Consider the following 60948-nt stretch of genomic DNA (forward strand, 5'->3'; position numbering starts at 1 on the left):
AAAGTGTTAAAAATGAGGCAGTTGTAGCACAGTGAGTTGAGCCCCTCATATTGCACACTGGAGTGCCTGAAATCTATTACAACCTCTACTTCCAATCCAACTTCCTGATGGCTTAAACACTAGGAAGTGTTGTGGGTGCAGGTTTGAGTACTTGAGTCTCTGACACCCATGTGGGAACCCAGGTGGAGTTCCTGGCTCCTGGATTTAGCCAGGCTCAACCCTGGATGTTCCAGGTGTTTGAGAGGAGTGAGCCAGCAGATGAAGGCCTGCTTCTTCGTTCCCTCTTTCTCACTTCCTCTCTCTCCCTCCCTTTATATCTCCCTCTTTGCTTCCCTCTCCATTACCCGCTCTCCCCTTCAAATAAGCCAAATCTTGAGACGTAATAACCCATAGGGCAGGACTTGTAGTTCTGTTTGCTGAGCCTCCACTTGGGATACCTGCAAACCATATCAGGGTGTCTGCTGGATTCCCACTCCTCTCCTTCCAACCCAGGTTTTTCCAGGGATCCTAGGAAAGCAATAGATTATGACTGGAGTAGTAGGTTCCTTCTACCAAGTGGGAGGACCACATGGAGTTTCAGGCACCCGGCTTCTTCCTGTTGCATTTCAGAAATGAACCAGAAGACAGAAAATTTCTTACTTCTTTCCTTCTACCATTCTTCCCTTGCTTCTTTCTTGCCTGTCTTCCTTCCTTCCTTCTTCTCTATTTTCTGCATTTCAAATAAATAAACCTTTCAAACACTATTAATATAAAATATTACAAATGATATTTTAACTTTTTTTAAAATTAGGAATTCAGATTTACAGAGAGAGAGGGAGAGACAGGAGAAAGATCTCCTGACTGCAATGGCCAGAACTACACGAATCCAGTGCCAGGAGCTTCTTCAAGGTCTCATGCAGGTGTACAGTCCCAAGGTTTTGGACTGTCCTCTACTGCTTTCCCTACGCCACAAGCAGGGAGCTGAATGGGAAGTGGAGCAACTGGGACATGAACTGGTGTCCATATGGGAGCCAGGTGCATGCAAGGCAAAGATTTAGCCACTAGACTATTGCACTGGGCCCGGTCACAAATGGTTTTAAGCTGTGTGAGCTTTATTTCTCAGCCTTATCTACCTGCTTCTGTTTGTACTAAGATTCCTTTCTGGTATATTCAGAAATGGGATTTGCCTCCTATATTTTGTCTCTTTTCTCCCCACTGTCATTCTTGTGCTATAAAACCAATAGTTGCTCCTCCCCATTCCTCTGAATTCTGGCATCCAGCACGATTCAGTAAGTAGTTGGGAATCATCTAGAATGTTAAGCAGTTATCTTGGGTGGAGGATGAGACAAAAGTCCAAAAAAGGAAGAGGAGGAGACAGGAGAATTAGAGAAGAATGCATGGCCAAGAAAGTTCTAGAGGGTCCTAACAAGAAAGGGTTGAATATGCTCTGCTACCAGGTTTGAATATGAGACCAGCTGCTATGTGCCAAGGTGTTAGGCAACCTCTAGACAATAGATAAGTTAAGGCAATTGATTCTCCTCTAGAGCCTCTGAAGGGAGCACAGCTCTGTCAATTACCTGATTTCCACCCAGCTGAAATCTGCTAATGTCTGACCTCCACAGCTTGTAGGATCATACGCTGGTATTTAAACCATTGTCTGGTACTTCTATTGCAGCAGCAATAAGAAGCTGAGATAACCCCTGACATTTGAAAGTTAGTGTTCTTACTATTTGCTTTAAAATCTATTGTTCTAGCCTTTCTTAGAAAATTGGGAAATCTCACTTTTTTTTCTTTTTAGCAGAAATGGGCAGCACAGCAGCTGCTTCTTCTAGAAGGAGAATAGGGTTTAGAGTTTTCCACCATCCCTAACTCCCATGTGTTTCCAAATGTTGTGGGATAGGAGCCAGGTGTGGATTGTTATACATTTGGCTAATGTATAAGTGGAAGATTCACTCAGTCCTCCGTCATCACAGGTGACCATACCATTCTTGCTGTTTCCGTGTAGTGACTTGAACAACTGGCTAAGTAGGCAGCCGTTCGAAGTTTAAACACTTGCCAGTGGAAGACTACTATTTTTATCTCTCGCTTCAAATGGCACTGAACAAACTAGAATGAAACCAGAGAAGCGCCGAGTAAGTTCACAGGTAAGTGGAAAGAATGCATAAGGATCATCAAGGTAAGTGTCAAAAAGGAGCCACATACTCTTGGGTTCAAGCTATTTGCTTTGACAAAATTAGTTTATAATTGTCTGTAGTAATCACCCACACAAATAAGAATTTTGCCTGTTATAATCACCTGAAAATCTGATTGCTGTTTGGTTGGGTTTTTTTTTTTCCACTTTTGTATTTCTTTTATTGTATTTTGGCAATCTTTACATTGTTGATTAGGGTAAAAAGTTGCAAGGGCTAAAGGGAATATTGAGGAGAAGCCCCACCCAGTCTCCCACCCACGCCAGGTTCCGGATGTAGGGCATGCTCTGAGATCCTTGCTCAAGTGATCCCGGTAGTTCACCAGTTATGCATTGCTGCCAATCTCGCCACTCCAGGCACGATGAGGCTGGTGAAGAATCCACTGATTGACATAGTCCATCATAGAGTCTCCCTTTGTCCAGTGTTTTGCTGCCAACATATAGCTGTGGTGATTGATTGACCTGTTCTATCTTTCATCTTTTCTTGGTTAAGGTTCTGAGTCTGCCATTTCAATTGAGGAGATCCCCAAAGAAACTTTGAGGCGTTCCCAGACCAGATTCTTATATGTACTAGCAAGTATAGGACCTGGCACAGTCCATCGCCCTGGTCAGCTGGTGGTTGCAATTGCTGGATGGGTTCCGTCTTCAGCCCCGACTTCCACTGGAACCAATGGGTGTTGTAGTCCATCCTGGTTCTGCCCAGCACACATTCGGCCATCACACAAACCATGCTGTTTGGTTTTAAGGATAGAGGATCTTACAAGATTTTACTAAGATTTGGTCAATGATAAACATGTGTTATGTTTCATGAAATCATTTTAAATCCTATGGATGTTAGCATTTAGATGAATTTTTTCTGAGGAGGAACTCTTTGGCCATAGATCAACCCTCTGAATGTTCTGCAAATATAAATGCATAATGCTGACTGTCCTTGAAGGGTGGCCAAAGTGGGGTATTTGCCACAGAAGCCACCCACTCAGTGACCTGACTACTAACACACATTTCTACTGTATAGAGCGACTGTTTTGCCAGGCCAAGGTCATCAATGATGGGCTATAAACACCCAACAGTTATACAAAAAGCAACTTAAAAAATGTTGGTGTTTCTCTCCAGTAACACTAAGTATAAAAAAAAAAAAAAAACAGTGCTAACAGCATATTCCCAGAAATCCTCATCATGTCCTCAGTGAAAAACAAGTAGTAAAAGTTTTTACTTGTTAATGGACAACCTCATCTGGGTTGACTTCTGTAACACCTCTGATGGTTGAACTGTGTAGCAGCCAATCATTGTGCGCAGGCCAATTCTATTATTAGATTAGGAAGCGTGAGCAGTCCGGAATAGTACTGGTTGTCTCCAAAACTGGCTCTTCCTTCTTTAGTCAAAGAATGACTTTGGGAAATGAAGTGGATTCGAAAGATGAGAGGATTGTAAATGGTTTATCTAAGCACACTTATTTCAAGAGTGAACCAAGTCACTGTTCTCCATGTGGCTAATGAGATTTTGGCGCTCACTATTTGCCTACTTGCTTTTGGACCTGTGCTGGTTTAGTAGCGTAATAACAAAAGTACTAGAGCCAGGACTTCCTTCTCTCTGATCAGGAGATGTCATTAATGCTGGTGCCTGCTAAAGCTGTCAAAGTGATGTCCTCTGTGCTCCTCTCCTCACCACTGAGGGTTTGCCGACGCCCTGAGGCACTCAGCTTTGCTGAATCACCCTGTCTCTGCCTTCATCTTCACACAGTCTTCTCTGTGTGTAATATGTCCACATCCCCCATTTTTATAAGGACATTAGGAGGCTGCCTTACTCCAGCCTGGCCACATTTTAATCGTATTTGCATTAACTCCATTTTGCAATAAAGCTGCATTCTGAACTATGGGATAGAGAAAGGTGATAGAACCTCAATAACTGAACTTGAGTCAAGGATTGCAATTCAGCTCATGCCATGACCAAGTTCATGTTCAAAATGTATGTGTTAAGGTTAGATTTTACTAGATACTAATTACCAAGAACTGGGAATGGGTAGTAAAGTAATAAAGACAGGGGTGATGAAGAGCTAAAATAAAAGAATGATAGCATTTCAGAGAAGATATTTTTAAAGTGGGAATAACTCGGTGTGTGGCACAGCTGATGTGTGCACTGTCATTACAGCCCTTCTTCCCATCAGTGTGAAGCCTTAGTCACTCTTAGCCCTCTGCTGAAAGGATGCTGATGCTCAGCTCTCCACCTATGATTGTCTTGCCTCACCTTGAAGCTATGCCATCTTTTAGTGTGTTCCATTTCTCTTTCAAGCCACCGACATTGATATTCCTCCAAATCCTACCCTGCTGTTATCTGCTTTCCCCACTCTATCCTATGTTAGTGCGTTTGTTCTTTGCTCCAATAATCAATTTTCAGCAGTTGATTCTAAGGTGTAATTTCTAGCATTCACTTCTCTACCTAACCACAAGCTCACAATTCCAGTTATTTGTACCTGAAACCCAGTAGAACTAAAACTGAGAGTGCCATACCATCTTTGCTGAGCCATCTTCTGTGTATTACATTTTTGCTGTTAATTTATTGATTTTTGTACCCAATCAGGCTTTTAACTTTGTGATCATAATAAATATCCTTTCCCTTATTCTTTCTAGAAAACTTTGTCACTCTTTGATTTGTCCTAGTTCACAGTCATGCTCACTGGTAATAGGTAATAAAGTACCTATTATCTCAGTTGCTCTGTACTCCATTTCAGATTATAACCAGTTTCATCCACTTTAACCTCCAAATGTTCAGCTAAAAACCACAGTGGTTTTATCTGTTTTCTATAAATTATCAGCTGAGTATCTGACATGTTGGCACATTAACTGAGACACCGTCTGTTGCCAGCCTCCCATAAAGGCATTGGTTCACATCCCAGCTGCTCTACTTCCAATCTAGCTCCCAGCTAATGGCCTGGGAAACTGTGCCCTAAGTGTTTGGGTCCCTACTATCCAATGGCAAATCCTAATGAAGCTCCTGAATTCTGGATTCAGCCTGGCCCAGCACTGGTCATTGTGCCTAGTAGGGGATGATGCAGCAGATGGAGTCAGGCTCTGACTCTCTTTTCTAAGCCCTAATATTGATGGGCTCCTGACATGTATTCAATAAATATTTCAGCTGATTTCCTTTCCCTTTGAGTCCTGAGTTATTTGCCTATTGTCTTATCCTATCTGCCAGATAGTATTCTAAAAAGTTAGTATTTTCCAGATGGAATTCTGGCCCGTGGCTTCGACTTGGTCTATCCCTGGCTTTTGAGAGATATGGGAAGTGAACCACTGAATGGGAAAAATGTTCTTTCCCTGACTTTGAAATCAACAAAAATAAATGAACAGTTTTTAAAAATATTTATTCATCATTATGTACTTGGTGATGATTTGTCCAGGAATTTGGAAAAAATCCATTAATTTAAACTAAAAAAAAGTTCTTGGAAAATTGACTTGATTCAACAAATTATGTTCTGTGCTTACAATGGGTGAAATTATTATTTGATCTTAAAGATCAATCTCTGTTGAGTTTATATTAATCACGAGCTTATATGACCTTACCTTTGAAATATCACAGCTCTCTTGTGAATGCCACAGGCCACTCGATAGTCAGGGATGATAAATAGCAGGAGGGAATGTCATGCACCAATGAACTCTGTTGAAAGGGAAGGGATGAGACCCAAGTCTTAAAATGTCGTCAAACACAAAACTAGCTGCTTTTTTTACTGTCTTGTGCCAGGTGTCTTTCAAGCTTTAGGGTTTTTTTTTTCTCCTAATTGTTTTATGTTTTAAGATTTTACTTATTTTTATTGGAAGGTCAGACATACAGAAAGAAGGAGAGACAGAGAGGAAGATCTTCCGTCCATTGATTCACTCTCCAGGTGACCTGAATGGCTGGAGCTGATCTGATCTAAAGCCAGGAGCCCAGAGCTTTTTCCAGATCTCCCATGCAGGTGCAGTGTCCCAAGGCTTTAGGCTGTCCTCGACGGCTTTCCCAGGTGACAAGCAGGGAGCTGGATGGGAGGAGGAGCTGCTGGGATTAGAGCCAGTGACCACATGGGATCCTGACACCTGTAAGATGAAACTTTAGCCACTAGGCTACCAAGCTGGGCCCCCTAATTGTTTAAATTGGTCAGTACTAATGTTGTTTCTCTTGGTCATACTCAAAAGCTGAAATCATCTGGTTGATTTTTATTTCTCTGGAAGGCTGAGCTCATCAATAGAAGAAGCAGAGGCTGTTCGCTCCTTCAACACATTATCTTTCATTTCCTCCCTTCTAGCAGAGATACACACTCGAGGCCATGATCCTGGAATTCTAAAAATAAAGAAAAACTTCACATTGTAACAACTTCAGAGTGTCTTGCTGGAAGTCCGGGTTTACATATATGGGAAATAGTTGCCATGTCGATTTTATGTAGGAGACACAGGGATCCTTTCCCATAGCAAGCTGCTTTATTTATTTTAAAATGTAATTCAGATTACAAAATCTGAGACGTTATTAGATTCATAATATATCCATCAAATGAGTTTTGAGCATGTTCTGTATGTAAAGATTTTGTTGATCCTGTTGCATAAAATCAAACCAGCACTGGATAAAACAACTTATCTAGTTCTTCAGAGGTTAGATTATCATTGCAGATAAGTGTAGTTTCCAACAAATGAAACCAACATTGTAGCGGTTGTACACGGAGGCAGATGCCTTAAGCTGAATCCCACTCTGTCCCCTACTGCCAGCATGGATGCAGCGAAAGTGCCTATCCTCTTTTAAGTGCAAATGTTTTCTGTAAGAAGCTACTGCAGCTATGATTATTCATGACAATTACTTATCAGTTGGTTTATTTGACAGAGTATCTTTAACACTAAATTACTCGTATTTTCTATTACATTCTTTTTAAAAAGATATTGAGAGAATTTCTGTATCACTTTTCAAACATTTAAGTATAAAATTTAACAGCTTTTACAAAAATTTGTTGATTTGGAAGGCAGAGCTAGAGACAAGGAGAGACACAGAGAGAGATCTTCCATCCACTGGTTCATGTTCCACATGGCTGCCTGTGTGTGGCAGATCTGGATGAAGCTCCTGGCTCCTGGCTTCGGATAGCCTCGCTCTAGCCATTCAGGCCACTTGGGGAGTGAACCAGCAGATGGAAGATCTTCCTCTCTGTGTCTCCTTCTCTCTGTAAATCTGAGTTTCCAATAAAAATAAATTAATTTTTTAAAAAAAAACAATGTGGGATCTGGGGTTGTGGTATAAACAGGTAAAGCTGCCAGCCCTGACCACAGCATCTCATAAGGGCTCTTCCACATCCAATCCAGATGGCCCAGATCCCCCTAAATGGATGTCCCAAATTAAGCTCCTGGTTCCCGGCTTGTATCTGATCATTGTGGCTGCTTGAGGAGTGAACTAGTGAGCTAGCAAATCTTTGTCTCTTTCCTCTGTAACTGCCTTTCAAAACCATAAACATACTTTCTTTTAAAAGTACAGTGGCGAAGATCACGAGTCTGTTTAAATTTCTGAGATCTGAAGGAAAATTCTGTATAAAAAAGTGGAGAGGAAAACTGTGGTATATATTTTTGTTTAAGTACAAATTGACTAAGACCAGCTATTCATGACTCAGCGTTTGAGGAGGAGGGCTGTGTTAAGCGTTGGCTTGCACAGGGAACAGAATGTGAGCACCTGGGCAAGAGATGGAGGCCTGGCGCTGCTAATCTAGGGGCTCGTTTTGCAGTCGAGGTGGGGTGAGCTAAAAATGAAATGACAAGTAAAGGATAATTGAAACTACTTCACAAATTTGCCTAGGTCCAGCTCTGCTCAAAACACCTAATACTACACATCCAACATTCAAATTCTTTGCTTAATTCACACACATTAGGAATATTGGACTTTAGGTTTTTCTTAATTAAGCCAATTGACTTATAACAACCTAACTGTGTGTATTGTTAGTACTTACGAGAAGGTTCTTTGGGCTGGCTCAGACAGCAGCTGAAGACATTCTTCTTACGCTGGCTGCCCTCCCCTTCTACCTATTTATAGGAAACATCACATGTATTTTCCAGTTTAGTTCACTGCTTCTATCTCATGTGAATTGAAGGAATGTTCCAAGCATAACAAGACTTCTGGTAGGCAAAGAACCACAACTAAGCCACATTTCCCCTCTGTTCAGCTTGTTCTCATTCAGCTTCCGACTTAGTTCACAATGTTTAATATAAAAGAAATGAGAACCTATATGATCACTTTATTTGAAACTAGCTAACTAGGCGTAAAAATACAGAATACTAGGTGAAATGAAAAATTGGGGTGTAATTTTAAAATCATTGACTCTGGAATGGTATCTACATTATATAGTTATATGAAAAATAATTAGGACAGTGAATAGTACAAGCATTGTGGCTATATAAAATAACATACAAATATATACATGCATGCTGAGATAGGCATTCATAAAAATTTTCCATAGTGATTATCTCTGAAGAAAGTTTTGAGCAAGTTCTACTCACATTTTCACGTGTTATATGAGCTTTTTAATTAGGAAAATAAATTTTGTTTCTTTTTCATTTTTATTTATCATGATACAGTTCCATAAAATTAGGTATTTGCCCTTCCCCCTCCCGAAATTCCCTCCTCCCACTGATTTCCCCTATATTATTATAATAGTATAGTTCTTTAGTAACAGTCACAAGTCCATCATTCTGCTATTTAAGTGTATCATTCCATTGTAGGTATAGACAAAAATACAGTCTGGCATCCTATTGTCTAGATATATTTAACAGTTGCACTGGGAGTCCATCTTTTATTTGGAGTAGATATGCATACTACAATCTATCTCCATTTCTCAGCATGCTAGTCTGTTGTACAGCTTCTCTAGAAGATTATACCTATACATACATGTTTACCATTGTATCTCTTGATCTTGTATTTTCATTGAAGGTGGCCTTATATCAGAACATATGAATTTTGTTCTTTGGGGACTAGCTTATTTCACTGAGCATAATGATCTCTAATTGGCACCATTTGGTTGCAAATGGTAGAATTTCATTCTTTTTAATGGCTGAGTATTATTCTGTGGAGTAGTTGTACCACCATTTCTTTTTTTTAATATAATTTCATTTATTTATTTATTTATTAATGATCTTGCTTAGTTGATTAGGGTACAAAGGGTCAAGGGTTACTGGAAAGTGGGTAAAACCATTGCTTCCATGTTAATAGCATTCCTTTTCCCTGTATCTGGGGTCAGAGGAGAAACAAAGGGAAAAGCCCACCAAGCCTCCCACCCATCCCAAATCCCCAAAATGAGGCACGCTCTGAGGGTTCTGCTCAAGCAGTTTTGGTAGTCCAACAGTTCTGAATGGCTGCCAATCTCGCCATTCCAATCGCGACAAAACCTATTCAGAATCTACTGGCTGACAGTCTCTTCATGGTTGGGGTTCTGAGATCAGCAGTTTAGTTGGAGCGATCTCCAAAGAAACTTCATCTGCGATAATCCCAAACCTGATTCTTGTGTGTGCTTACCAGTACATGGCCTGACGCAGTCCATCACCCCAATCAGCTTATGTCCGTGCCGGTCGTTGCAATTGCTGGGTCAGTTCTGCTTCCAGTCCTGTCATCCACTTGAACCAATGGGTGTTGTAGTCCAGCTTGATCCTACCCACTTCATACTTGGTCCTCACGCAAACTAGTGGGAGCTGCAGCCCAGTTGGGGCAACTACCCATAACCCCCACCAGGCCTGCTCCCTTCCCTGGTTCCCATGCAAGCCAGTATGTACCATAGGCTTGTTCAGTCTGTCCCACATCCCCTTTAGCTCTGGTACTTGTCATTGGGTATTGAAGCCTAGTTCAATCCAACCAACCTACTATCCAGCCCACACACAAACTGGCAGGTGCCTTTCTGGTACAACCATTTTTTTACTCACTCCTCTTTTGATGGGCATCTGGGTTGTTTCCATGTCTTTGGTATTGTAGGTTGTGCTGCTATAAATGTAGGATTACAGATCCCCATCTCATGTGCAGATTTCAGTACTCTGGATATATTCCCAGAAGTGGGATAGCTGGATCAGATGGCAGGTCAGTTTTCAGTTCTGTTAGCACTCACCACACTGACTTCCATAGTAACTGTACTAGCTTACACTCTCACCAACAGTGAAGTAGGGTACCTTTCTCCCCACTTCCACACAAGGATGTGTTAGAATGTAGGCCAATCTCACTGGAGTTGGGTGGAACCCCAGTGTGGTTTTTATTTGTATTTCCCTGATGGCTAGGAGCCTGAACATTTTTGGTATGTCTATTACTCATTTGAATTTGTTCTTTCAAAAAAGTCTGTTCATTTCTTTTGCCCATTTCTTTATAGGGTTGTTTGCTCTGCTGTCTTTAAGTTTCTGAAACTCTTTGTAAACGCTGGCTATTAGTCCTATACCTGTTGTGTAGTGGCTCCCAGCTTACCACTGTCCACCCCTTGTAATCCAGTGCTGTGGCCTTACTATTGCCTGCTCAGTCTTTCTCCCACTCCTGGTTCCAGCAGTACCTGGAATTAGGGAGACACCCGCTGTGACTTTAACCTGGAGCACAGGGTTCTCAGTGGTGTTGCATGGATTTTTTTTTTCTTTCCTCTCTTGCCAGAACCAGCTTGCAATTGGAGCTGGTGGCCATCAAGCCTATTTTGGATGGAACCCATGCCATTGTTTTCCTGGTGGGATCAGTGCAATGCATTTAGCTCAAAGTGAGTTCTCTCCTGGCTTAGAGCATGCACAGTTCACTGTTGTCCCCTCAATACACACAATGGTGCCCAATGTGGCACTGGTAGGGTTCTGGCCCAGGAGATTCACCCTGTTCCCACATTTTCTTCTCATGGCCGAAGCAAAGCATCAGTAGGATCTGCAGTTATATGGCTGGATTCACTTCCTGAGTTCCTAGTGAGCTCTCCTTCCCACTTGGCTGCTGGTAAAGGTCTTGCCAGAGCCTATTGACAATTAGGTCTGAGTTTGTTGTTGTTGTTATCATTGTTGTTCTTAATGAGCAAGTAGATACCACTAAGGAAACAAAACAGATACAATTGAACATTATCTTTTCAGGAAAAATCTTCAATGTCAGATTGGTCTGAGTTGTCCTTTGGATATCTATAGCAACTTGTGTACATGGCACGCACAGCAAATCCGCATTGTAAGAAAACTTATTGGTATGTGTCATTCTTTCCCACTGAGTACCAGTGAATATTACTGATATCCTATCTACATTACTTTTCTAATGACGATCTCAGTGACTGGCATGTGGCATGTACCAAAACTATTATTTTGGTAGTAGTTTGGAAATTCAAACTACTACCAAAATAATAATTATTATTTTGAGATATTACATGGGAGTTTTTTTATTATTATTATTGGAAAGGCGGATATACAGAGAGGAGAGACAGAGAGGAAGATCTTCCGTCCAATGATTCACTCCCCAAGTGAGCGCAACGGTCGATGCTATGCCGATCCAAAGCCAGGAGCCTCTTCCGGGTCTCCCACACAGGTGCAGTGTCCCATGTCTTTGGGCCGTCTTCAACTGCTTTCCCAGGCCACAGGCAGGGAGCTGGAAGGGAAGCAGGGCTGCCGAAATAGAACCGGCGCCCATATGGGATCCCGGGCGTGCAGGGCGAGGACGTTAACCACTTGCGCCACCGCGCCGGGCCCTACATGGGAGTTTTATAAAATTGAGATGTGTGGGTTTTTTTTTTTACAGTAATTTAGTGAATTAAATTATGAAGAAATGTAAAATAATAACCTTCCTTCGTAGAAATGTCTACTTCAAGCAAGATCCAGACTTTCAGCATTCATCAGAATTTGTTTATGTTTGGTCATGACAATGGCATTGATTTTTTTTTTTTTCTGGAAGCATGTCTATATTTCTGGATTTCTTGCTTTTTGGAAACTAAAAACAAGAATGATTCACTAAGCAATGAGTATACGCCTATGGTGGCTAGTGAGGAATAGCTGAAAGACTATGTGTTCAAGAGCTGTGCCTTAGATATGTTTCAGTTCAGCTAACATTTTGCAGTGAACTCTGCTTTTTAACATTGATCAACAGTGTCTTGGCACTGAGTTATACTCAGAATATTTCATAATAAGCTCTTCCCATAAGTTTACTAATGTATCCACGTGATGTTTTCCTTTTGCCAGAGCACTGATTGCATTCTTGGGATTAGTGCTTTCTTTTTCTTTCTTTCTTTTTTTTTTTTATTATATTTTGACATTCTTTACATAGTTAATTAGGGTAAAAAGGTTCAAGGGCTACAGGAAAGTGGGTAAGACTATTATTTTTTTCCATATTATTGCCTTCATGTTTAAAGGGGGGTATTAAGGGAGAAGGCCCACTCAATTTCCCACCCTCCCCAGGTCCTGGAAGTAGGGTATGCTCTGAGGTTCTTGCTCAAGTGGTTTTGATATTTCAGCAGTTATAAATCGAGCCAATCTTGCTACTCCAAGCACTATGAAGTCTTTGAAGAATCTACTGTTTGCCCCATATTTCACTGCCAAGATATAGCTGAGACGGTTGGTTGAATTGTTCTGTCTTCTCTCTTTTCTTGGTTACGGTTCTGAGTTCAGCATTTTGATTGGGGAGATCTCCAAAAAACTTTGTCTGAGGTGTTCTCAAGCCAGATTCTTGTATGTGCTAGCAAGTACAGGGACTGGCACAGTCCATCGCCCCGATCAACTGGTGGTTGCAATTGCTGGGTTGGTCCTGTTTTCATTTCCAACTTCCACTGGAACCAATGGTATTGCAGTCCAGCCTGGTTCTGCCCAGCACATACTCGGCCCTCACATAAACCAGTGGGAACTGCAGCCTAGTTGGAGCAACCCACAGTAACCCCCACCAGGCCTGCCCCTACTCTGGTTCCCTACTCTGCTTGTCTGAATGTTCCACAGATTTGTTCAGTCTGTCCCACATCCCATTCAGCTCTTATATATGTCAATGGGCATTGAAGCCTAGTTCATCCCAACCAGGCCCACTATCTAGCCCACACACATGCTGGTGGGTGCCATTCTGTCCAGCCATTCTGTCCCTGTCCTGGTTTTCAGTGGGAGTGATAACCCAAGAGGAATGTACCCACTATTTTCCTCCTGGGCCAACTCCCAGATCATACACTTTCCAGGTGGTTCTTCAGTTTAACTTGACAGAATTAGCCCCCAGTGCCAGCATCAGCCAACTGATGCTGCAGCAAAGCCCAATCAACCCTCATCCACTCTAATTTTTGCTTGTACCAGTAGGGACAGTCAACTTAGCCTGGCTCTTTCCTGATCTGGCTCACATGAGGCCCACAGGTGTTGTAGCCTTGCCTGGTCTGGTCTGCCCCAACCCAACTCACACTCTCCAGGGGGAGTGGTGTTCCAGCAGGGGGCCCCCTCCACATTGCCCCTGCCAGCTTTACCCCTCCCTCCTTGGTTCCTACATGTGCTGGTGGGTGCTGCAGCCAAGTCTGCATGGCCCCCCTCGCTTTGGTTTGTGCCCATGACTGCTTTAGTCTGGCGTTGCCCGGCCCATCCCCTCCCCCCCTAATTCCAGCTGATGCTGGTGAGGGTTTACAGTCTAGTCCAGCCCAGCAAACACCCAATCCCAGCTGTAATGTGTACTGGTATGTGTTGTCACCGAACCTGGCCTGACCCACACTGTTCTGGTGCTTGGATTTGCTAGCAGGTGATGTGAATTGGTTCAGTCTGGTCCACCCCAGACCTATGCCAAATGTATGCTGGTGGGTACCTTTCCCTGGCCTGGTCTAGGTTGCTCCCTATCATGGTCCTTGCAGGACTCACCTACAGGACCTGTGTCCTGCCAGAGGAGTTGCCCAGGCTCCTCCATCAGAACCTCTCCCAATGCCAGTTCTCGTGCATACTGGTGGGGCCATGGGCCAGCCCTACTTAGTCCACCTCCTGTCATAGCAGGAACAGTGGCCTTTCCTAACTGGCCTACAACCCATTCTGATTCTTACTGTTTGATGTTTCACCCCAGCCAAGGCATGTCCATACCCAGACACTGCTCACACATGGCTCAGTAGTGGCAGAGACTTTTAGGTAAAGTGGTGTAGTAGTGTGTTTGCCCATAGCTCATACCCAGCTACCTTTATAACTTAAATCACCTCCAAATTTTTTATAACACTTAATGAAATTAAAATGCTACATAAATAGCTCATATATTTTTATGAAATAAAGATAAGGAAAAAATACATATTTAATGCAATTAGATTGAGTCCACAGTTGCTGAATTCATGGATCTAGAACCTGACGTTATAAAGTGCCAATGGTGTATTATGACTGAAATCTAGTGAAAAAATATAGAATCCTGTCCAAGGAAAACTTTACCACTCGAAAGAACTGATTTAAGAATCAAAATTAACTTTTCTTTTACTCCAACAACACTTAGCATCATGTCACAGTTGAGTTTTTTTCCTATGTAGATGATTTGCTCTATTTGTCTTTTAAAATCTTTATATACAGAGAATAAAATACATATACTTCATGCATACAACTTCATCTTTTACTGTTTTTAGGATATGGTTCCAAAGGCACACGGATGCCCTCCTCAACCCCCATCTCAACTCCAACTGTTTTTCCCTGTATTATTACAATAGTATAGTCCTTCAACAACAGTCACAGGTCCGACGTTCTGCTATTTAAGTGTTTTATGGCGTTGTAGCTATAGACAATGGTAGAAACTCTAGTACCCTATTATTAAGGTATAACAGTTTCTCTGGGAGTCCCCCTTTTGTTCGGGAATAGAGCCGTATAGTGCAACATCTGTTCACTTCCTGGTATGCTAGTCTCTATTATACAGTTCATCTATTAAAATATATTTTGCATATATAATTTTAGGAACATAATGATGCTTGCTACTCTATCCATCTTCCCTTCCTGCCTCACTTCACCCTCCCTCCTCTTATCTTTCTTTAACTTTTGTGAACCCATTTTTAGCAATTTACTTTATAATCACAAGTTTAACTCTCCACTAAATGTAGAATTCAACAAGTACTAACCAGAAAAGCTACTGTCCCTCAAGAGTATAGACAAAGACTATAAGCAATAATCACATTTCAAAATTTCAATTTCACTCATGTAGATTATATTTTTTGATACTCTATAAATTAATTCTCACCATAAGGGAAAACATGGTATTTGCCTTTTAGGGACTGGCTTTTTCAGTAAGCATAATAATCCCTGATTACATCAACTTGCTTACATTCAGAATTTCATGCTTTCTTTTATAGCTCAATAGTATTTCATCATACATATATATTTTTTTTAATCCAGTTTTCAGTTGATAAATATCTGGGTTGATTCCATATCTTAGCTATTTTAAGTTTAGCTGCTAAAAAATAGGAGAGAGATAACCCTTTCATGCACTCATTTTATTTCCTTTGGGTAAATTCCCAAGAATGGATTATCTGGGTCGTATGGTAGATATATTTTCATATTTCTGGAATAATCTCCCATAATATTTATACTAGTATGTATTCCACCATCACTGTACTTGAGTACCTCTCTACCCACATCTTCACCAGACTTTGCTATTTTAAACTTCTTCCTGGTAGTCACTCTAATTGGGGTAAAGGTATTTGATTTTTGTTTTTTAAAATTCATTTTTTTAAATTTGAAAGACAGTGTTACAGAGGGGGTGGAAGTGTAATGTAGAGCTTTCATCTACTTGTTTACTTCCCCAAAAGCTGCAAGAACCAGGGCTGGGCCAGGCCTTAGGCAGAAATTCCATCTAGTTCCCCCACAAATGCACCAGGGCTCAAGTACTTGGGCCATCATTTCCTGGTTTCCCAGGTACAGTAGGAGGGAGCTGGGTTAGAAGGAAAGAAACCATATCTAAAACCAGTGTCCATATGGGAATCATCACTGGCAGTGACTTAACCCACCATGCCACAACACCATGCCCTGGGATATGGTTTTTATCTGCATTTCCCTGATAGCTAGTTATCCAGAGCATCTTTTTCATATGTCTGCTGGCCATTTGTCTTTTAGCCTTTGAAAAATGCCTGTTACTATCCTTAGCCCATTTCTTAACATCATGCTTGTTAATTCTTTATCAGATACGTGGCTTGCAAATGTTTTCTCCTATCCCATCTGTTGCCTCTGCACTTTGTTGTTGATTCCTTTGCTGTGCCAAAGTTTCTTAGCTTGAAGTAATCTCATTTGTCTGTCTGTGCCTTTATTACCTATGCTTCTGAGGTCTTATTCAAGAAGAGCTTACCTATCCCAATGTCTTGCAGAGTTTCTCCTTTCTGCTAGTAATGTGATGGTTTCAGGTATTAGGTTTAAATCCCTGATCCACTGGGAGTTGATTTTTGCATAGGTTGTAAGGCTGGGATCTTGTTTCACACTTCTACATTGGTAGGGCAATTTTCTTCATTTGCTGAAAAGACTGTCATTTTTCTGGGTAATGAATGTAGCTCTTTAGTCAAAGATTAGTTGGTTCTGATATTTAGAATAACTCCTGGAGTCTACAAGCTGTTCAATTGGTTCGCATGTCTGATTGTAACTGCCCTGGAATATGTCTTGAAATCTGCTACTATCACACCCCCAGCTTTATTTTTATTGTTTAGGATGGTTTTAGCTATTTGGATTTCTTGTGATGCCACATGACTTTTTGTACATTATGCTGCTTTCCTAAATTTTGGGGTTGCATCCTTTTTTTTTTTTTTAACACATTAGACAAGAAATATATGAATCACATCACATCACATCATTTAGGTAATCCATTCCTCCTCCTCTTTCTCTATCTCATACTTGAAATCTATGTGCTGGGATTTTTTGCTACCTCTTACTTTGTTTTAAAGTCTTAGTGAAAGAGAAGGAGACTGAAAAGAGAAAGAGAGAAAGTGACCAAGTGAAAGAGACCTTCCATCACCTGGTTCACTCTGCTAATGCTCAGAATAATAACCAGGAATGGGCCACACTGAAGGCAGGAATCAGAAATTTCATCCAGGTCTGCCATGCAGCAGAGACTCTAGTGCTTGTACCAGCACTTGATGCCTTCCAGGAACATTAACAAGAAAGCTGGATTGGGACCAGAGTAGCCAAGACTCAAACTAGGCACTATAATATGGAAAGCACAATAATGGACATCCTAAGCAGTGACTGGATCCCCAACAACACATCACCTGCTGCCTCACAAAATTTCTCAGTGGAAATAGATTAAACTTTCTTTAGGGTCACTTATTTTTTTCTCCTGTGTTTCTTTTTTCCTTTTGCTGTATTTTAAGACCAGTCTTTTGAGGGAAGAACAGTCATCTATTTGATTTTTGATAACTTTGTCTTTTTGCATAAAACTGTGCCTAAACCTAGATATCTGACCGTTGCCAGTGATCTGCTTTTTACTTATGAAACAAGGACTAAACTGATGAATTCTCGTGGCTGGTGTGGATTTGCTCAATTTCAGAGTAGTTTGCTCTTTTGTTACATACATCACTAGGACTTGAAGGGTTTCTGCACACCTAGGCAAGTCCAACCAATGGGTGAACTCCTACAAGATAGCATACACAGAGCTAAAGTAACTACAGCTCTTCACCCAATAACACAACCAGGGGGTTTTATTGTGTGGGCCACGCCCTCGTTAGGGAGTATTTCCCCTTCTATATTGCTTGTGGTGGTTAGTGGCCTTGCACTAACAATACACACTGTACAGATGGGCAGGAGCAGTTGTTTTGGTTACAGTGTTTCTGCCACCTTTACTCACTGGCTTTCTGTACCTGTTCATCAAGGGTGCCACCTGTGCCACAGACTACTTCTTTGCTAAGGTTATCCATCAGTATGCTTTTATCTGTGTTCTTTATGCCAGAAATTTGTCTTGTATCTGTTGGTGAATCCACATTAATATGACTTCAGAGGGATGAACTGAAACATCATAGGAGTTTTTCCTGTCATTTCACTGGGACTTGAGGCATGAAAGTGGATAAACATGTAACCCTTTGACTGCCTTGACTAAAACTTGTACTGTGAGGTGTTTCCCATTCCTCCAATAACCTTCCTTCCTGCACCTCCCTCTTTCTTCTCTTCCCTTCCATCTCTCCCTCTCCCTTCTTTACTTTTACAGTCAAGTATCCTAAAGTCTTAAAGTTAAAATGATATTAAAGTTGAAAATGGTCTTTTTCTTTCCGTAGAGAGGACTCATAAGACCCACAATAGAAATCCCAGCTATTTGCATTCTTAAGGACTGAAACTACACAAGCTCAATGTCTCCCATACACATGTTTACAAACTTCCATTATTGAAGTGAATATGTCCCACTTGAAAAATAAATGGAATAGATAAAATGATTTGGCATGTGTTACTTCGCTTTCACTGTTGGATTCTTCAAAGTTTTCTGACAGAGAGCTTTGCATACTTTCTACCTGGCAGTTACCTGTAGTTTCGGTTTCAGACTGGTTTTCTAATGTTGCAATCATTGACAGTGCTTCAAAGTGAAGACTTTGCTGATACAGAATCTTGTGCCTCAAAGGCACTGGGAGAGGATCGGCAGAGATCATCATCTCCCTCCTCTGAAGGATAAACAAGTTTAAAGGAACAGGACAAAGGGAACCAGTTTGCATTCCCAGTGAAAGTTTACAGCATTTACATGCACGTTTAAGCCTTAAAAATGCAAGGAATGCAGAAGTTACTCTTCAGAGAAAAAAGACTCCTCATTCTTAGAAAATTTTGAATAGTATGATTATCATCCTTGAGAACATAAGTCATCGGTTCTCATACCTAGCCTACCGTATCCCTGAAAAAAGCAGGACCAAGTAATTTTATTTTTGCAGTTGATTCTGTTTAAAAGTGTCCTTGCCCTATTCTGCCATCTTGATTCTCTGAAATTGATTCTGTTCATTAGTTCTGCAAACTCTCTATGTCCAGCTAGCAGATACTCAGTGCCCTGACCACTACACTGCCTTTTGCACTTACTGTTTTCCTTATATGTTTCCTTCTGTGACATGAACATTGAATACTTTGTGCATAAGGCTATCAGTGGTACTAAAGAAAAACTACAATTCATAAAAACAGAATTAAGTTTATTTTGGTGTAAAAAAAAATTGAAATTTCAGAAAGGTCATGAAAAATATGTGTTATGAAATCACTGTCATAGATCTCAATTTTTGCACCAAAACAAACTTGTCCAAGCTTCTTTTCTGGTAGTTTCATACAATTTTAAATCAGCTTTAACCAAAAGACTGAATAAACCATATTAAATTTCAAGAACTGAAAGTTAACTAATTTCATTGATTTTTAAGTATGCTTACTCCCCATGTAATAAGCCCAGTCTAAATTTTGAAGCTAAGCAAGCACAAAATTGGAGGTAATCAAATATTTTCCTACCTTCTTGTAACATGTAACCCAGGAAGAAAAGTAAATGCCCTAAATACTATTCAGTGTGCATTACAACTTGTTCTAATAATAAGAGTTTGGTGCAAATGACTGTTTTTCCCAATAACAGATGTGACTAAAGCCAGTAAAGTACTGAGCCACAGAAACACCATCCTGTTCCCTCTGCTAAAAGACAGGCCCAGAGATAAGGCATGCTGAGGTCACCCCTGTTCCCAAAGGTCTAGCATTCCGTTTTGACTTACCATTGATCTTATTCTTTATTCCTAAAACAGGACTAAGATGTGTAGCTCTTGTATTTGGAATAGTACCGGTTGCCAGAAAACATTCTTGGTTATCTTGACACAGGACAATACTGTGTGCTAGAATATGATTCAGTATCATAATATAGCTGTTCAATGTTGCTGCCAAAATATTTTCATATCATTTCACCTAAATATGCTAAAAATGTTTCTACACTCCTTGAAGTTTACTCTAGTATTATGCACTATTCTGTAACCATATAATATTTTGAAGCTATGAAAAGGCATGGAAGACTGAATCCTAAAACAGTTAAAACCTGATAATAAAAACAGTTTCAGTGAAAATAAGAATAAATGCTATAAATAATTCATAGATATTTTCGATCAGCACTCATTTTTAATGTCCATAAAAATTTTAATTGGCCGGGATGATATTCTGCCAGTTCTACCTTTAGACCAGAGATGGTCTCCCCAAGAAACTGTTAAATTTATCTGGACAATAAGATGCTGGACTCTCTGCTTGATATAGGTATGCAAAAAAAGAATTTTGACTGGATTTGAATTGTAATACTGCAACAAGGTGGAGGAATCCACCATGGGGGAGGGGTAGGGAGGGGTTGGGAGAATCCCAGAGCCTACAAAACTGTGTCACATAATGCAATATAATTAATTTAAAAAAACTGATGTAATCATACTGAAAGACAATTTGACAGACTGTATTAAGCACCTAAATTTCTACGGTTTAACCCAAAACAATGTGAAGCAGATTTAAGTTCATGCTGTTCATCATATTTATGAAACTGAAAAGTTCAGAATAACCCAAATGTATGACAAGGATTAGTTATACAGCCATAACTAAAAGTATGTGACTGTTAAATTATTTCTGAAAAATTGCAAGTTTTTTCCAGTAAATTATTTGAAGAAAATATATAAACATAAAAAATAGTGCTATGTATGCTGTACAATGTAAATTAGCATTTTTAGTATAGGCAGGCCTCTTGAGAATATTAAGCATTTCCTGGCACTTCCCATTCTAGGCGTGTAGGTAATATGGATAAAATAAGTCTTTGGAGTAAGAAGTGGTTTAGATTGTGCTCTGCCACTTACTTGTTATTTAGGTGCATGACAGTCTAAGATTTAGTTTCCTCATGTATAAAGCACAGGTAATAATATACACACTAAATTATGATGAGGATTAAATGAGGTACTGGCAAATAATTTGTACTGACATGTTAGCTCAACTATGCTGTAATATCTTCCCTTGATTACCTTAGAATTAATAAATATGAATCTAATTGGATAATGCATATTGCTAAATAGAATCTTTATCTTTGGAAAGCCAGTCTTTCTAGAATGTGTGCTCATTGACCTCCAATATTCCTTTAACTATGACTTGAACTTGGATTATATCCCCTGGCTTATTAGGGGACACCTGCCTGACAATTAGGGTATGACTTACTCCTGTTTTGGTTACAACAAAACATCTGCCTTTTTACATCTTCAATTTAGTTATTCAATTAACTTCTGTATTATCCCTGCAGCTCCATTCATGAATTAAGTATCAACACCAACTAAACTAATGTAATTTGAATGTAATTGCTTTGGGAATTTGATAGTGTACGTTCCTACCAGTGTAATATAACAAGGAAAATGTTTCAAACAGAAAAGCACATTCTAGCTCATATAGGGGCCAAAGTGAGGAATGTGGGCCAAGGAACTCGCTTGCACTTTGAACTCACTTAAATCCGTTCTTTAGATAAAACCATTGCTCCCTTTTGGACTTGGAAAATGTAAACAAATCTCCAAATAAGGAAAAGAAACATTTAACTTTTAAAACATAAGCAATTATGGCCAGTTCAGACTTGCAATAAATATGTGTGTGTGTTGTTCCCGATTTTTCTAATTCTTAAGTTGCTATCTCAAAATAAAAAAATGTTTAGCTAGCAAATGTTGTTCTGATAGGTGGATCGAGAGGTAAAAATACATTATAAAAGAGGAAACAGTGTTTAGTGGGAGTTATGAAGTCTAAAGCATCGTGCTCGCTTCGGCAGCACATATACTAAAATTGGAAGTCTAAAGCATCATTTGAAGGAGAAAAGATAAAACTCATTGGTTTTTTGGCTGAAAAGAATCTTTAATATTTTTCATGTACTTTATTTAAAAGCAAAGTGATGAAGAAGTAGGGAGGGAGAGAAAGAGAGATCACTCCCCAAATGAAAGAAACAACCTTGGTGGGGCCAGGCCAAACCCAGGAACCAGGAATACCATCCAGGTCTCCTATATGGATGCATTGGTCCAAGGACTTTGGGCAGCCTGTACTGTTCTCCCACATTATAAGCAGGGAGCAAGATCAGAAGTGCCCACATGGATGACATGGATGCCAAAACTGTAGGTGGAAGCCTAGTCTGAATGTCATTGTGCTGACCTTCTCAAACATGAGTTTTATTTTAAGCTTCCTAACAATTTTGAGAAAATATGTATAGATATCAGTTGATAGAGCAACAGACATTCTTGGTGAGTAAATAAAATGATCATATAAAACTTTTACTTTTATTAAAAGACATTCTAGAAGAATAAGCCTAAGCTGGTATCAATGGACACTTGAAAGGAACTGGGGATAAAGTGGGAGGAAAATCGACTCTCAAATTCTGGGCAGCATTGTTTTTGATTTTGTTTTTAAGATTTTTTTATTTATTGGAAAGGCGGATATACAGAGAGGAGAGACAGAGAGGAAGATCTTCCGTCCGATGATTCACTCCCCAAGTGAGCGCAATGGCCGATGCTGTGCCGATCCGAAGCCAGGAGCCTCTTCCGGGTCTCCCACGTGGGTGCAGGGTCCCAAAGCCTTGGGCCGTCCTCAACTGCTTTCCCAGGCCACAAGCAGGGAGCTGGATGGGAAGTGGAGCTGCCAGGGTTAGAACCGGTGCCCATATGGGATCCCGGGGCGTTCAAGGCAAGGACTTTAGCCGCTTGGCCACGCCGCCAGGCCCAGCATTCTTTTTTAAACAAAACAGGAATAGGAGCGGGCACAGTGGAGGCTTAACTCCAATTGTTGTACCAGCCTCCCAGACAGGCATCCATTCCAATTCCTAGCTTTTCCACTTCTGGTGCAGATCAGAATGGCCTGAGTAAGGAGCAGAGGCTGGCTCAAGTCCTTGGGCCCTTAAACCCACATGGGAGACTGGGAAAAAGCTTCTGGCTTCAGATTGGCTCAGCTCTTTGGCCATCATAACCATTCAGGGAGTGAACCAGCAGAAGTAAGATTTCCTTCTCTGTAGCTCTGTCTTTACAACAAAAGAAATCTTTAAAAAAAAAAAAAGGAATACACTTTATAATTCATGCAATTAAAAATAAATTATGTATAAGCCATATGTGAAATAAAGGAAATTTGTGTAATTCTCACTGACATCAATGTAGCAGATAAGAAAAATGCATAAAGTATTTAGCACATATTTGCCCAATTCTGTCTTATCCTCCTTACTTTGCAGTTCTTATGCATCTAGCTTCCCTCTTGCTACACTTACTAACTTCATTCACATGCTGTCCTCTTGCTCAAGACAGTGGCAGCCCTCAGGTGGCTCGTAAGTAGTTCATGGAGAAAAAAGGTCCTAATCCACTGCTGATGAGAATGAAAACTAATACAATCTTTATGGAAGAAAATGTGGAGATTCCTCAGAAATCTGAAAATATATTTACCATATGATCCAGGCATCCCACTCTGGGAATTTAGCCCAAGGAGATGAAATCAGTGTGCAAGAGAGTTATTTGTACCCCCACACTTATTGTAGCTCATTTCACAACAGCTAAGATTTAGAATCAATCCAGATGTGCATCAACTGATGATTTGATAAAATGTGGTATATACACACAATGGAATGCTATTCAGTTAAAAAAAATGAAATTTATCTTTTACAATAAAATGGATGCAATGGGAAACCATTTTGCTTAGTGAAATTAGCCATCCCTACAAGGAAAAATAAGTTTTCTTTTATTTGTGGCATCTAATATAGAATACATGCCAGCCAGAAAGAAGTGGAAAGTGCAGCAGTAAAACAAAATGGTTGTTTTGTGATTTGATTGTCATTTTTAGCCCATGTTTATACTCCAGTGGAAATGTGGTCTTGTGGTCTTCTTTTATTTTGATGGATATTATGATAGGTGGCAAATTAAACCTTTGACTATGGAGTGGATTAAAATTATGTCAATGCCAATATAGTTGAAGAGAGGGACGGGAGGGAGGGGTACCAGAAGGAAGTAAAGGAACACAGCAAGTAGGAACTATATCTATGGAGTACATAAACTCTGTTCTCTTTACATGAATACAAATTTTTAAAAATATTTTCAGCCATCAGTATTCAGGAGTTTGGAGATTTCATACAAAGTCCAGACTCTCAGCCTGTCTTGAAAGATAAAATCTGACATCTTAAGGTTGATACTGATGCACGCTACCTAGGGGTTGTACACAGCTTTCCCTTAGTCTGGGAGATGCTATCCAGCTCACCTGAGCTCTGAACGCACCTGGTATCCTCCAATGGACTTCCAGTGCTCCATGTCACTTAGCATGCTTTTGTCTTAAACCAGGAAAGCAATTTCTTAAAAACTATTGTTTTTGAACAATGAGGGACAATGAGAGGAATATCAAGCAATCCAGGTATTTTGAAGATAAGTAGGAGTAGGCACAGTTCTTTGTGGAAAATAAGTGCCTCCTGTGTTTAATATGCAACAAGGGGTTGGTATACTAAAAGCATCACTTGATAACCAAAATAATAACCAATATAAGAGGCATGCATGCTTCCCTGATGGCTGGTTAACCTGAGCATTTTTCCATGAGACTATTGGCCATTAGTATTTTATCCTTTGAAAAATGCCTTAAATGGACCTGGTGCAGTACTGATGTGGTTGGCATCCTTGCCTTGAATGTGCCAGGATCTCATGTGGGTGCCAGTTTGTGTCCCAGCTGCCCCACTTCCCTTCCAGTTTTTTTTTGTTTTGTTTTGTTTTTTTTATTATGACCTGGGAAAGCAGTGGAGGATGGCCCAAAGACCTGGGACCTTGCACCCATGTGGGAGACCCAGAAGAAGCTCCTGGCTCTTGGCTTCAGATCACCTTAGCTTGACTGTTGTGGCCACTTGGGGAGTGAACCAGAGGATGGAAGATCTTTCTGTCCCGCCTTCTCTCTGTAAATCTGACTTTCCAATTAAAAAAATGATAATAAATCTTAAAAAAAAAAAAAAAGAAAAATACCTTAACTCATTTGTGAACTGGATTGGTTTGTTGAATTTCTCATTTTTACATATTCTGGGTATTAACTATCAATTGCCTAATTTGAAACTATTTTCACCCATTCTGTTGGTTGCCTGTTCACTTTGTTGAGCATTTGTTATATAGAAGCTTCTTAGCTTGATATAAATCCATTTGTCTCTTTTCATCCTTATTGTTTGTGCTTCTAAGGCCAAGAAGTCCTTGCTTCTAACAGTTTTTTGCTGTATTTCCCCTTTGTTTTCTCTTGTAATTTGATAGTTTCAGTTCTTAGGTTTAGATGACTAATCCATTGCAAGTTGATTTTGTATAAGGTGTAAGATAGAGGTCTTGCCTCATCTTTACATGAACAGATTTTCTCAGTACTGTTAGCTGAAGAGACTATCCTTTATCCAGGGAGTAATATTTTAGCTTGTTTGTCAAAGATTAGAAGGTTGTGGGTACATTGATTTTTTTTCTAGAGTTTCTATTTCTATTCCAACTGTATACAGGTCTATTCTTATGTCATTTAGCAAGCTGTTTCTATTATAATTGCTGTGTAATATATCTCAAAATCTGGAATTATGATGCCTCTAGCTTTATTTTTATTGTTTAGAAATGCTTTAGCTCTTTGGAGGTGTCTTTTAATTCCATAGGAATCTTAGGACTTTTATTTTATAGATCTGAGAAAAATCGTCGGTGTTTAATTGGGTGAGTCGGATCTAAAACCCCCAATGAGGTTTCACCTCACTCCGACTAGAATAGTATCATCCAAAAGTCAAAATGTAACAAATGCTGGTGAGGATATGAGGGCAAATGTACACTGATTCATGGTGGTGGAAATGTAAACTAGTATAACCATTATAGAAAACAGGATGGCAATTCCTCCAAAATATAAAGACAGTTCTACCACTTGACCCAATCACTGCACTCCTGAAAATTTACCCAAAGGAAATGAAATCAACATATGAAAATTATATGTCCTCCATGTTTATAGCTGCTCAAATCACAATGATAGCTAAGATAGGCAGACCACCCAGAATCCATCAACTGATGACCACAGGAATAAATTGTGGTATATATACAAAATGGAATATTACTCAGCTGTAAAAAGAGCAACATTCTTTTCTCATGAGAATAAAAATGTTAATGGAGAACATTAGACTTAGTGAAAAAAAGCCAGGCCCAATGAGACAAATATGTATTTTGTCTGTTTTATGGTAACTAATAATATAGGATATCAAAAAAATATAATCTGAATGATGAAATTGACAGTTTGAAGTTTTATATATAGCCCTTGCCTACACTCCAAGGGAACCATGGTTTTTCTCCTTGCTATTGGTTGAAATCTTTCTTTAATGGAGTGCTAAGTTTGTTATTACAAAATAAACTGCAAGTGTGTCATTGGAAAGGAGGGAGCAAGTTGGAAGTAGGGAAAAGGAAGGGGAGTATGGTGGTATCATGTTCTTTAAATGTTATACATGAAATACATGAAAGTTGTTCTCTTTTTATAAATAAAAATTTTTTAAGCCTCTGTAAAATTAAGAAATGCAGGAAGTATAATGAGGAAGTGGTGCTTAGCTTTGCCATTGTCCCATGTCTGAGAACATGGATTCAATTCCTATTTCTGGCTCCTCATCCAGCTTCTTACCATGGAGACATGAGAGACTGGGAGTTCCCTTCATATTCCCATCTTTACCGTCTTCCAGACCAACCCAGCCCTGATTATTGGGTTATTTGAAACATCAACCAGTGGATTGGACTTTCTTGCCATTTCTCAAAAAAAGTTTTTAAATTCTTTTATTTTATTTTATAATCATATTAGTTGATTAGGGTACAAAGGGACAAGGGCTACAGGACAAGTCTTCCAAGTGGGTAAGACTATTGTTTCCACACTAATATCATCATTTTTCCCTCTGTATCTGGGATCAGGGGAGAAACAAAGGGAGAAGCCCCACCCAGCCTCACACCTATCCCGGGTCCCCAGTGTGAGACATCCTCTGAGGGTCCTGCTCATGAAGTTTTGATAATTCAACAGTTCTGAATTGCTGCCAATCTTGCTGTTCCAAGCAAGATGAAATCTATTCAGAATCCACTGGCTGACAGTTTCTTCATGGTTGGGATTCTCAGTCAGGCAGTTCAGTTGGAGGGATCTCCAAAGAAAATTAATCTGAGGACTTGACCTGATTCTTGTATGTGCTTGCCAGGACAGCGTCCGGCACAGTCTGTCACCCCAATCAGTTATACACATGTAGTGGTTGCAATTGCTGGGTCAGTTCTGTTTCCAACCTTGTCTTCCACACTAACCAATGGGTATTGCAGTCCAGCCTGGTTCTGCTAAACACACACTTGGCCCTAACACATAAACCAGTGGGAACTGCAGCCTAGTCGGAGCAACCCACAGTAACCCCCACCAGGCCTGCCCCTACTCTGGTTCTCCATATGTACCACAGACTTGTTCAGTCTGTCCCACATCCCATTCAGCTCTTATATATGTCAATGGGCATTGAAGCCTAGTTCATCCCAACCAGGCCCACTATCTAGCCCACACACATGCTGGTGGGTGCCATTCTGTCCAGCCATTCTGTCCCTGTCCTGGTTTTCAGTGGGAGTGATAACCCAAGAGGAATGTACCCACTATTTTCCTCCTGGGCCAACTCCCAGATCATACACTTTCCAGGTGGTTCTTCAGTTTAACTTGACAGAATTAGCCCCAATGCCAGCATCTGCCAACTGATGCTGCAGCAAAGCCCAATCAACCCTCATCCACTCTAATTTTTGCTTGTACCAATAGGGACAGTCAACTTAGCCTGGCTCTTTCCTGATCTGGCTCACATGAGGCCCACAGGTGTTGTAGCCTTGCCTGGTCTGGTCTGCCCCAACCCAACTCACACTCTCCAGGGGGAGTGGTGTTCCAGCAGGGGGCCCCCTCCACATTGCCCCTGCCAGCTTTACCCCTCCCTCCTTGGTTCCTACATGTGCTGGTGGGTGCTGCAGCCAAGTCTGCATGGCCCCCTTGCTTTGGTTTGTGCCTATGACTGCTTTAGCCTGGCGTGGCCCGGCCCATCCCCCTCCCCCAATTCCAGCTGATGCTGGTGAGGGTTTACAGTCTAGTCCAGCCCAGCAAACACCCAGTCCCAGCTGTAATGTGTACTGGTATGTGTTGTCACCGAACCTGGCCTGACCCACACTGTTCTGGTGCTTGGATTTGCTAGCAGGTGATGTGAATTGGTTCAGTCTGGTCCACCCCAGACCTATGCCAAATGTATGCTGGTGGGTACCTTTCCCTGGCCTGGTCTAGGTTGCTCCCTATCATGGTCCTTGCAGGACTCACCTACAGGACCTGTGTCCTGCCAGAGGAGTTGCCCAGGCTCCTCCATCAGAACCTCTCCCAATGCCAGTTCTCGTGCATACTGGTGGGGCCATGGGCCAGCCTTCCTTGCTGGCCTATGATCCATTCTGATTCTTACTGTTTGATGTTTTACCCCAGCCAAGGCTTATCCATACCCAGACACTGCTCACACATGGCTCAGTAGTGGCAGACCTAGCCTAGTTGTTTACATCTACCCAGGTTCTCCAGAGCGCCAGATGGTGTTGGCGTCTAGTCCGGTTAGGTGTGCCCAGTGCATGGATTCAGTTTCTGTTTCTGGCTCCTCATCTAGCTTCTTATGCATGTCGACCCATGGAGACATGTAAGAAACTGGGAGTTCCCTTCATATTTCCATCTTTCCCGTCTCCACCCCAACCCAGCCTTGATTTTTGTGGTTATTTGAAACATCAACCAGTGGATGGGGCTCTCTTGCCATCTCTCAAAATACAAAAACAATAATAATAAGGAATTATTTTGTAAGTGAGAAACAAATGATATCTTTATAAAGTGTATTTACAAATTAAGGAATGTTTTCATTTTTCTAATCCACTCACTCCTTTGCACTGTCTGACATTTTAGGCATTTGAGTTTGTCTCCCTATTTAGAAGCAAACCCAGCCAGCTCCACATGTCCCCTACCCCTGCCCTGCTTTAGCCCAGGGACAGTAAACAGCAAAGGCTGTCCAGAGACCAGGATTGAGTCTCTTCTGCCTCCCTCCTTCCTGCTCTGAGCAAAGATAAGGATGGATGCCTTAAAAATTCCTATTAATGCTCCCACATCATCCTCCTTCCTCCTCCAGTGGGGTTTGCCCCTTAGGCCCCGATTCTGGCAACATGCCCACTTTTAGTGCTGAGACTTTCTCCTCTTGATAGGATTCCATTCATTTCACAAGGCCACAGGCCTTCAGTTGCAGCTGTAAACACTCAGGGCAGCTCTCCAACCCCAGCTCAACCCCCATGGGAGGGAGCAGAGGTTCTGTTCAAAACAACAGCCAAACCCAACAGAGGCATCTACTTTCTGCACAAATTTCGTGACCACGTGAGTAGCCACAAGATGAGGTCAAAAGTTCTTAAGCTCCCCATTTTAGGGATAAGAAAAGGAGATCCTGATCAACTCTGTCCAAAATCAGTTCTGCATATGTCAAGTCTTCAAGAAACATTCACAGAAGGCAGAGAAGCAGACTCTATTCTCTCTGGACTATCAGTAGCTGGCCAGTCTTGATTTCCCCTCATTATCTGGATCCAACTTCTATCTTTGCTATTCAGCTAGTAATGCCATTCATTGTGTAGTTACCAAGTGCTTCCAAATAGTTTCTCTTGTTGGGTTACATCAGGAAAACAATGAGATAGGTCTGATTGGTTCCACAGTATCATCCTAATTGACAGAAAATGGTTCTTAGAATTTAACAGATCTTCGTGTGACTTAGTTAAGGTGAGAAAAACAGTACTGGGTCTCGTGGTAACTACACTATCATTTAGGCTGGTATAAACTGGAAATATGAACAAGGGCATACCACTAACAATCATGAATGACACAACTGTAGCCCTAACAACAGATGTTCTGTATCAAAAGCAATATTAAATAATTGGAGAACAAAACCCAGGCAAAAATTAAGATTTTAAAAATACTTTTATATAGAAATATTACAAAGATTTTACAACATAGGAAATCATTGTCATACTGTAGGAGGATGAGAACAAGATTAAACCTCAAGGATTAAGAAAGTGCTCATGGCAACGTATTGCAGTCTCCATGAAAGTGCATAAACAGTTAAGGCAAAGTACCATGTTGGTACTGGCTTGTTGCAAATGACTTGTAAAACAGTTTTCTAAAAATCCATACAAACATTCTTTATTCCCTCCTCTGCTGCTACTCAGATTTCTGAAAAAAAAAATAGTTTTGTGAACATTCTTGCTCTAGAATGACAGAGAATTCTTGGGTATAGAACAATAAAACATAAAAATGCTCTACCCAAGTGTGTTGAAACAAATCAAATGATTTCTAAAGCAAAACCTAAGTGTGAACTACCTTTCCACATGTAACTTGCCAGGCTTAAGACACTCTCTCACACTGAAGAGACAGATTCCTGGTAGCGGTCCAAGTTAAATCAAGACCTTGCCCTCTTGTACAGCTTTTAGCTTTGGCTTCTGTGACTATCTACTGAAGTATTTGAAGATCTTATGCAATCACTATGATATAAATCTATAGCTTTGCTTCTACGTGCAGCTTACATATAGCCATTATATGAAGTGCTAAATATGCTTAGTACAATATTTTTCACTGCCTGATAATAAAATTGCAAAGGTGTTCTCATAGATTAAACCAGGAACCTTATTAGAAAATTCTAGTTAAGTATTTCATTTCTTTTCACATACAGGAAGTCCCTTAAGATCGATAGGATCAATAAGGATAATACTGGCTATCCAAATTTAAATTTTCATACTTGGAGAACTTACTTGCTGTATAATACAACTGAGAAGAACATGCATAAAAGTAAATTTTGCAGACTTGAGCAAGAGTGAATTTTAGGGAAAACTAATGCTTGTAATTTCTAGTCCAGATAATAAGTATCTGCCAAATGGTAATGGAACCACTGTTTAATGTGAATTTTTGTCTATTCAGGATAGGAGAATACAGTGTCATCGTTGTCGGCTCCAAATACAAGCAGGAACTTAAAAAAGTTTTTTTTCATACTATCTGTAAAGGTACTTATTTCTGCTGACCTTGGTTCTTAGCTCATGGTCTGCCTCAAGGCACAGCTATAGTAAGACTACAACAAAATGACCGGCTACTTACTGGAATTCTGAAGTACAAAATAAACACATGTGCTCTACATAGTCTAGTAACAGCGATAGCTACAGTTAAACTGTCTTATACTACAGATGCATTCACTTCATTTTCATTTGCAACTTCTTTTTCATCAGGACCACAAACAAAGAGCTGATTGCCCAGAGTCTTTTGGGCAAATCGGAAATACATGATGTGGCCCATTGCCACAAAGGAGACTGAAATCAATACGAGCAAGCCAAAAGCTTCAGGGTTGGGGGCCAGAATAACCATGATGAAATGCAGAAGGTCAAGGAGATAATTCATGGAGTTCTGTACACCATTGATAATGCCCCTTTCAGATTCAATTACATTTTCTTGCAGCAGTTGTGTCACAGTTAAATCAAAGGACCAAAGACCTATGAAAAAAAAATTTAACAGTTGGATTTATTAAAATCGTATATTTCAGATTTATATATAGAAGCACACATTTGAACCCTGCTAACTTTAAGTCACCTTATATACAAATGGGGTATTTAACATAGGCTTGCCCTAAAGAATTCTTTCTCATCAACAAATATCAAGTTAATAAAGGCTTTTACAAATTATCTCTATGGCTGCCAGACAAAAATAAGTCTAACCTATAAAAGCTTCTTAGTTGTGCTTTTCAGTGATTATTCAAAATATAGAAGTAAAACTCTGAAATAAAAGGCATAACAAATCCTTCTATAAAGACTAGTACTTGTGAAGTTTAAAATGACTCAATTCACTGTTATGGCTAAGGAGCAAGGAAACTTAAAACCACAGTCACATTTACTGCCTGCATTTAAAGCCCTTACAATAAAGCTGTCTTGTTCCAATATTAATGTCTTTGATAAATTAATGTACTGCTTTGAGCACAAGATAAATAAGGTTTCATTTCAAGAACACATTGTCAGCAATAATTCATTATTTTATTAATGATTACTTAAATCTTGCTCTGTAACATTTTGTTTCCTTCCAGAACTATAAAATCCAATTGTGAGGCAGACTATATAATAAATATACATCATGTAGAAATCTTTTGGAAGAGTTTTGTAACTACTATGTCTTTTTCACATGTACACATATACACAAAACTACTTTATGTTGCATAAAAATATAAGAATTCTAAATCATTAGGTGACATTATAATTAATTATAATTATCATAGTTAATATATTTTATAAATTCAATTCCATTAAAGATTACTTAAGATATTGACTTAGAAAAAATTCCAATCCTTAATGATTTTAGTACATACAAAAATAGAATTTTATAAACTATAAAATAGAAATTTATGATTATTAAATATTAAAATATATACATGAAGATCAATAGTGAATTTTGTCCAAATAAATATTCAGATAATATTTCAGGTTACTTTCCAAAAAACACATTAGTTCATTAATACGTAAAAAAAAATATTTCTTACCAATTCTAGCAGCAATCACGCCTGCAAACAGCAGACTGACAGAAATCAGGGAAATGGGATGGCTACTCGTCTCTGGGATGACAGGAGCAGGATTAGACCCGTTTGACATGAGAGTTTCAGTTGTAAAGGCAGTTTCAGGTATTTTGGTTGCAGTGGGCAGTGGCTCCGCTTGAATGAACCTAGAACGGATATCTTCAAAGGGAGACACAGACAAGTCCATGGGACTCCCAGGCGCGAATACCGAGACCACACACAAGATCAAACAGGAGAGCTGTGCCAGTCCTGAGATCATACCGGTTTGAATCAGGCCACATTTCCGACGCAGCCAAGTAAAAGCCACAGTTCCCATGATTCCAGTTATTGCTGATGCTCCCATCAAAATACTGAGGATGGAGCCAGTCAGCCCCTGAGTGTAGGCATACCCTGTGGTGATGCAGTCAAAGCCCAGGACAGTCATGTAAAGGAAAGCAAGACCCATGCCAGCCAGGAACACCGGCTGCCTGTAGTAGGAGACCCAGCCATCTCGGAAGGTGCGGAAGGGCTCAGTGATCTGGGAGGCACAGGTAGGTTCTTGCTCATGTTCAAGCTCATGGATGTTTGGATCTTTCTCACCCATTAGGTGAGTTCCCTCCAAGGGTTTTGGCTCAGTATCTGTTGTAAAAAAATAATAATGATGTTTAGGGAAGGGCACTAAAGGAAAAAAAGCAGAACAACTCATCAAATAGAATCACCAGGAAAACATAGCATCTTATTCAGGGGGCCCTAGTAAGAGTCAATTTATCCAGACCCCAGTTTCCTTTTTCTTTTGAGAATGCCCCTCACCATCTCCTCACTGTCTTCAGCTGCCTGACAAATGGCTATGTAACTTGGCACTTTCTAGGTACCAAGGAACTCTCCTGTTTCTATCAGTTTGTCCAGCCATCCCTATTGCTCACATTGCAGACAAGGGTCGGGGTCCCACTCCAAACTCCTCAGGTTCAATTTAAACCTATTCCCCAGATCCTCAAAAGCTTGGCTTTGCCTCACCTGTGGATGTGATAATTTCATGTGGAAGTTAAAACGGTCAAAGTTCACTTAGAAGAAAGATTGCTCAGGCTGGGAAGGGTGGATGGAGAGGGATTAGAGGAAGGCTGGATAACAGGTTCCAAAACCAAGCCAGAAGTGATAGGTTCTAGGGTTCCATAGCATGGAGTGGGGGATTGTAAATCCTATTAATATCGACCAAATGAAGAACTGAACAACAGGGGAAGTTCACAGGCTACAAACCTAAAGACAAGGAACGAGAAATGCTACCTCTTGGATTGGATCTGTTTATGTTATATACATGTGTTGAAATATTATACCATACTCCATAAAAAGTCCATATAAATAAAACACATTTATCCCACCCAGGCCTTCACAAGTAATAAATCCTGAGGTAAATTCAAAACTGTTTTGATCTCTACCAACGCTTCCTTAGGGCCTGGCCATCAGCATCAAAGGATTGATCACCATGTTCAGATTACCTTTGTGTAAATTTAGCTGCTTCAATTCAGTCTCTTCGACTTTCAGAGCAGCTTTCACAGCAAGAGCAGGGGTTTTCTGGTAAACCTTCCAGAGCAGAAAGTACTCGACACACATGGACACCAAATTCCATCCCGAAATGAAGCCACAGCCGATGACGGGGGAGCCAAATGTCATAATCTGGCCAACAGCCATGGGAGCCAAGATGTTGGTTAACTGATCAATTCTTCGTATGGTAGCATTCATATCTACAGAGGCAGCAAAAAGAGGGGTCCTCACACTCATCAAAGAGAAACCGCCCATTTGCACATGACAACACAGAATGCAGATTTCCAAGACATGAACTCTAACTTGGAGCAAACCATTGTTTAGAAAAACATTCATGATGTAGATCAAGTCACACTAAATTGGTCTCAAAAATCAGGATTCTTTGAGATTGTTAGTCTAACAACAGTTTTTTAAACAAATACAATTGTAATTCCACCTTTTTTTCAACAAGCTGTGTCTATTCATCTATATGCTAAGTACTGTCATCAATACTATAAAGAAATAAGCAACACCTTTTACCATCTTCATGGAGTTTACATTCTCATCGGAAAAGAAAGAAGAGTCAACAAGCCTATACGTACACATCTACAAACATGAGCGAATTTCAGAATTTGAGGCAAAAAAAAAAAAAATGAACTTACATTTTAATTCCATTTTTCAAAGGGTTTTGTAAAGTACCCTCATATGTCACCTGTCAGATGTTTATTTAATACTTTGGTGAGAAATAAAGCAGAGTAAAATATGTGGAATGTGTTCTTGGAGAAGGTAAGTGAGATGAATTCAAGAAAGGACTCGCAAAAAGAGAACTAGAGAGAAAGAGAGAGAAGATGGCATTGCAGACACTGCAGACAGGACCTAAAGTGAAAGAAGGCAAAGGAGTGGGCCACCTGGACATCAGAGAAAAGGGAATCCCAGACCAAAGAAGACAGTCATCCTGGGGGAGAGGAGCAGGCCCACAGTGGTAGAGAACAGAGAGAACGACAGAAAACAAAAGAAATGAGGGGTGCCTGGCCTAACCACCAGTGGTCTTGGGAATATTACACAGACTTTCACACTGATTCAGGGAACCTTTGGGAATTCTGAATATGGGCGGCAGAGTCTGACATTTCACTTTGTTTGCCGTGCTGAAAAAAGACTACGGAGCAAGGGAGGTGGGGGATGCTAGATCATGGGCAATAGCAAAGGCAAGGTGACAAGTGGTAGAGGATGTGTTGTGGACCAGGGCAGGAACAGGGAAGGTGCGAGGAGAGATTGTGTATATTTTAAATTGCAAGATCAGGAGGACTTGATAACAGATTAGATAGGGAGTCTGAGAGAAAGAGAGAAAACAAGGATGAACGTGGTTTTGTTTTTCCTAAGAAACTATTAGAATAATAGGGTTTCCTTTGAGAAGTGGAAGGCTTCAGAAGAATCACGGTTTTGGCGCAGTTGAGCATGCATTTGGGTTTGGATAGGCCTGGTCACTTTCAGGAGGCCACATCAAGGGCCAGGAGGTTAAATACATGAGGCTGAAAGTGTAATGAAGAAATATGAACTGGGTCAGCAGGTTGATTTTAAAGCAGCAAGACTACATGGGATTACAGAAGAATGTGGGTACTGGAAGAGGACAGCATCTCTGGGAACTGAGTGCTAGGCACATTAATAATGGTCATGAAGGTAAGATGCAGGAAAACCAGGAGAGTAGGGTAGCATAGAAGCCAGGAGGTGACAGTATTTACAAAAAAGGACATATTAATATTTAATATTTATTTTATTAATATTAATTTTAAAAGTATTAATAAAAGTGTGCTCATGGGTCAACAAGGGCCAGCATTGAGAAGAAACACTAGATGGTTCACGTGAAAGATGCTGGGGCCATCCAAATGTAAAGCTGTAGAGGCAAATGCCTGACTGAAGTGAAACAGCCTGGGGCCAACTTCAGCTGACCCCACTTTCATTAACTTTTAAGTGACTCACACCCCTTAGAGCACAGTGTGAATGCTGTCCCCTGGCCTTATGCAAAGCAAGATCTTGATCAGAGAAAGGAATTGGAAACAGCTATCTCTTTGATATGCTTTGCTGCAGCGAAAACAAAGAACACCAAATGCCATGACAGAGGTGGCAGGGTGGTAAAAGCATGAATTTTAGAAGAACACAGAGGATGGGGCCCGGCGCGGTGGTGCAGTGGTTAAGGTCCTCACCTTGCACACCCGGGATCCTATATGGGCGCCAGTTCTAATCCCGACAGCCCCGCTTCCCTTCCAGCTCCCTGCCTGTGGCCTGGGAAAGCAGTCGAGGACAGCCCAAAGCTTTGGGACCCTGCACCTGTGTGGGAGACCTGGAAGAGGCTCCTGGCTTCAGATCGGCATAGTATCGGCCCGTTGTGCTCACTTGGGGAGTGAGTCATCGGACGGAAGATCTTCCTCTCTGTCTCTCCTCTCTGTATATCTGCCTTTCCAATAAAAAAAATAATAAAAATAAATCTTAAAAAAAAAAAAGAACACAGAGGATGTTTATAGTCTGACTCTATGAGACAGTGGCTGACCAAGAGTACAATCTGAATCCATGGTATGAATGGAAGAGCTGTCCTCAGATAGGAGCACAGATTACCAATAGTAAAGGCCACACACATGCCTTCAGCTACAGGCAAGAAAAGAAACATGATGGCGGCAGCACAATGAGAGTTCTCAATTCTTCCATTGTCTCAATAAAATGTAGAGCACAATAGCTAGGGGCAGTGAAGACGGGGGAGAAGGGTCTGAATGTGTGAGGAGAAAGAGCAGTACTGCAGGAAAGAGTGAAAAAAGCAACTAGAGAACACAGGATGATCCTGGCAGCAGGAGTTCAGTGATCATGAACTTGCAGTGAAAAGCTGGAGCGATGCTGTCTAAGTTGCAAGCACATTGGACACTCATGGAGGCTGGGGCAGTGAAGGAGGTAGCAGTTAAATGATGGATTATGGGAAGTAGTGGGATTCAGAGCTGTGTCAAGGTCTAGAGTTTTACCACAGGAATGGAGAAATGAGTCAAAGTAGAGAGAAGATGAAAAAGAAGCTGGGTAAATGACCTGTTTTCTCATTCCCTACCTCATTGAGCAGGGTAAAAACTGATAAAACAAGCCTTTCACAGTCACTGAGTGACCTCAAGGGAAAAGCAATATCTGACAAGTGTATGAATAGAAAATTGCCTTTAATCCTTCTCTAATCCTTTGTTCCTTAATTACTTTCCAATTAATCCCTTGAGTGCTGATGGCTTGCATGATAACAGCGGTACTTTGACATATGTCACCTTTCACTTGTGAGGCAAAGGCAACTTCCATTGATTCTACCCATGACCACATTTATTGAAGCTTTGCTACCGCCATGTGCACACCATAGCTGAGAGAGAAATGTAGAGTCGATTCATGTAATTCCAGAATTTAATCTAGCTAACAAGTAACTAAAGAAAATGTATACCTGGATCTTAAAGTCCCAGAACAACAGCCCCCCAAAATTAGTTCAAATTATTTGTTGTTCTTTTGCTGCTTTAGTTTTCAGGGACCATGGCGTTTCTCAAAGTCACCAGTGTCAATCTTTTGTCTGAATCCTATTTCAGCTGTCAATAATATGTTTGGTATCAGTGAAAATGTAAATGTGAAGAAACAGCTTTTAGTTTTCTACAGTAGAATGAATTAAGTGATTGCTTTTTAAAAACCTAATACTTTTAGTGTTAACAGTCTCCTGAACGTACATATTCTCTTCATCTACTTCTTATACAAGAGCTTTTCAAAAAAGTTCGAGAGCAATACATACTTTGAAAAAAAAGTGCCTGGATTTCAAAATTCTTCTGTACCAAAATAAACTTATATTTTCATTCCATTAACATGAACATTTCAAAGTATCCTCATATAAACACGCAAATGTTTGCTGATTTAATTCCCACTTTAACTGTTTTAGACTACAGTTGTGCCACAGATAATGATATTAAATAACTACTTTTATTAGATAGGGTATATTACATTTCATGGAAGATTAATTTAGAAAGATTTGTTGAATAAATAGCAGATCTGTATAACTTAAATATGACAACAAACTTTTTATCAGAGGGCACAAAAGTAAAAAAAAAAAAGATATCAGAGATATCAGCAGATATTAATAAAGAGTGATCCACAAAAGCAGGGAAGGAAGTAAAAGGTGGAATAAAAAATCTGGGAAAAGTGAGCTCCAAACAGGTTAAACAGGCTGAGGGTCATGGAACTAGAGAATGCTTCAATGAAACAGTAGATCCAATACATGAAAAGTTCCTAAATTAGTTAATAGATGAAATAGCCATATGTATCTGAATATCTCTCTCTCACACACACACACCCCACCACCACCACCACCACACTCCCCACCCCTGAGTTCCCTACCTAGGTTTCTACCAGTCTTTGCCAATCACCTAAAATATCAGCCTGCCTAAACATAAACTATTCCTGATGAGACAGGAGCAGGTGAGTCTGTGTACAGATATGTAACCTCACAAAGCTCCAGGCAGTCCCTCCAAGTGCACTTTCCTCCTTCCCCAGCCCATTGTTCCTTGACCCTGCTTCTTTTCCTTTGTTCTCCTGAATTGTCTGAGAGCAGAAAAGGCACCACAAGTCTTACTCTCAAACACTGCTGACCCGCAAAACTAATCAAGTTTCTACATCCCCTTCAATAGTAAGGTTTTTTAACTAACACAAAAGCTAAACCTAAAGTTTCTGGAAGGAAGACATATGGGTTCCTTCACCAGCCTACTAAGCCCACACTGAAAGACAACCACCTACTAAAAGCTAAATTAGAGTGGACAGGATTTCAACAACAGCCTACTTTCTCTCGAGCTCAAAAAACTTCCATGGGAGAAAGTAGACTAGCTCACATTCTTTCTCTCTGCCATAAAGCGGGTCAGCTAAAAAACAGCCAGTCCTAGTTTTGTTGTTCTGGGATATCATAGTCATAGCAATCTGTGGGATCTTATTATTTATTCATTTATTTACTTTTTGTACCCAAGATGAATTGAGCAGATATGAGTCTGTTTTGCAGGAAATTATTGCTAGAGCTGGAGTAATGATTCTCACCCATTTTTACTTATTGTCACTTTATGCTAATCAACATTTTTAATTTATTTTTTGTATTAGGACAAGTTAAAGAGTCAGGATAACTTTCTTTAACAGAGCTCTTTTATAGAGTGAACAATTTTAGACTTTAGAATCAAAATGAGCTCTGTTAAAAGATTCAGATAAGTCAAAAATTCACAAGCCAAGCATTCCTCCCAGATTCCAAACAAAATATTTGTGGTTTCTCTCCAAAATATATGTGTGTCCTTTGATACTCTGTGAATTTTAAGACATGCACATATGCTTTAAATGGCATGCTAAAAAGAGAAAGTAAACAACGGTTACATGTGACAAAAAGCAATGTGGACTTGTTGTCTATTATAAGTGACAGTTCATAAAAATGGTTGAGAAACACTACTCTAGCTCCAGAGATAATTTCCTGCAGAACAGATTCACATGTGCCCAGTTCCTCCTGGGCACATGCATCACCTTAAATCACTGAAATATTTCTGTGTCCATTATCATATGCCCACAACAAAGTGATGAGTCAAGCAAATTCTTCCACTAGCCCTCCAAAGACTTTGTTCTCTTTCAGTCACCACCTCCTTTCTTTTCTTTCTTCCCCTCCCCCCTCGCCTTTTTTGTTGTTGTTTTAAATCACACAGTCTGATCAAACAAAGCTGCTTGCTAACCCCAGCACATAATCTTCCCTTCTGTGTCCGGGGATAAGCCGTTTAAGTCATCAAGAATGGTTTTCTTGTCTGTCAGGGTGGTTGGGCAATGTGTTTATGATACTCATTATCTTAATGACCAACAGAGTTGATTCAGCTGAGCTGACCTGTAGGCAGTTGTACCCCCTCCTCCGCTCCCTGCGTAATTATCAATCCAGTTTGTGCCTGTGTCACAGGGGGAGAAGGCAGACAAACTGCAGCAAAGGAGGTTTACTGTGAGCTCACGTACACTTGATTTAAAATGAACTGTTGCTTTGGAGGCATTCTTTAGTCTGTCTTTGGCCACTTGTATACATTTCCAGTGAATAACTGAGAAGTTGTAACCTTTAAACACTGTGTTATATCCACTATTTCTTTTGTATCTTCAATAGCAAAATTACAATACACATAATATATAGAAGTTACAAATTAAAATTCTAAAGTAGGAGAAATTAACTTTTAGAGTTTAACTCAGGTGTTTTAATTTAGTTTGCAGAAAAATAGCATGTATAGTATGATGGATAAGTACCAATAATAACACCTTTAGGTAAAATTTCATGTCCAGTTATAATATCTCTGAAAATTAAATGTTTAGAAAGAACACAATTTTCAAAAAAGAAAAGGTTTGAAAGGAATGTTCTTCCCTTTTCCAGGTATACATAAGAGAGAAGTTAACTATCATACACTCAATAGCAGTAAGCTGTCTTATCACCAAAGCTGGCAATAGGGTAGAGAGAAAACTACTTCTCATTTCTTGTTTTTAAAAATATTCAGAACAAGGGCTTGCACAATGGCTCATCTGGCTAGTCCTCCATCTCTAAGCACGATATCCATTATGGGTAAAAGTTCATGTCCTGGTTATTCCACATCCCACTCAACTCCCTGCTTGTGGCCTGGGAGAGCAGTGGAGGATGGCCCAAAGCCTTGGAACCCTGAACCCACATGGCACACCCAGAAGAAGCTCTAACTTTGGATCAGCTCCATTGCAGCCATTGTGGCCATGTGAAGAGTGAACCAGCAGATGGAAGATCTTTCTCTCTTCTCTCCTCTGTGTAAGTCTGTCTTTCCAAAGAAAATAAATCTTTTAAAAAGATGCTCAGAACAAAGGGAGTAAAATGTATAGACTAATATTATTCTGACTTAAAGAGAATTCAAACAGTTCCATTTAGTTTGAGAGAGAAAACCAAGTTACCTGCTAATTTGCTTCTGTCTCCTCCTGCAACAACAACAATCCAGTCCCTTTGGATAGTGATGGCTGTTGCAGTGCTGGCCAGATTTGCAATGTTGGCAATAGTGATGATCAGGATATAGCAGGAAGTCTAAGACATTATTAGCAAAAAGCAGGAGTTACAAGTTAGTTGACCACACTGTACCCGTCTCATAATACAGAGAAGTTTAAGATGGCCTTTAGTGGCGTAACAAAAATTTTATGGTGACTTTATGTACAAGAAATAATTTTACTTCCTATCCATGAAATAACCAATACTGCGGGGCAAGCTAAAGGGCAAACTATTGCCTGAATCTGTAAGACATATAATATAAAATGTACATATTACCTGTAGAGCACATAATACAAAATTTCAAGTAGCCATTAAACACTTATGTAACATAATTATTATAAAATATTAACAGAATACCTACTGTGAAAGTTTAATATCTCCTTTGAAAAAATGTCAAAAAGGTATTGAGGAGACCCATATTTATGTTAGAATTCTGACACTTTCTCTATGTAGACAATGGCTAGTCAACTAAGACTTTTATATTTTTTTCTTCAGCAAAATGAAGGGGATAAGGCATGAAGATTTCTAATGTTCAGCCTGGCATTCAAGCTCTATAATACCACCCAAATATATACAAGCCCCTTAAACATATCCAATGATTGTCTTTGCACCCCAATCTTTTTCCCCTTGTCCACAAATGTATCATGAAATCCTACTGTGGGAAATTACCTAGTTGATGTCCCAAACAGAAATAGCAATTATTATTGAAGGAACATAATCATGACTAATTAAGAAATATGAATAACATTTCTTATACAGTGTAAACAAATTACAGATAACTCAAAGGCTGAAAACTAACAACTGAATCATAAAATAAGCTCTTAGGAATACCATTAAAAATCAATAGGACAAAATTTAAATTCAAACTAAACTTACTGAACACCTGTTATGGATAAAACTACAATGAACTATAGGGAAAAGACAGGCCATACAGAGATCAAAATCCAGTGGTCACATCTGCAAAAAGGACACTATCCAGCTTTAACAGGTGTTTGTCTTTTATTACTACCAGAAATTCAATTTTCTGCCATCAGGAATCTCACTGAGAACTTACAAGAAGCCATCCACGATATATGGTCAGAAGCTCATTTTTATGTAAGAAAACCATCATCAGGATGATGCCACACAGGATGACGGAAACATTCTGCACCACCAGTGAGGTCTGGGCCACTGTACAGAGGAGGAAATAGTGTTACTACACCGAAATGCTTTAGTAGGGCTGTCCTCAATTGACACACCAACACACCATCATTATACTACATTAATTCACATGCATAATTACTTCCAGAAAAGATAAAATCTTCATGAAGTAAATCTTGCCCCAACCATTCCCAGCACAACACAGAAGGTCACTCCAAACCAATAAAATCTGTGAACAGCATAAACTACCCACGCTTTTGTTCTGCTAGTTGAAAACTTTATTTGTAAAGATTATTTGCTTAATTGATTGATTTGATAAACAAAGTGATAGGCAGACCAGAGAGTGAGAAATCTTCATTCACTGGTTCACTCCCCAAAACGCCTACCACTGCTGGGGCTGGGCCAGATGGAAGCCAGGAGCCAAGACTCCATCTGGGTCCCGTATATGGGTGTCTATGACCGAGGCATCTGAGTCATCACCTGGTACCTCCCAGGGTGCATTAGCAGGTACCTGGATTGGATGCAGAGGAGCTGACACCCAAAGATGGGATTTGGGTTTTTAATATCAGCACCAATTAAAGTTTCTCATAATGATCCCATTTTCATATATTCTCTTGAAAGTTTACTGTCATAAACAGAGCTATTAAATAGTACCCATCTTTTAGCTATCTGTTGCTTAAGCTAAAATATGAACATGTAGGTAGTCAGGGAATCTGTAATCCCTTGTGGCAGGCCAAATCTGATAAAATGACATGGACAAGACAGGTGAAACATGGCCAAAAGCAAAGTGGTTCTGTATTTCTTTTGGAATACCAATGTTCTGTTCTAAGCTATCCCTACAATCACAGAAAAGGCCAGCTTTCCCACAGTGAGGCAACCATGTGGTGGAGTAAGGACAGGTAAGGACATCTTGTCGTTGTCTTCTTTGCCACTCACTAGGTCACGTTTCTAGGATGTGAGAATAGTAATACCCACCTTTCTTACTTTATGAGGTTGTAATGATGCTCAAATCAAATATGTATGAAAGCCCTTTGGAAAATATAGAGTTGTGTATGTGAGGTGTAATTACAGCTCATGTCATCAAGGATAGTAAAGCACACCCTGGCTTGAAAGGTCATCAAAGACTCAAGATAAAACAAACTGCTTTCTGAAACTGCAGCCCCAAATGGAATTCACTCGTACAGGAGAAATTGGAGATTGCTATCCCACCACAGGTTCTTCATCCAATTCAACACGCTTTCCTAACCCACGTGTTTAACAATCCTAAGTGTAAAGGCTTCCACGCATGATATTGCTAGGTTTCTATACATAATGATATAAATGACAAGCATTTTTCTAGGATACAAAATATTTTTCTATAGGTTCTCTGGTCTACCCATTCTCAAAGCAGAAAACATTTATCTTGACTATTTTATTAATGGCATGAGGCCCTAGAATTCAATAATCTTGTGTTTGTACCCAGGAGCAGTCACTGTGCACAGAAATAAGATCACAGTTTCTCAGTCTGTGCCCATCAACTCTCAAAAACACCTGACTCTAAATGACTATGCACTTTATTGCGAATAAATGAAATACTCACTTTTTTCTTTCCCGCACAAAAGTTATTTCAGTAGAATAAATATCAATATATTATTTCCTTTTTAAAATGTTTTTATAATTCAGCTGAGAGCCAGGTTAAACTATTTTCTTAAATTTATTCTTAATATTCGATACTCTCATACCTAGCTTAATGTGAAACACAAGAATCCAGAAGACAGACCTCTCACTAAAAGCACTCCAGCATAAATCCTGATGCCCAGGGAAAGTCAGAGTTAAACAAACTTTAAATGTTTAACACGATTCCCAGAAAAGTACTACAGTATTAATCATTAACATCTAGAAGTAAGAACAGCCAAAGACACACACATACACACAAATCCCATTAGGTCAGTGTTCTGACATCCCAACTTAGAACAGAGTGCCAGGCCCTCAATTTAGAGGCGCTGGTACTGAGTCCCCATTCCACGCATGGGACGTGCAGACACTCCCTGGGAGAGCCTTAATGGTTTTCAGTCTTAGTTTGCTGTTTCCTTTCCAACAGGAAGCTCTGGCACCATCCTCATGAATACAGGGGTTTAATTAGAAGGCAATACTCACCTTTAAGTCTGGCATTCTTATCCACCCAATCCCCAATGAGGGCTCCCAAGAGCAGAACAGATCCTGCCACCACCAGGCCATAGACGGCAGTCAAGAGGAGGCTGTTTCCATAGAGCTCCACCAGAAATACAGACACTGCAAAGTGCCACATTCGATCTCCCTGCAAGAAGGAGGAGAGACATTTCAGTCAAATATTTCTAGTTTTCAGTCAATTGCACTCAGGAAGTTGCTTTCTTATTAAAAGGGCACTTTCTGGCTGCATGAGACTTTCATTGTTCATAATTACTGTATGGATTGAGTACCAGTCAGATGTTAAACTTATTCATCCAGCACAATGGCAAATATTCTTACCCCAATCCTAAGTACATACAAAAGCATGTTTCTGACGCTAATGAAATACAAGTACTTCTTAGCAATAAAGGCAAAAAAAAAAAAAAAAAAAAAACAGGTCCCAGCTTCAGGAAAGTTTTCTTAGACAAAATGTGCTCTTCTTTCATCAATAATAATTGCACATTTTTTTCTGGGCTATGGTGTGATATTTCAATGTATGTGTTCAGTGTGCTGATCAAAACAGGAATAATTAATGTTTACATTTCTTCAACATTACTTTGTGATTGATGAGGCCTGAGGCTTCTTTCTCCTTGTTCATGCAGTATCCACTAAGTCACTGTACTATGTAAAACCTGTTCTCTTGTGTGCCAGATTTCTCCCTCTCCTGACTGGTGTGCTAGATTTGTCTTTCCTGACTTGAGAGATGCAAACTAATGCACCACTGAGCCACAATGAAATACAGTATACTTCACAAATATTAGTACAGTTGATTGCTAAGATAAAGCCAGGATCCCAATTTGATGGGACTCTCTCAAACAGACTCTCAACTTTACGCCCTAACATTCTAGGATCTGCACTGTATTTCACATTTCAAAATCATAAAGCAAAGAGTGACCAGGAAGATGAAATTACTAAGGTCAAATTCATGAGCAAAGATGCCAAAACTAAATGTCCTGAGTTCAGCAGTCATTTCCACATTGTAATGCAGTTGGGGATTTAAAATTAAAAATAAACAAACAAAACTACTTATTTTCTCACATAGATTCTACAGAATATAGTGAATTATGGAATTTGAATTCATTACTAAAACAGGTGGTATAACAGACAATTTTATGTGAGTTAGGTAAATTAATTTAAAAAACTATAAGGAGTCTATGAAATTTTTAAGATTTATTTTTAAATTTTTATTGTAAAGTCAGATATATATATAGAGAGAGGAGGAGAGACAGAGAGGAAGATCTTCCATCTGATAATTCACTCCCCTAGTGACCACAACAGCCAGAGCTGTGTCTGGATCCAAATCCAGAGCCAGGAGCTCTTCCTGGTCTCCCACATGGGTGCAGGGTCCCAAGGCTTGGGTCCGTCCTCGACTGCTTCCCCAGGCTACAAGCAAGGAGTGGGATGGGAAGCAGGCTGCCAGGATTAGAACCAATGCTCATATGGGATCCCAGTGCATTCAAGGCAAAGACTTTAGCCGCTAGGCCACCACTCTGGGTCCTATGAGTTTTTCGTTTTGGTTTGTTTGGTTTTTTTTTTTTTTAGTTTTTGTTTTTTATTAAGTTTCACCCCTAACGAGTTATGAAGAAGGAAAACAATGTTCTATCATAACCTATTCTTATGAGTCACTGTCAGACATTAAATTTCCCACATGAGTTTCTTAGGTACTTGCCTCCAAAGTGGAAATATTTATACCCCCAGTTATTCTCAAAACATGATAACTTCCTTATAATAAATTCCATGCATTAAAAACAGAGTATGTGAACTGATCTGAAAATTTTATAAAGTAAAAACAATATTATAGGTTCAAAACTTTAAATTGCTGCATGCTAGCAATTTACAAGAAACTTCGTGTAGACCAACAGTTTTCAACTGGGGTGATTTTGCCCTGCCAGAATCATTTGCTAACATCGAAGTTATTGTGGCAGAATCATTTGTTAACATTTGGAATTATTTTGGATTGTCACAACTGCAAGAGCTAGAGATCAGATACTACTGGCATCTCCAATACACAGGACAGCCCCCCTGACAAAGAGATTTCCAGCCCAAAACATCAGTAGTGCAGAGGTACAGAAACCTTAGGATAGAAGTTTGTGAACGCAGTTTTGCAAAATTGAATGGATATGGTCAAGTAAAGATTAAATCAGACAACTGGAAACCACATTTGAATCACTCTCCCTTCAGGGTCTAAAATACAAGTTGTAGAACTTGCTGTACCCTCAATCCTAACATAGCCATGGCTCAGAGCAGGTGCTTAACAAGTAATGGAATGCATGGGTCGGGGGGATCTCTGCTATGCAAGAAGGAAACAGAGAAGAGGTTGCCAAAACATTGAGTAATTTTACCAACTGTTTTGTTCAGTTGTATCAAATTGACTCATGAAGGTATAGGAGTTTGATCATGATTAATATTTCTGAAGCAGCTTAAGTTTGCCTTGATAATAGGCAATGTATCCACTGACGTAGGACTTTTCCATTTCAAATATCTTTGTGCTATATGCTTAAAAGTGAATGATAGCTCACATACTCTGAAACCACTGAAAAGGTAAGTTTATTAAGGTAACTATGTCAAAAAGAGTAGCAAATCAAATTGCTTTCTCAGTTTCTGACATGTAAAGCAAATTTAATCTTGTCTAGGATAAGATTGAAGGGCAAGATAAGGGCTTTAACCTAATCTTTCCTCTGAATACCTTCCAACAGAAGGAAAAAAAAAAAAACACATGAAGGCCTCAATTGAAAGTTTAAAATAAAAGTTTAATAAATTTTATCTTTCACAACAAAAACAATAAGAAATGTTATTCTACTACTATTGTTTCTTTTCTTTTCCCTGATTTTTCCAACAAGGATTTTTGAGTTCTTTAAATCAGGCCATCATAGTAAGTGCTGAGAAATGAATGCTTTCTCTCTTGCTTTTTGTATGGCATGCCACCTCTTAGATGGAGATGGGGCCGGGGGAATGCTCTGGTTATCCCAATTTCCATGGGATTTATCTTTGAAAGGCAACTGATTCTGCTATCACAAAAAGCCTAAGAACTGGGCAAAGTCTAAGGAACTGACCAAGTGCCCACCCTTTCCTTCTGCATGTCAGCTGCCTGCCCTTCCCCAGTACTCTCACCATACTTTGATGCCTTGCTGACTTATTTCTCTGCCCCTGTAAATTCTGTGAGTGATTGTGGTCTTTAATGTTAATACACACTTACTGAGCTGCTACTAACAAGGAAGTCTATTACAGTCTAATACATCTTCAATAATGTGCAAAAATCACAATCCATGCCTTTATGCAGTTCACATGCCAGTAGGCTTAGAGCAAAACAACCCAGCTACAAGGAAAGGTCGAGTAGCATTGGGTAATCACAGCAGCCCCTCAGAGCAAAAGGAGAGCCTGCAGAAGGCAAGCAGATGCAGAAATACAGATATCTTGAGGTACATGTGGAGGCTGACCATAGGATGATGAGAAGAGATGAAGAACTGGCCCCTCTTTTCTCACTGCGTTACACTGTTCACTACCTTTTCATGATTAAGCACTTTCTAAGAAGCCTATATTTAATTGTAAAATCTTCTGTGGCAGCATCAATTTCTCATTCTACTTTCTGTTCAGGTAAAACAGTGTAATCTGACTTGATCCATTGGTAGGTATATATGCAGTTCAGAATAAAATATGTTCACTCCACTCAAATCTAACCTGAAATTCGCAATTTGGCAGGGTTAGCAGGAAAATGAACACACAGATAGGCATACACACATGCATGTACACAAATACCTATTTTTGTTGCAATAAAATGAAGGATCATGCCAACAATGAGACAGAACCAAAAAAAAAAAAAAAAGTAGAATCACTAGCATTAGGAAACATCTTTTGTACCCCTGTGCAGTGAGAAATAAAAATCCACCAAGCTTCACATGGCTTTAGTCATGTTGGTTTTTCAATTCAATTTTCTCTCTTTCCTCAAATTATAGTAAGGTTGATATAAAACATTGGTCATCTTTCCAGTGAAATCTAATTAACATGTTAAAGATCCTCCAGGAACAGCCACATTTCTGGCTTTCTTTTTTTTTTCCTTCGCAAAATACCTAACCTCCTAGCCTAGCTCACACGAACTGAAGATTACAAAATTCTTACACTTAACCGGTATTTGGAAGTGAGGCAATCTCCTTTCCCCAGGAGCTTGCTCTGGGCCACAAGATGAGAATTTCAGATACTAATTCTATCACGTGTTAGAATTAGTCTTTTAACTACTGAATTCTCTGAATTACACTGGAAGAACAAACTGTTGACTTAGATTTGTGCAGAGCACTTTTACTGGGTTTCTATTTAGACTCATTGGTTGTTGGAAGTAGAAGAAACACACACCAATTCCACTATGTTGACATAAATTTGCAGAGTCATCCCTGTGTAAGCCTCTGAGGAGATAGGAGCTTACTTTGCTAAAAAGTCATCTATGAATTGCTGTTTCTTAGAGAACCAGTTACCCTGTATAACAACATCCCAAGGCTGTAGGGTACAGATTTATTCATCCAATAGTTTCCCTTCATGCCTTGAGAATGATCCCACAGAAGTTTCCAACTTAAAAAAAAAAATTGACACAGAAAACAAACTTACTCTCAAACTCTTTTATTTACATTCTTTCTAAACACCAGATGAGTCATGCATAGAATGTACTCATTTTTATCATTTTTAAACAGGAGAACAATTATCTAAAAGATTTTAGTCATTAAACACCCAGCATCACCCAGACCCTTCACCACCACAAAGAAAGGCAAAGGAAGAACTGTCAGTAGGTTGCCCATTTTCACAGGATGATGGTTTCTAAGATATCTTGGGATGCCTACAGTTGCTCTAATCACCAATAGTATATTTGTTCCTGGGGTCATTTACACTTTAATCTTAGAATGCTATTGTTAGCCTAAACCAGGTACTCCAACATTCTGTATTTTCAAGGAATTACATGGTGAAACTAAAATTTAACAGAAGAAGAAAACACAAATGTGAAAGAATAGAGGATGAATGAGATACTCATGTGTTCTTAGCAATGCAGAATTTATAGCAATGCAAATACTCCTGGGCTGATTAACCCTGGTTTGGGCTAACTGTTTAAAGTATGATAACCTGATAATTAGATAGTATTTACCAACACTCTTGGGAAAATATCTTTGGTGCAAATACTTTCCCATTAACGCCTATGTTCTTTGACGGTTTATTTCAGCATAACAAAGCTGACTGAACACAACCCAGAAAAACTGCAACTATATCACAAGGAATACCTTATATTCCTACTTACCCATGTTGAGAGAGAATGACTAAGGTAGAGAAGGAATTTTGCAGAGGTCAGGTAGTTCGCTAAGAACAAACACACAAGATAGGGGGAGGGGGAGAGAGAAAAAAACGTATTTAGTTGCATGAGTGGGCTCAGGTCACAAAGCTTATACATTTGCTTTTGTCAAAACATAAGTGGTTTTTAAAAATGGATCAAACCAGGCACATTTTATCAAGCCACCTTAGAACAGATGCTCTATGTTTACTTAATATCATCCATTGAGAATCAGCAGAACCTATTGGTCAATAGCTGCATAACTTCACACGCGGTGAAGAAACTCTGGTTTCAAAATTCTTGAACTCCTTTTTTTTTTTTAATGCAAACTTTCCAAAGTGCTCCATCCTCGTCTGTGCGCAAGCTCCCTTTCCTCCTGAATTTCCTTTAAATCCCTGAATCCCCAAGAAGTCTAGGAAGTTTTCGCAGAGGCACTGGGTTAACAGCGAAGCCCGTGGCTCCAAACCGCGCGTGGGGTCCGTGCACCTCTCAGCGTCCAACCGGGTTTCCACCCCGCCGCGGCCGCTCAGCCCCACTCACCACAGCATCCTCCCTGGCGGTTTTGATCTCTTTCCCTGGTCATGACACCAGGTGCCCCTTGCTGGCTCTGCTGCTGCAGCTGCCGCCGCTCTTGCTGAAATGCTGGTCAACAGGAGTGCAAAGAACTGGAGGTAGCACCGCGGAAACGACAGCTGCCTTGTGCAGAAACACCCCCAAAGACAATGATGGCAAAAAGAAAAAAAGAGAGAGAGAAAAAACAGACAGGAGAAAGAGGGGAAAGATCCTCGGGGTTTTCTTTCTGTCTTCTTTCCAAACTTAGCTAACACTGTAGCTGAAGTTGGAAAGCAAAGCCTTATGGAAGCGGGTTCGAGGCTCTACAGGCCAACCGAGAGCCGAGCCCGAGTCAGCTCCAGCCACCGCCACCGCCGCCGCGGCCCGGGCCCAGCCCTTATACCGAGCTGGGGGTGGAGCTCGCCCGCGCCGCCGCGGGGCCGCCCCCTGCCCGTCAGGGCCACCCTGGGCGTCCCCGCGGCGCGAGGCCAGGCTCCCGCCAACCGTGCTCAGCGCCGCCCCCAGCCCTGCCCAGGAGGCGCTGCCTGCCGGACGCCCGCGTCCAGCTGGCCACAAACAACCTGCGCGGCCCGCGACCGGCCGGGCCTTCCCTCTCCCCGGGAAGCCGGCCCGGGGACGGGCAGGGGGCGGGAAAGTGCATGGCCCGGGCGGGAGGCCTGGGAGAGGTTTTACGCCCATCCTAGCGGCAGGTGCGGGAGCCGGAGCGAGGGGCTCCGCAGCCGCTACCTGCTGGTGGGGGAAGAAGACAGCCGCCCACCATCCTGACGCAAAACTCCAGCGCAAACCGGGGGGAGTAAGAGGTTGGGTGGGGTGCAGGCAGTGTCCGTTTTCTTTTTCAATCAAGACAGTATTTAATATAGGTCTCTAAATAAATATAACCCATGTCCCAGAGGTCGCTTTCCTGGCCTTGCAGTTCCGGCCCGCCTGCAACTGAGAATGTTTTTCCTTCCCTGGACGGCCTAGCAGGGCTTCCCACAAAGGACCAGAATCAAAGGGCAGGAAGGGGGCGCAAAGATCAGAGTCCAGCTCGCCGGAGTTAAGAGAGGCTTTGGAAAGGCAGAGTCCCGCCTAGATTTAGAGACCTAGTCCCAGCCCGGAACCCGGGTCTTCAATCCATCCTGCAGATAAAGACGGTGGGGGGCGGGGGGACGTCACAAGAGCAGTGAGCGGCCTAAGCCCTGCGCCCTCTCACCCCACATCCACGCGCGCCTCTCTTTCTCTCCCCCAAGAGCCACAGAAACTCTGAAGCCCAGAAGCCCCGGAAGCCCAGGGCAACTCTGAGTGGGTCCCTGTCCAGAGAAAGCCATGGTGGCCTCCTGGAGAGGCAGGTGAGTGACTCCAAACAACACCAGATCTGAGGTTCCAGAGTGGCCCCACTTTTCCTCCACTGTGTGAAAAAGCCCTGGGGCGCCCTGGCACCTTGTGCCAGCCAGCCCGTTGACCCCTTCCTTACCTTTAACAATGTCGTCGAAAGCCCCCAGGAGTGATCGCCTAGGCTGAACCTCTTGCCACGCTGAGGACCCCCAAGCAGCCAGGGAACGCCGCACGCATGTGCGCCCTTGTATCTGGACTCTGAATCAGAAGCACCGAAGGTCTGCGGGTGGGGTGCTGTTGGATTCAGTTGGGACGTGGTCTGGAAGGCAGAGATAGAGGATTTACGGCTTGCTGCTGGTAACTGCTGTTTCCTTTTTCAAGCTCCCTTTTCTCCTTGCTTTCACGCACATTCAAGTTTCTTGTGTTCACTCGGAGAGATCTCGAGTTGTCTGCCGAAGTTGGAGAGCCAGGCCACACAACTGAGACGTAAACCAAGCCCACCCAGATGACAGACGAGGAAGTGACAAATTAGACCCCTCTGCATTATGACCGTGTCTTACTGGAGATGGATTTTACTGATAGGTCCTTGCAAGGTGCAAAGGCTAATGATAGTTTACAGTTGGTCACTGAGTATCTCAACAACAAGGACCTCCGCATGCTTTATGCTAATTGTTACATGCCACAACAAGGAGTGTAGAGCTGTCTCCAGCCTCCAGGTAGCTGAAAAGGAGGTCCAACGGGTTAACAATTATATTTTTTAGTTCTCATCGGATACTGTCTGAAAATATTTGTGGAACCTGTGAAGTCAAAGTATGCCTACAAAGTCTGTGTCCTCCAGGAACATGAAGAAGTCAAAACTCAGAGAGATTGGTGAGACATGAACAGCTGGGAGACTGCAGGGAAACAAGGTTTGGGGAAGAAAACAAGAAAAACCTGTAAGGGAAAAACCAGCGAGGTGTGTTGGCAAGGGATCCTGAATCCTAATCAATGGCAATCGGAAAGATCTGTTTGAATTACTAGGGCTGCTAAAACAGAAAGGAATAAAGAATGAACATGGGGGCCTGGCGCAAAAGCCTTGTGGCTAAAGTCTTCACCTTGAATGTACCATATGGTCACCGGTTCTAATACTGGCTGCCCCTCTTCGCATCCAGCTCCCTGCTTGTGGTCTGGGAAAGCAATTGAGAACGGCCCAAAGCCTTGAGACCCTCGGATCCTCCCTGCACCTGCAGACTCGGAAGATGCTCCTGGCTCCTGGCTCCTGGCTCCTGGCTTTGGATTGGCACAGCTCTGGCTGTTGCAGCTGCTTGGGGAGTGAACCAGCGGAAAGATCTTTCTGTCTCTCCTCCTCTCTGTGTATCTGACTTTCCAATAAAAATAAGTAACTCTTTTTAAAAATGAACATGGGACACGGATGATGGAAATGCATAAGAAATGAGAAATGACAAAAGTCTCCTGGCATTGATGTTCTATATTATAACGCAATGCTTGAAGACTGTTGACTCTTCTTCCTTCCCAACCAACATTTGACTACTCCTTGCAGCAATCCTGTGTTTTGTGGGGTTTTTGTTTTTGCCAGAACAGAAAATACACAACTTTCCTGTCCAGGTATTCAGAACTGAGAAAGCCATACAAGTTTAAAATCAGTGTGTTCCCTACCTCCCGCAAAATCCAAAAGATCATTCTCCGCTCGTTGTCAACATCTTTAAGACATTAATGTTTCGTAGTCTGTTCCCCAGGTCTCTCTAGACCCCAGCCTTTTAGTGGAATGATCAGTGCACCCTCTCTTTTATTTTGCTTAGTTTTCATTTCAGTAAATAACACTTCCATATTGCCAATTATCTTCTTATCAGCTCTCGTAAAATACCCAGTTATCATAATATGTAAATTAGGAGGGCAGCATGGTAAAAGAAAAATAATGGTGTCTTAGAGTCGTAAGATCCTACAGATGATATCCCTAGTATTGTTTGGTCCTTTGTATTTGTGCTCCCATTGACCAACAGTATGAAAGGAAAACCCGAGTATTATACTGACGTTTATCACGAGAGCTGGACAAAGCCCTCTTCTCTGATGCAATTGGAAAACACCAGCCAAATTGATGAGTTCAACATTTATAAAATTGAAGCATGCAATAGGATTCCTTCCAACAATCTGACAAAAATTGCACTGTAGTATCAAGCCACACTGTATTAGTAGCAGATATGAAACAAGGTGCTTATCAAATATTATCTTATTTCTTCCTCACAACATGTCTATGAAGTAATATTATTATTATCCCTTTCTTACACAAAGGTTAAGTAGCACACCCAAGGTCACTCAGGAAGGGAGGCGGAGCTGGGATGCAAGCCCAGAATTGTCTGCCGGCAAGGCCCTTGCCCTTCCTGCTGTTATTCTGCCCCCTCTACAGTCTCATAAACCTAAGACAACAGAGGTGATGCCAGTAAGGACAACAAATATGGTCTTATCTCTAATGACTCCATGAAAGTGCAACAAGGACTCAGGTAGCAACAGGGTTTGGGAGGTACCTTCACGAAAGAGACCAGTGTGAAACTGGGAAGGAGAGAAATGAGGGTTGACGAGAGCTGGGCCTGGCATGACCACCCTTGGCCTAGGTGACAGGAGCTATTGGAGAATTTCAGCGTACAACCTGCTGCCCCAGCCCAGGTTACTGCCTCTCCTCATCCCGACCCTGTTCTCAGAGCACTGTGTTAATAGACAAAAATAATGCTAAATGGGTTGGCAATATGTTTAATTTTGCACCCTTAGATATGAAAAAAAAGAAAAGTAAGTAAAAATATTTTGGAGGGTTTCCATTTTTTACTTTTAGTGCATATTGTTGAACTTTGCAATTACTGTTAAAACATATGAAAGCTGAGAGCAGCCATTTAGCCTGGTGCTACATCCTAAAGCAGAGTACTTGAATTTGACTCTGAATTTCCGCTGGTAATTCTCATTCCAGGTTTGTGCCATTGCAGACCCTGCAAGATAGTAATGATGGCTCAGGTAATTGGTTTCCTAGCTCTGGTGTGAATTATATTCCCAGATGCACATGCCCCAGTTGTTACAGGCTTTGGGAAGCAAAGCAGCAGATGTGAGCTGTCTCTCTCACAGCATGAGAAAGAGAATCTGCACCAGCCTGCTGTCTTTTTTTAAAAAAGAAAAATATATATATATACATTAATTACATTGCATTATGTGACACAGTTTCATTGGCTCTGGGGATCCCCCAACCCCTCCTCGTACCCTCCCCCCCATGGTGGATTCCTCCACCTTGTTGCTGTATTACATTTCAAATTCAGGCAAGATTCTTTCATTGCAAGAGTATACCAAGCATAGAGTCCAGCATCTTTTTGTCTAGGTAAATTCAACAGTTTCTTGGGGAGACCATCTCTGGTCTGAAGGCAGAGCTGACAGAATATCATCCCGGCCAATTTAAAGCCATAACATAACATCAACAACAATATACAACATTATGGAATGTTGACATGGTATTGAGTAACCAATATGTTAAAAAAAAATGCAAGTTCTTAACCACATCCTGTGACTACTTCATTGACATTTCAATTTTAGTTTATATGTAGAACCGGCTGCTGTACACCTTAAAGTGGCTATAGGGTACTATTCAGCTGTCTCATGTCTATCTTCATTTTAGTATTTAGCAGTTTATAGAGTCAGATTGCTTATGATCTACATCAAAAAATTGTAAAACCTAATATACTTTCAAAATCCTGTGCTACTTGGAAATGCAGCGGGAGAGCAAAGAAATCTTCCATCTCCTTAGAATGTGTGAGGAAGACGTGAAGTATAACCTATCAGGAACATAACAGTAACTTATAAACAACAGATTCAAATCATCATTAGACAATAGTAAAACTGCCTGCTGTCTTTTAAACACATAATCTTAAAAACTATTCTGCTTTCTCAAAAGTAATCAAAAGGGTTTAATTTGTCCTGTAGAAAGAAATAAGAATCTTCAAAGGGTACATGATTTAGAAGGTTACAATATATATTTTTAAAATTTACTTATTTTTATCTAAAAGGCACATTTAAAAAGGGAAAAGGAGAGAGAGATCCTCCATCTGCTGGTTCATTCCCCAGCTGAGCCAATCCAAAGTCAGGAGCCGGAAGCTTCTTCTGGATCTCCCAGTTCGGTATAGGTCCCAAGGTTTTGGGCTATCCTCTGCCACTTTCCCAGGCCACAAGCAAGGAGCTAGGTGGGAAGGGACTGGAAGTAGTGACACAAACTGGCACCCTTGGAGGATGCTGGCGCTTGCAGACAGAGGAGTGTCAGTTAGCCCTCAAACTGACCCCTAGAGGGTTACAATAATAAAGAGATTACAGTATTATGAAAGATCAGTGGGGCTGGCATTGTGGCCTAGTGGCTAAAGTCCTCGCCTTCAATGCACTGGGATCCCATATGGGTGCCAGTTCTAATCCCGGAGGTCCTACTTCCCATACAACTTCTTGCTTGTGGCCTAGGAAAGCAGTCAAGGACAGCCCAAGGCCTTGGGACCCTGCACCTGCGTGGGAGACCTGGAGGAGGTTGCAGCTTCGGCCATTGTGATCACTTGGGGAGTGAATCATCAGACACAAGATCTTCCTCTCTGTCTCACCTCCTCTCTGTATATCTGACTTTCCAATAAAAATAAATAAATCTTTTTAAAAAGTGCAGATCACAGTCCTTCCCCTAAAATTCTAAAAAAAAAAAAAAAGTACAGTGGCAATATTAAGGGAATTATTTTTAAACTACTTTTAAAGCAACATTGTATACAGATCTATAATTAGGTATAGGAAATGGGTTATTTTCTGTGGTATCAGAAGAAATGTAGGGAATAATTTTTCATATTTAGAAAATGCTCTATCAAAAAGAATATGTTTGCATTATTCTTTCCAGTTTGCAGTGTTTTTTTATATTTTTCTCATAAAGTATAAGAAATATATGAGATATGGTCTGCCAACTTATTGCCACCAGCTCATGTCCTGTGCACATGTGTCCCTCTGGGGCAGGAAAGGCCTAAGTGATGGAGTTTGGCAGAGGGATATGATGGGTTCATAAAGGGAACACAGGGACAAAGTTTGGAACCAGATTGGGCAGCATCCGCACTTCAAATTAGGAATCAGTGAATGGGGCTCCATCTTTGCTAATAAGCAGCTTTGTGCCTTTGAGAAGTTTATTTTTATTTCTAAGTTCTGTTTCTTCATTTGTACATAAAAACATTAGTGAATCTCTGAAGTCAAATTCATCAGAATTGTCTATGATATAATAAGATAATGGCTTTTATTTCCCTGATATTTTTCTATATGATATATTGCTTACATGATAAGCATATATTTTTTACAGATTCAGAAACAAAAAGATTGTCTTACATTGTTTCATATTGTAATTCCTTCAACCACAAGGTTTTTTTCTACCAGTTTATGCCACCTTAACCTCTAACAAGAGCTAACTACAGATTTTCCTCAGATATTAAACCATAAAGTACTGATTAAGCTTTTAAATCTCAGAGTTGCAATAATAGCTTTGAAATTATGTATCTTTCTTCCATACACAAATATGTAGGTATTGTTTCATTAAGAGAAAATGGATGAAGACTTTCTATTCTTGATTTTGTACTTGAATTAATTTCATTATTTTACCTGTGGAGAATCTTAAGTTGTTCATTAAGGCAATATATAAGCTTTGCTGATTTTCACAGTAGCTCATCTATTCAGTGGATCCAAATATTTATAATAGGAAAATAATAAGCCCAGGTGAAGGACACTGATGTTATAACTACTTTGATGCTAACACATTTAAATTGATTGCTTTTTAAATTGTTGGATCCATCTATTATCGAAAACATAATCATGGAGATTTAGAGTTTTGTTCCCTGAAGAATATTGTATTTATATCATCAAGATTGATTTTTTCAATGTACACCTGTAGAAGTAGCAAAGATATGCATTTATGTACTACTAGCATTGGTTGTCAAAATATTTTCAAGGTATTCATCTTGAAAAAAAGTATCCATCAACTTTTAAATTTAATTTTATTTTGGAAGTTCAGCTTAGGTTAGCTTCAATTTCTTCAAAGATTATTTTCTTAAGGACTCCTGATCCTCTATTAACACTGACCACGAGCTTACCCTGTTCTTCTGATACACAGTGATAGCTAATTACTATACTCCAGCAAGCTTAACTTCCTATTTCTTGTGGTTCCAAGGTACATGCTGTTTGTGTCTCCTATTTTGTATTCTCAGCATTAACATCGATTCCTCCTTTAGAAAAAAAAAAGAAAGAAAGAAAAAACAATTCATGTAATCCAAGGAAGTCACATTAGAAAATATTTTGACTAATATAAACTGCAAATGAAAAACACCTAGACTATAATTTTCAGTTTACGAGGAAGTAAGGTATCATTAAATGAGTATAGCTGTTTCTCCTGAGTGCCAATTACTTTAGACATGTCAAGTGTGTTTTTGCTTTTTATGTTCAATCTATTGCTTTAAAGTAAACATAGGCTGATGTAGAACTATGATTAATTGTTTGTCAGCCTTCATTGGATGGACCATTTAGGCTGGAGTGAAACACTGAGAGTAAATGGTTTAGAAGAGGGTTCATGTTTATGTCACATGAGTCCTGTCTGTATTGTCTTTTTTTAATAAGATTTATTTATTTTACTTGAAGGGCAGCATTATATCTGCTGCTTCACTCACTCCCCAAAAGACAACAACAGCCAGGGCTGTGTCATGCTGAAGTCAGGCGCTTCATCTGGGTTTCACCCATGAGTGGCAGGGCCTCAAATACTTGGGTCATCTTCTAATGCTTTCCCAGGTACGTGAAGAGGGGGTTAGATCAGACATGGAGCAGCCAGCTTGCAGACACTCCTATGAGATGCCAGAGTGGTCGGCAGCAGCTTAACCTAGACATCAGTTCATGTCCAACTATTTCCGAAAGATTGCTTTTAAAGGGAGTTAACCAACTCAGACAAGACCTTAATCACAGCAAGTTAAATCAATCCCTCTACCTATTACAAGCTTATAATGAACTGGTGATGAGATACTTAGGAGGTGATCCCTCACTAAAATGTCACCAAATGCACTCAATTGGATCTATGCTGATTTCACTGTGCTGTCTGGCCCCAGGGAAATCTGGCACGTTTTCTCTTTTCAAACACTTCATAATTTTTTTTTTTAAGTAAAAGAACATCCCTCTTGTTCTCATGTTTTAGAGCCTATTTGGTTCATTTTTCTCAAACTGATTTGCAAGCCACAACAGTATGTAAATGGCCTGTGGTGCAGATACTCAACAAGCACCCTAACCCTTGTCTTTTGGGCAAATTAGCTAGCTGCTGCCATCTTACAGGAGTTCACCGTAACCAACACTTTCATTTCCCTGCAAATAATCTATACAGAGGCACTTTGACTAAACACCACTAATTCAGAAAGACCTGCCACGGGCATTAAGCAGTTAGATCAACACAGAAGTCGTGTATAGCAATGTCAGATATGTATATTTTGGAGATTCCTGCCAAAGATAACTCTTTTTCCATTTGAGAGGCAGGAAGATAAGAGACAGAGAGAGATCCCCAAAAGCCCACAGTAGCCATGGCTGGGCCATGACTCAATCCAGATCTCCTATGTGGGTGGCTGGAACCCAACAACTGCCTACCTCAATCTGTACTATCTCGAAGTGGGAATTGGAAGCCAGAGATCAAGAGCTGGGACTTGAACTCATGAACACAAATATGGGAAATAAGCATCCTAACAGGCAATTTAGCTTCTGGGTCAAATGCCCTCCCTGATGAATCTCTTTTACATATATATCCAGATTAACTCTGAGTGTAAATTTTATTCTCCATACCACCCCCATGGAAAAGGGAACTTCTCCACTGTATTCCATGAGTTTTAAGCTAAAAGGGCAAATATGAAATATGCCCCTGGAGAGTTAACAATAGTAGATACAAAGATCTTTGTCTTAGTCATCAGAAATATCCCTTAAGGGGCCAGTATTGTGGTGCAATGCCAACATCTCATAAGAGTTACAGGTTCTTACCAGCTGCTCCACTTCCAATCTGGCTCCCTGCTAATGCACTTGGGAAAGCAGTGGAAAATGATCCCAGTGCTTGTGTCCCTGCCACCCATATGAGGGACCCAGATGAAGGTCCTGCCTCCTGGCTTCAGCCTGACCCAGCCTGGCCATTGCATCCAACAGACAGAAGTCTCTCTTTCTCTGTATCTATCTCTAGCTCTTTACTGCTCTCTGTCTATGTCTCTTCCTCTCTGTGTGTAACTCTGCCTTTCAAATAAATAAAATAAATCTTTTAAAATCTGGTTATTCCAAGCCATGATTAATCAGTAATAATAAAAATAAACTCATTTAAAAATCCCTTAAAGACATCCAATGTGCCTTTTATTTACCCCTCACCAAATTTTCTGATAGTTAGCAATAACACTGATACCTAATATCTGATAGTTATTAAATATCAATAGTTACTAAGATCTCATGGTATTGGATAGGATTATTAGAGAGCACTCTTTTCCCTGGAAAGGGATATGTTTCTGAAAACAATGAGGGAAAACATTTGGTACAATAGTTAGGATAAGAACTGGGATGCCATCATCATTGGAATACCTGGATTCAAATTCCAGCTTTGCTCTTGATCCTGAATTTCTGCTTAGGCAATAAGTGATAGCTTATATAGGTGGGTTTCTGCTATCCATCAGGGAACTCGGAATGAGTTCTAGGCTCCTGGCTTCAGTGTGCTCCAACTTTGGCTAATGCAGACATTTGGGAAGTGCACCAGCAAATGGATGCATTTTCTCTCTTGCTCTCTCCCTTTCAAATGAACAATTAAAAAAATCATAACAATGTTATAAATACTTAAAATCTTCAAACAGAACAATACAGGCACATTCAAAAATGTTTTAGATTTAATAAAATTCTAAAATGTCAGCTTTATTGCTTAATATTCATTGCTTGGTATAAAGTTGTTTGACATTATAAAGAAATGTTTGCCTTCTTTTTCCCCTTAGTGGGAACAATGCCTGGATAGTTACTGGACTTTAAATATGCTTAGATTGGGGCCAAATTGGTGGCCCAATGGGCTAATCCTTTGCCTATGGTGCAAGTTTGTATTTTGGCTGTTCTACTTCTATTTCATGTCATTTCATGTCATTTCATTTCATTTTATCTTATTTTATCTTATTTTATTTTTCTGCTGCTCTACTTCTGATCCAGCTCCCTGCTTGTGGCCTGGGAAGACAACAGAGGATGATTCAAGTCCTTGGGTCCTTGCACCCACATGGAAGACCC

General features: G+C 40.4%; 1 protein-coding gene across 2 annotated transcripts; it reads right to left on the reverse strand.

Annotated features, from left to right (window-relative positions):
• Positions 1-29954: 29954 nt before the first annotated feature.
• On the reverse strand, positions 29955-50718 carry SLC40A1 (solute carrier family 40 member 1). 2 transcript variants are annotated; one of them, XM_040971844.1, is made up of 8 exons: positions 50311-50718; positions 49741-49799; positions 44415-44574; positions 42193-42308; positions 41051-41177; positions 34069-34314; positions 32564-33214; positions 29955-31529 (listed from the first exon to the last, which is right to left on the reverse strand). In XM_040971844.1, the coding sequence occupies exons 1-8, from the start codon at positions 50351-50353 to the stop codon at positions 31216-31218; spliced, it is 1716 nt and encodes a 571-aa protein (XP_040827778.1). In that variant the 5' UTR covers positions 50354-50718; the 3' UTR covers positions 29955-31215. The 2 variants fall into 2 exon arrangements, with proteins under 2 accessions (XP_040827778.1, XP_040827779.1); XM_040971845.1 differs by having other exon boundaries at positions 50302-50718.
• Positions 50719-60948: the final 10230 nt, after the last annotated feature.

Source organism: Ochotona curzoniae, unplaced genomic scaffold, assembly GCF_017591425.1.
Source record: "Ochotona curzoniae isolate NIBS_2020 unplaced genomic scaffold, NIBS_Ocur_1.0 contig_2210, whole genome shotgun sequence".
Lineage (NCBI taxonomy): Eukaryota > Metazoa > Chordata > Mammalia > Lagomorpha > Ochotonidae > Ochotona > Ochotona curzoniae.

What these genes read in the sequence shown, in the direction of transcription:
- SLC40A1 (XM_040971845.1), bottom strand. Translation starts at nt 50,353, where the DNA reads ATGACCAGGGAAAGAGATCAAAACCGCCAGGGAGGATGCTGTGGTGAG. An exon ending in GTCATTCTCTCTCAACATGG is followed by an intron (nt 44,575 to 49,740) that starts GTAAGTAGGAAT and finishes TCCTTCTTGCAG; the next exon opens with GGAGATCGAATGTGGCACTT. An exon ending in CGTGATTGCTGCTAGAATTG is followed by an intron (nt 31,530 to 32,563) that starts GTAAGAAATATT and finishes TTTTTTTCATAG; the next exon opens with GTCTTTGGTCCTTTGATTTA.